Source organism: Cupressus sempervirens, chromosome 7 (assembly GCF_028749045.1).
Source record: "Cupressus sempervirens isolate cs-2001-9-10 chromosome 7, ASM2874904v1, whole genome shotgun sequence".
Taxonomy (NCBI): Eukaryota; Viridiplantae; Streptophyta; class Pinopsida; order Cupressales; family Cupressaceae; genus Cupressus; species Cupressus sempervirens.
Window position 1 is genome coordinate 769,384,000 of NC_143124.1, and position 72,089 is coordinate 769,456,088.

General features: G+C 36.8%; 1 long non-coding RNA gene across 3 annotated transcripts; it reads right to left on the bottom strand.

Moving 5' to 3' along the window:
- Positions 1-724: 724 nt before the first annotated feature.
- LOC149549586 (uncharacterized) lies at positions 725-58,907 on the bottom strand. 3 transcript variants are annotated; one of them, XR_016354119.1, is made up of 6 exons: positions 58,685-58,907; positions 58,408-58,557; positions 56,884-56,953; positions 46,649-49,703; positions 6,128-7,464; positions 725-1,118 (listed from the first exon to the last, which is right to left on the bottom strand). It is a non-coding gene; the product is annotated as an uncharacterized LOC149549586 (long non-coding RNA). The 3 variants fall into 3 exon arrangements; XR_016354120.1 differs by having other exon boundaries at positions 6,128-6,492; positions 58,408-58,579; XR_016354118.1 differs by having other exon boundaries at positions 58,408-58,579.
- Between the last annotated feature and the right edge of the window lie 13,182 nt (positions 58,908-72,089).

The window sequence follows — 72,089 nt, forward strand, 5'->3', positions numbered from 1 at the left end:
ATATCTCCTCAACCCCTTGGAGTTATTTTCTATGGTTTTACAGGGTTACTACCTAACCCTAGGCGCCCATTTTCCTTGCATTTGGGGGTCCCAAAACCCTGATATTATTTTTATCTAGCAGCCGTACAGGTACGGCCTGGTACGGCCCTGCTAGTTTGGGCAGCAGCTGCAAATTAAGGACAGTTTGGGGGTGCGGTTGGAGGTCTTCATCAACGATTTGCATCAGAACTTGGTGTTCTTCCATAGTTCTTCAAACCAGGTTCTTGCATTCTGAAATATATGTCAATTTTTGGGTAAATTTGCTGTCATACAGTCATTGTAATAATCAGTCCAGAATTGGTAATAAAACAATTTCAGAATTTATTGCATTGTAATTGAAATATCGTTCAAAGGCTTTATATATATTGTAATTCTGCGATTATATTCTGAAAGTATCAAATCTGAAATTGCCATATTCTGAATATTGTTACTGTTATTATTCATTACACGCCAAGTGTTTGACAAAATTCCTTAGTTCAGTTTGAGGGTTTCAGTGGCCTTTATAGAGAGGGTCATTACATAATCATTGAAGGACCATCTTTTTCTTTCCAACAAATGAAACATCAAAGTTACAATAGAAAGAATCTCTTTCATCTACCAGTTCATGTTGTTCGATTTCTCATGAGAGCACCACACCTTCATTCATGGTTGTAGGAAGTGTTACCAAAATTTTGCACGTGTAAAATTGTGGAGGCAAAAAAATTGCATTATTGCATTTTTTTGAGGTACACATCTTGAAGGTCAGAAGTCCAGTATTACATCACTGCCATCCATTTTTATCAAAGAGTGGCATTTGTATTAATCATCACAAGTTTATACATCTGAGATTCAATTGTTCATACAATTGATGAAATGAGAAAGTAAAATACTGAATTACATATGTACCTCTCACACAAAAAGGCTGTGAGGGTAGCCTTCACTATATCATTTTCCCTATTTTATGCAAGTAAAACATCAAGAAAAGAATGAAGATAAATGCGTGAGGGTCAAAGGGTACCAGTCATTGCCTGGTAATGACTGACTGCTCACTCCTTGCTGGTTTGTCCATTGATGGGTTGCTCACCAAGGTCTGGAAGATCCTGCAATGTAAAGAAGGGTGGATTAGATCATCACGATCTAAGCAATGATGGCATAGCTCAACTCAAATGCAATAAACATCCATTCTTCCTTATCATTACACTTGAATAAAATGGAAATCATAGCAGAAAGGAAGATTGGTGCTAAAGTTGCAAGGATTAGCATCAATATTGTTAAAATGCAGTAAGAAGATGACAGATCAGAGCTGAAAGTACGAGCTACAGGTAGAGCAAAGGGATGTCAAATCAAACAAAAACATGCCAACTAAAATGATATTGAGAAACATTAAGACTTTCTACAATATACATAAGCCTGAACATTCCTCCAGTTTGGCAATAGCAGACAAGGAGAGAAGTTTCCATTGTTGAACCAGTATCAAGCAACAACAAGAAGATGTAAGTTATATGCTCAAAACTCTTATGAGGAAGCTTTTCAGAATACCCATAAGCAACAGTTCAAAAATAAGCAAGTCATTGAAAATATCCGTGGGCTCAAATCAAACAAAAACGTGCCCAAAAGCATATCATGCCTCCAATGTCCAATCAACAGCATTCCAGAAAAACAACAGCAACAGCTCATCCAACAACACAACAGGGAAGCAATAAATTTTCTCTCAAGTCATATATTTTTCTTATTTAAAACCAGTCTCGGTTTTCGAAGGCACCCAGAAGCAGCAACAACTTTAAACAGAACAGTCAACATGGCGGCTAAGTAGCAAAGATCATCTCAAGCCAGGGAACCGTAACATGGTGGCTTTGAACCCAGATTTCTCTTGTTAAGACAAACAACAAAACTATTTTGAAAAGCAACAGAGAAAATACACCAGGATTTCTGCAGATAAGAGTATGTAATAGCAGAGATATAATGGGGAACAAAAATAGCAGAGAAGATACAAATGCTGCACCAAAATCTCAGAGAGATACATCAAAGAATGGCGTGAATCATTCTTACCCAGCAGATGGCGGCAATAAAAGTTGAAGGCACCAACATTTGTGTGTTGAATCCAGTTATGGCAGCCTCAAAAGAAGCCAACATTGTAACAGAATTTCCACAAATTTGTTGCTGGTCTCATAAACGAGCTTAATGTTGCCCAGATTGTCATAAGTAGTACAGAAAATCGCTAGGGTTTTAAACCTAATAGACAAAGCAGCTATCGGACTTTTAAGAGAGAAAATGAAGAAGTATTTAGGCAATTGCCCTTTATGTTGGTTTTTAATTTTCAAATTCATCTGTCAATGGTATATGAAAGTATAAATAGATTTTCATTTGGCTTTATTGAGCAATTTAATAATCCATTACTTGAGTTTTGTTAAGCAATATGTTATTTTGTTGTTTAATACTTTATTTTATTTTATTATTATTATACATTTTGAAATTTGTGTTAACATTAACTAATTGATGATATTCTAAATCAATTAGTTAAAATGTTAAATTTAAATGCAATGATAATATGAAGCCAAATTTAGAAAAGTTGTTCTTGTTCTAAATGTTTGAGAGAGAATAGGGTCCATGTGGTACTTAATAATGGCAAATGAGTTTAGATTTGACACAAGAAGAAGTCTTTTATTGATTGAGTCTTGCAGTCAAATTTGTATGGAAAAAGGGGAAAGAATCTAGGAGGTATAAAGTCAATTGAGAATGGTCAAATTTGACTTTCTCCTAGTTTTTAGAAGCCATTTATGAGCAATTGGAGTTTTTTTTTGGGGATGGTTTGGGTGAGTCATAAGTATCTTAATAACATGAGGTGTCTTTTGCCTTGTTTTTAACTTCTTTTTGAAGAGTAGAGGGTCCTATTTTTGTGGGTTTCTTGTTGAATCCGACCCAAGAAGCTTCTAAAGCCTTTTTTGGTGGAACTACTTGGAGAGTTTTGGTACTTAATGAGTGGGGAAGCTCATTTGTAAAGGGGTTCTCTCTTATGCAATTTTTTGGCTCTTAGTGATTTTCTCAATCCTTTGAGCATATTTTCTGCATGATTTTGTAACTTAGTGATATCCAGAAGCTACCTTGGAGATTATTTTGTCACATTTTTATCATCTTCTTGTCATTTGCAGAATTGTGTAGTGTGATTTGATAGAATTGTTTGTGAAAGCATCATTTTCCTTTTAGTTTTGTCTCACTTTTGTACCTATTCTGTGGTAAATGTATGGCACAGGTTGTAGGTTGTGTGAGCAGATGTAATGTGTTCTTCATTGTGAAAGTTTATTTTCCTTTGTTGAGCAAATAACCATTTCAACCTTTCTGCAAAATATTTATGTGAATGCTATGTTAGGCAAGTTGTATGAGTTTTGTAAACCGTTTCATGATTTTCAAGTGTAAAAGTTCTCTGAATATCACAGATTCGAACTTTAGGTGCATCACCATAGGTTTAATTTCATTTTTTCATTATCTCTCTCTCCCTTTCCCTTAGAAAGTTTGTGAGTTTTAGTGAAACATCTGAAAGAAACCGGCCTAGAAACCAGAGGTGTCACTTCATTAGCATGTCCCACGTAGAAGTGATTCCCATGTTATACCAGAATTACTGAACTCTATCTTGCAAATTCTGGTACTTAACAGGAAGCAAACAAGAGGCTATAGAACTCTACCCCTCCATAAATTACCACAGTTTGGAAAGTTTTGTACTGTGCAGAACAGTTTGGAAAGATTGGGTACCCACATCAGAATATTTTATCTTCAAGTTTGTAAAATATGTTGTAACACAATCAGAGTGAGCGATCAAGGAGTATACCTTGTTTTCCTTTATTCTTTTTGGATTCATTCCAAGAGATTTTATCCCATGGATGAACTTCATATGATCCTGTCCATATGTGTCTTAAAGAGAAAATTCCAAATATATCATCAAAAGGCAAGTCATTAAAAAAGAATTTAAACACGTCAAATGCTTATGTTAAAAGTCTATAGTTTATGATTATTTTTGGTTTTCATTGTGTATACTTTTAATTGATACTTGGATCACATTCAATAATCCAACCAACATCATGGAGAAGGGTGTAACAAATTTGATTAGAATCCACTAATTCTAATTCTAATTTTAGCATCAAGAGCAGTGGAGAAGGGAGTAACAAATTGGATTACAAAATCTGCTAATTCTATTTCTAATATCAAAAGCGATGAACTGTATGATTACTAGTGAATTTGACTACATTTGTTCTTAACTAACGCTTCCACCACATAGAATTATCTAACCCAACAAGAGAAAGAGGCAAGATTATGCAATTCAATCCATCACTATCTGCTCTATGATGTTGGATTGGCTCACTGATTGTGACCAAAGCATCAATATAAAACATACAAAATCAACATCAAAAGAAAATATACATTCTACTCTAAGAACTATAAAAAGTGCAGGCCAAATATTGAAAGTAGGTTAGGTTCACTGAATGTAATGAGAACATCAATTAAAAAGATGCTCTTAACTAAAACCATGAATTTCCACAATCTATACTGATCATGGCTTTGTATTTTTGTAAATACTGTATTGATCATTCTCTGTGACCCAATGTCAGGGCGGAAAGATTCCACAATCAAATTCATCATTATCCTCTCTCTGATGTTGGGTTGGCTCACTGAGTGTAATCAAAACATTAATTACAAACATGTTCAGTCAAGACCAAAAGTAATCACATATGGTACTACATGAACCGTGGAAAGCTCATGTAAATATTTGAAAGTGTATATCAGATGAAAACAATCAACATGTTGGTGTCAACCGACAGAGAAACACAAAATCATATAAAGTCAAATTTAAAAACATGAGGAACGAATATATAATATAATGTTGTGAAGTAATATCTAGGATAACTAAGCACTTTGTGTGTTAGAAAGGTCTTGAAAGGACATGAAATGAAGAAGTCCATGCAATATTCTACTAATTCACTTTCAAAGACAACCACAAGACATTTAAACAACAAAACACAAAACTCTAAAGCGAAGTTAGCACATTCTTGCAAATTGTTGAAGCTTTTGTACCCTAAAATGTGTACTCACTACATAGTTGCACGAAACCTTTAAAATCAGATGCCTAACAAAACATGCAATTGAGAGAGAACCTGAGCATCATAATCTTCCAAAATATAATTTCCTAATTGTTTTCAAAGCACAAGATAATTCAACATATGGAAAAAACATAGCCAGTTGGGTTGTTATAAACACCATGTTAATGCAAATATATTCTATCATCTAATTAATGCAAATGCCCTATGCCCAGCTATATTTTAGCCAGATATATGGATCAGCGCAGTTCAGACAAGTTTTAGCTTGATTTAGAATACAAGGAAATGTCAAACTGCTTTCTAATTTATTCACATAATAAACAGAATCAGAGAAGATAAATGAGATGCTTATCGTTAAATCTCTACACACATGCATTTTAAGAATTCTTTTCAAGTACTGCATTTCAAAGCAAATTCTGGTACATCTTTCAAACAAAGAAAATTCTACTTCACCGCTCAAAAGTGGTCTATATAAGGTACAATATTTGGTGAAGTTTCATAAATGGTGATGCAAGCAGAGTATGTTTAATTATGGAGTAAACTCTGTAGTTAAACATGTTCGAGTTGGAGTAGTACTGGAATGGGTGACCTCCCAGGAAGTCCGATACTTCACGTCTTGAGTGTCACCAAGATCCAGTAAGTGTTAAGTGTTCCATTCATTCTCATGAGAGAGACATTCGTGTGAACCACTATTCATGAAACATGGGTCAATAAATTTGACTCAAAAGCTACACAATTGAATCCTAATAACAATATCACACATGTAAAATTAAAGCAAATAATATTTGTAATTCCAGTATTAATTATTTAGCCTATTGGATAATGAGATAGCTATTATATGAGGCTGCTCGAGCCATATTTAATGGGATTTGACATATACCAAGATACATCCACATAAACATTTTTACTATTGATATTTTAAAATCGAAGCAATGTTTCCTAAATCTTTTCATCAAATCAATTGTATGCATATCCTGTGAACAATGCAGCCTATGATAACACTTCTCAAACAATTCACATACCTTGTATATGCTTCTACATTTTGAATGCATTCCTACCAGGGCCGTTGCAACTACAACATCTGACATCATTCTTCTCTTTTATTCTTTGATGAATGCACAAATCTTCCATTTTGGCACCCGCAAAATGCTGCCATAGGTTGTATAATCTGGCTGTACCCCTTCCAATTATATTTGCTTGAATGTTTCTGAATTCTCTGCAAAAATTCATTTGTAGATATCCTCCAATCATTGCATTCCATGAGATGACATCTCTTTAAGGCATTTTGTCAAACAGTTCATGTGCCTCATCCACGATTCCATGTTTTGGAAGCATGTCTGACATGGCATGGTCCAAAGAGAACTGGTAAGATTTGAAATTCAAGTTCCTGCATTTGCATTAAGTTTCCATTAGAATCAAATTCTCAATGGTGATAAATTCATTGAATTATGATGAGCCATTGCAATCCAACGTAAACTCTGGTCTATCTAATTCACGTGCCTTTTAGCCTGACAAATGCGTCTCTGTTAAACATGTTGTAAAAGCTGAAGTTTGTCTCTAATCTGATTATAAATCATTTTATTTGGTCGAACACCAGATTACAGGTTCTTTTCCCTTGAGGATGGAGTTTGTGTTGGTTACAATATTCCCGATCACTATAAGTTGGATTTTGATTTATTGCTTCTGTTGAACTCAAACCTTCACAGTTTCACTATTCACCAACTTGTTCTTATATGGTTAGTGAATTTTGTCTAATGATTTCAAAATCCTTCCATCAAGTTCACTTTGTACATATTTAGTAATTTATAGCTTTCAATGAAACCAAATCTCTTTGAGGCATTTTATTAAACACTTGCCATGCCTTGTCTGTGATTTGCTGCTTAATATTATCAAAAAACATGCACCATTATTCACAGGTGTGCGTATATGTCACAATAGGGTTTCTTATTCAGTAGGAAATCATTGATATGGTTACACATCTACATTGTACAGCGAGAAACTGCATCAATTAGATTGTAATCCTTCCTGCTTTCAGGTGTCCAATCTCTTCCTCCAAATCTGTTTCACTAAAAAGAACAGAACAGGAAAATCATCATGGCTTCAAAATTCATAACTTATCCTAATACAAAGGAGTACCCATCCAAATGCCATGATTGGACGCTGACTTGAAGAAGGAAACACCATTCATGGCATAACATTGTTTCCCATTGATGACGGGACCAGAATGTTCAAGCTTGAAAGTTCTATCAATGGTGATCTTTCCATTATGTTATGATCCTTGGGTATTAGGGCGAGCCGCACTGGCTGTTAAGTTCCTTCTGCACAACCACTCCCTCCTTGTTAAATTCTATCAGGAGATCTGTGTATGTAAGAAGAGAAAATCAGCCCTCATATATGGTCAACGGTCACACTTTTAAATCTAATAATTCAAAATATAAATGTCCATTTTTCAAGATACTGCAAATTGATGGTGCTTATGATTCAAAGTCTTAATGGTGTAGAATTTCACAGATAAAATCTTGCTGAAAGAAAGAGGTCAAATTGCAAGATATAAAAACATAGAAAAATAAAGCTTCAGAATAAAAATCTATTAATCATTGATTTATTACAATATGCATAATAAAGCAAGGTATAACTATATACAAAATAATTTTTTTAGAAAATCCTAAATCTAATGCACTAGCTAGTAGCTGGTGTTGAACTGGTACATAACACAGTTAACTGGACGTTAGGAACAAAAAGCCTTAGTTAGGGCAGTGGATCAATCTAAATAAACGTTGCATTAGCGACTTCAATTTTGGGCATAAGAAAAATGGATTATATGTAGTGGAGATCCCAAATTAATGGATGGTGCATGAAAGATTGGAGTTTGACACTCCATGAGAAAACTAAAGTTGGAATTATGCACCAACATCCCCCCTTAATTTTAACTTTGGAGAAAAGAAATTTTTGAGGAAAATAAAGAGGGCCCCCCCCCCCGGCAAAATAGATGCTTATAATAAAGCAATAAAACTACCATGCTACAATTTCTTTCACCCCAAGAAGCTCTCTGAGAAAGTGAATTGGAAGAGAAGATAGATCCCTCCAAAACGAGCAGTCAATGGTAGATGTCTGAAACTATGTGCAGAAGGTGGTCCATGATCTTTGACCAACATTCTTTCCGTTAGGAAGAAACAAAATTGAAGATGTGTGAATGAAGTCTCCCCAATCCTGAAAGGAATATGTAGGAAGAAATCTCAAAATGTATGATGCCTTTGAAAACTGCTCCATGGTCTCCGTGTAGATCTTGAAATAGCTTGAATCTTTTAGACACTGATGGACAATATAATCAAAGGACACATTTATCTCCTAAGAAGGAAAATAGATCTCATCAAATTGTTGTGCAAAAGTATCCAAACTCATATCAATCTATGAAGAATGACCATGTAGAGAAGGAAGAAGAGCGATAAAAGGTTCCCTAAAAACAACTGAAGAAGAATCACCGTTATCAAAGAGAAGATGTATGGAATCAATATTGTCATCTAGATCCAAAATGAAAGATTCTACAAACAAAATAGACATTCCTAATAGAAATTGATCCCAATGAATTGAATCCGGAAGACACAAATGATCCTGCTGCAAAGAATCATTAGAGGCTTTTGATGAAGCAACTCTAATCTCTGAAGAAACAGCAAGAGCACCAGGGTGGTCAATAAACTGATTATGCAAGTAGGATGTGTCCACACAAGATGGGGCAACTAAAATCTTAGTATCACCCATAAAAGCCTATTTATCCAAGGAATCATCACTTTCAGATAAAGAGTCAATTCTCCATACAATTGTCGAATGATGGTCCAAGCAATGAAAGGGCACTCTGTGCACTCTATATGATATAAAATATCCTTAGAAATAGTAAGACACATTAGTCCATAGACAATATCATTACTATTAAACCATGCAATTTTTTGTTCATAATTGTTGGGCTTAGAAATGTATCCGAGGAGATAGGGCAATAGATCTTTCTCAAGGCAGTGATTCTCTATCCCCCTTTTTCCAAGACAGATAATTCTCTAAGGTTAGCTTGACAATAGAAAGATGAAATAAATACTAGACGTTATTGATCTCTCCCAAAAATGGAACTTTATATTAGTTTGTGATTACAAAAAGAAACACATTAACAACCCCCAATCTAATAAAACTTTTTCATTCTAAACAATCTCTAGTCTGCAATATCTGCAAATAAAATCAATGCTTCTTCTTCCAACTCTCTAAGCTCTGATACCATGTAGAATTTCACAGATAATCTTGATGAAAGAAAGAGGCCAAATTGCAAGATTAAAAAATAGAGAAAAATGGAGCTTCAAAATAAAAATCTATTAATCATTGATTGATTACAATCTGCAAACTAATGCAAGATATATACAAAATAAAACCTTTAGAAAATCCTAGATCTAATGCAGTACCTAGTGTTTAATTAGTACATCAAATAGTTAACCAGAGGTTAGGAACAAAGAGCCTCAAATAGGGCAATGGATCAATTTGAATTAATGTTGCACTAGTGACTTCAATTTGGGCATGAAAAAAATGGATCATACGCAGTAGAGATCCCAAATTATTGGATGGTGCATGAAAGATTGGAGTTTGATGCTGCATGAGAAAACTAAAGTTGGAATAATGCACCAATAAATGGAGTTTAAGAAAAATGGGTCAAAACAAGACTCACAAGTAGAATTTAAATCCAAACACTTAAATAATGATACTGTGAAAAACACATATAGTGAGATGTCACACATAAGCCATTTGATCTCACTGCCATGACTCTTTATTTCCCCACACTTATGCTCTTGATAAACATTTGAACTTCATTAGAAAATAGTTTTCTCCCACTAGTACGTTTTCAGTTGTTTTTCTACCAAAATTTTCAGCCACAGGCCATATTGGCCTATGATTTCATCTTTTTAAATTTTTTTTATTATCCCCGCATTGGTTGAAATTTCGACCAAATGAGGGTTTTATGCCCAAGTTTGTTGAAATTTTGACCACCTTAGGTTTATTCAAGTTGGTCGAAATTTTGACCAACTCGGGTCACATAACAAAAAAAATAAAAATAAAATGTTATATGGTATATTTCAAGCGGCAATTGCACAGACCATGGTTTCATTCGGGTTTAACGTTGAGGTCTTCCCTTCTGAGTAATATTGGGGCTTTTCCCATCTTTCTGCTTGCACAAATCAGCCATCATAGGCCACTGCTTCATGCAGGCATATCTAAGTGTGTTGAGTGGAACTCCCCAAACCTGGGCCTGTAGTTGGAGGAAGGCGCTTATTCAACTATGAATTCTATTGATTTAGGTTCGTCTTCTCTTCCATTGAAAACCTTTATGTGTATATCTACCTTGGAAAGGAATATGAAAATGAAATCTTTCAAGTTATTCTAGAATTTGTTTTCTTTGTTTCTCTTATGCATCTTGGATAGAGTAATTGTATACTTTGTTCTCTGCCCTAGCCGCTTAGGCAGAATGGGGGTGATGGAGAAGTGGTAGATGGAATGGAGGAACAACTGGTTGGAGAGTACATAATCAACCACATTGGCCCCACCACTATGAGGCCTGCAAGTGAAGCAGTGGGAACCTAGGAAGCGAACCTTAAATGACATTGCAAAGATTTTTTTCCTTGCCAATTCTCATTATCTCTACATGCCATAAAATCATGTCTCTTAGAAGTCATTTTTGTGAAACTTCTTGATCAATAACATTTGACAAGTCCTCATCTTCAATCCCTCTCGCTTAGAAATGCAAAGGATTCAACATTCCTTTAGAATATCTTCTAGAATTGGTCAAACATCATTATCCCTCTTTGTTACTGCTCCAATAGTAAAATCATCACATTGCTGATATTCATAGCAATGCCATTCCATATTTGTTTCTCTTGATTACTTCCTCATAGCATTCTAAAACCATTCTTTTCATTGCTCTTTCTCTATTTGAGTGTGCCTTATTCCTCTTATTCATCTGATTCAATCTTGAGGCAACCATCCAATCTTTAATTAAAAGGAAACATCTTCTCAAGTCTGCTTGCAGAGATTCTCTTTGTCCCTTAGCATTCTCTCTTCTCGTCATGTTCATTTCTTCATCTTTTTTCCAACTCCATTTCTTTTCAATAATGTTTTTTACACATTGCCCAACTCTTATTTTTCATTTGACAATTGGTATCTTCCTACCCCTCCTTTTTTTGTTAAACACATTGTGCCAATCTTGATTTTGGAACTCAATTTAATGGGTTTGTTCACATTACAAAACTCAACCAAGCCAAAGGCATATAGCTTGATTTCTGTGTATTCATTGAAGAGCATACATATTATCTACTTGACTATATGCAATACTAATGCAAGTAATGGTGGTGATGATACTTGTTTGTTAATACAAAAACTCTCAAACTAGGCTAGGCTTCTTCCAAGCCTACCTAAGCATAACATATGCTATCCCCTTCAATTCTCTAAGGTTAGAGACAAGGTGAATGGCCTATTCCTTGTGCCAATTTCACCTATTCCAATTGTCTCCACCTATACCTTCAAAAAAAATCACACAAGAACCTCTCACACCTCACTACACAACACCTTCATCACCTCGCACCTGTAGGATCTTTATCAACATCATATCCCTATAAGTTTCCAAAGGAATTAACTCATTGCCAATACAGTACCTTCACTATTCATAAGGTTCTAGACACCTTAGAGGCTTCACAACACCAATACAAATTGCTCTACCTTATAGCTTCCCTTGGAAGGTAGATTAAGAACTCAAATTCTCCAAAAACACCTCTCAAACTGAAGGCAGATTGAGATATCTCTTACTGATATTGACATAATTCCAAGACTATGGATTCCCACTATTCAGTCAAATAAATAATCTGCAGGCTGAGTCTAAACAGAGAAGCCTAACAACACATCTATTCTTTCTAACCTCACTCTCCAAAAACAACACAAAAGCTTCCAAATAACATTACCTTGTCAAAGCCAATGTCAAGCTTCTGACTTTCGGGCTTCCACTCATTGGTAGATGACAGAATTCAAAAACCTGAGTAATAGCGAAAATTTCCTTATTGAATAAGGTAATTGCCCCAATGTGTAGTCAGAATAAAGTACCTGTTAAGTTTAGTACTTGTTAAAGCTAGTCGGGTTGGGTAGTTAGGTGGTGAGGAAATCCGTCAGTTGATTTTCAACTAACCGACCTATCTATAAATATTTGGAACATTGGTAATGTACTCATGTTGATGTTTGGTATTCATAAAGAAATCATTCCTGGCCTACTAGTACTGTGGTATGAATGGTATGTGTTAGGTTTCACTTCATATGTATCAATTGAACTATTCTACGTGATTAGCATATCTTTATCTCTGTATGAAACTTGGGTGATATTTTCATTCTACATTTTTGGCGCCGTTGCCTAAGTCCAAACCTGGAGGTCGGTAGGATGGAGTAATGGGAAGGCCCCTTGTACCACTCATCCAAGTAATATATAGTGACAAGAAGAGGAGGAACTAACCAGGGAAGATCAATTGACATGTGATCTGGTGTCGGCTTGGGAAGTGGCAGTCGGTTAGTATGTATGAAGAGAAGCCCGAGAGAACGGTCCTTGAAGGTACAGTACGCAACGAACTTCCAGTACCACTAGCGGTGTATGATCTCTTGGGAGAGATTCCTTGTCTGTTAGCAAGCAATTTGTTACGAGTAAAAGAGAAAGACAATAAAATTGATTCATGCCCTTGATTCCAAATATATATCCCAGGCAGGTACAAGGAGAAGAAACCGAGGAAGAAGTCACCTTGAGGGTACTACATCTCTAGCAGCAACAGGAGAGACATCGTAACTTAAAGGGAGGACAAGAGGATTCCACGAGAATCCAAGAAGGATTGATCGAGCATACAATTGAAAGTATAGCAAATTTGGTCATCTTGGAGACACCAACAAGGAAGTTGAGAGACAGAAATCCAGAGATGCTTGCGGGGAAAGACCTCTGACAAGAGCAAAACCAAGAAGAAGAAGATACTTTCAGTAGTTCCTTCTCGAGAGTGAACTTCCAGTCGGGAGGACATGTTCCATCCAAAGTCCACTCTGGACAAAGTGTTTCATCGGGGGGAGGTGTTCCATCAGGAGGAAGGTGTTGGAAGAAGTGTTCCCACAAGAGGGAAAAAACCTCACATAATGGCTATAGATAAACAAAAATTGCCAAGGTTCACAGGGGACGGTTTAGAGGATCCCGCTTGGCACTATAAAACATGCATAAAAATATGGCAAGCAAATGGAGAAAATGATCCAACAGAATGGTTAAAAGCCTTCCCCGCCACACTAAGGGGTATTGCCATTGATTGGTATACTGACTTGGACGTAGCAAAGAAAAACACCAGTAGTAATATCTGCACAACTTTTGAAGAGGAATTCAGATTGCTAAGAGACGATGATGAAATTGTAACAGAGATATATAACACAAGACAAGAGAAGAGTGAATCTGTCAAAGCCTAAACTAGACGACTGCAAGAGCTCATAGGGAAACTGGACAACAAGCCAATAGATGGATTGAAGAAACGATGGTTCATTGAAGGACTAACACCGTTCCTTAAAAAAAAATGAAGATAGTTCCACCATCAACCTTTGGGGTTGCATGTACCCGTGCCATGGACATAGAAAGTGAGAGTAAAACCTCTAAGGTGAGAAGGCATGGAAGCTCGAGTGAAAGTCTGGAAGAGAGCGAAGAAGAATCCAAAACTATTCAAAGTCAAACCTTAAGAAAAGATCTGAGACGATTGATGAAGGAAGTGGCAGGGAGTAAAGAAGAAAAGAAATAAGGGAGAGAACTCTGGTGTACTGACTGTGAAAAGGAAGGCCATACAAAAGGATCTTTCCCAAAGAAAGCATTTTGCGAGATTTTTCAAGTAATGGGGTACACAATTAAAGATTGTCCTTACAATTGAAAAACACGGAGTGCTCAAGTATTCCTGACCCAAGGGTAACAATCCACACCACCCTCCACTCCTCAAAAGAATACGAATATGAATACAAATACGGAAGCCTCACCAGGAGGATACAGAAACAACAGGAGAGGAAGTAACAATAATAGCAATGACAATAGCAATAACAACACACCTCGACGTCCACTTCAGTATGATTCCAAAGGGAGACCAGTGATCCAGTGTAGGAGATGCAATGACTGGGGACACTTTTCACGAGATTGCCAAAGCGGAGGAGGACAAAATGAAGGCATGCTCTGTAAACGGTGTGGGCCAGGCAATCACGAAGATGCAAATTGCTCGAGATAGAAGGGAGTAAATATGTTAGACATTGAAGATGTAGAAGAGGAAATTCTTGTGGTCACTAGGATGCAAGCCATAAAATTAACCTATCTAGATGCTAGTATGGAGATGGTAAGATTTCATGAAGCAAAGAAAGACATTCAAGATAGCACGGGGGAGCGAGGAAAGACAACATCACAAGAACCTAGTTCTAGTAAGGGTATAACGAATATTGTGAGGCAAGTACTGGAAACTACTATCCTAGTAAAAATAGGTGATTTACTAGAAACATTACCCCAATTGCAGGTGGCACTAACACAGGGGGCAAAACCAAAAGAGACAACCTCAAAGAAAGAGAAGGAAGGAGAAGTACACATAGAAGATAGTACGTTGTTCACCACAGGGATGGGGAGAACACCAACGGTGGTAGAGATGGAGATACCGGTGTGCAAACTCTCAAATACTATTATGGATGGAGGTTCCAGTGTAAATGTCTTATCAGAAGAAACATGGAAGGAATTAGGGAAACCTACACTCAAGCCCCCGACATTTCAACTAGTAGGAGCGGACCAACATGGAATCAAGAGCATAGGAACGCTGATGGGACAAAAAGTCATTGTCAGTACACAACAATTTTTTATTGATTTTGTGGTTATCCCTTTAGAAAAGAAAGGGTACGATGCTTAATTAGGCAAGGGATGGTTGGTCGCAACAAAAGCTGCCCATAACTGGAAGTGAAACACACTATCTATTGAGACTGATGGAAGAAAGTACATCATAGATCTCAGGAACTAGTCAGCAAGTCAGGACTTGGTATGAGACTTTGAAGGAGAAAACTATGAAGGAATGGAACCTGATGAGGAAGGGACGCTCAGACTAGGGGAATGCTCAGACGATGACACAAAATCCCTTAACGGATTATTCCACTTGCAAATGGGAGACTATGAAGTTTTCCACGTAGAATGTTATATTTACAAATACAAGAATCAGATTCAGAGGGAAGGTACTCGAAGGAGTAGACTAAGTATGAAGAGAATTGGGCAATAAAGTTATCTACTTTGGATAACAAACCTATTAGAGACCAAGTAAATGGGTCTAAGTTAAAAGTGTATGAGAGACGGAATAAATTGGCAAGTAGCTATTTTATAAGTATAAAAGAGGAAAAAGAAGGAAAAGAAAAAAATGGACGTAACCAAGAAGGAGAAAATAAACTGAGTCCTTATAAAGAGTCACAAAACATCATGATAATTGACAAAGGAGGACATGAAGAAGTAGCTCAGTTAGCTGTACGAATATCTGTACACGAAGGAAGAGTGAAAGAAGTAGCGGTTTAGGAAATATCCAAACAGACATCCGTACGAAGGAGAAGAGTGGCCATACTAGGTCAGTTCTAGACCACAGGGAATGACGTACGAAAGAACAGGGTTCAAAGGAATAAGGTATGGAAAGAGGCAGTTTCAAGTTGTACGATAGCCTAGTCAATTTGTACTTCAGCAATTTCCATCCATACGATAGTCAAGACAATTTGTACAACAGCCAAGTCAATCCGTATGACAGCTAAGTCAAATCGTACTCCAACAAATTCCATTTGTACGACAAACATTCCCACTGGTACAGTGGCTGGATACATCCGTATGACAGTTATTTCAGCTATTCTAATTCATACGACAGCTAACTACATCCATATGAGAACTAAGCTTGACATCCGTACGGGCACCCATATGGTAAGGAGGCATAAGGAATAATTCCATACGACAATGGGGCATAAGGAGTAATTCCATACAGAAATAGTCTGGAAGAGTACAGAAGATAGAGGTACGATAGCAATTTGCAGGAGTATGACAGACAGAGGTATGACAAAAATAAGCATGTTAGTACCTAAGAAATCCGTACAGAGTCCGGGACAACACGTGGAAGTTAGTTGCAAGCCATCACTTCGAAAGGATGGTTGGTATAGGTGGCTTATACAAAAATTTCAAGAGATCTGGGAACTAACTCATCAATACAAAATGGTGAAATTAAGAATAGGGAATCTGAGCAAAGGAAACATTATCGACTCCAAGAAGAAGAAACCTGTGGTACTGGAAGCCAAAAAAAACAAAGGAAAATGAAAAAAAGCAGAAGGAAAATGACACAAAAAATCACAATCATTGCTGAGAATATTACATTTGAGTGTGATGGGAAGCGAGTGCAGGACTTGGTGGGAAAAAGTCAAGGTAGATCATCAACTGAAGAAAGCATTATGTGTAGCCGAGGTAGATAAAATCATTTTCATGCCGATTTTTGAATTAAAAGAGTTTGAACCTATACTACGAAATTTGATCACAAGGTATAAGGCATCAGGTCATAAATCTGTAGTACAACATTTTCAGCAATAGGTGACAGTTTCTTATTCCGCAGAAGACATAAGTAGGGTTTTCGAAATTCCCAATAGAGGGCAAGAAGTGGAAGAAACTTCTATGACAGTAGAAGACAAGAAGAAATGGTTGAAATTAATGTGCCAGAAAGATCTTACAAGCCTGGAATGGGAAGGCATCTTGAAGAACAGTAGAGGTAGATCTGGTGAAAAATAAGCTCATTGCGGGCAGCCATACTTCCGACAATTTCCTTTGAATGCTTCCTATAGTGGATGGATTGTATAAAGGGCAGACATATAATTGGGCTAAATTTCTTTCTAAGAGACTGCGAGAATTTATGGAGTTGCAACATAAAGCCTTTTATATGCCTCATCATACGGTGGCCTTGTTTTTAGAGGCAGTACGCACGTAGGTGAATAGCAAACATTAGGGAACACTGGTACCAACTACTAGAGTAGAACCATATAAACCAGCTATGACCTACTGGCTCCATTTGGATACCTTGGATGTAGAATCTCCCAATGGAGGTGAACCCAAGAAAAAGAAACCAAAACAAACAATAGTGATCGAAGAAGCACAAGAGGAAGAGGATGATGAAAGTTTAGAAGAAGAAGGCAAGGATATGGATTCATCCTCCTCCGACTCACAGGAGGCGGAGATCCATCTGAGTCATCTCCAGGGGACTCTGCAGACAGTGACGTCTTTACCACCTACGAAGGGACAACTTCTAGTAGGGGTAGCAGAACCTCTGGAACTTTACTAGAAACCATCTTGTGATCCCAATAGAACTGAGGCAGCAGATACTTCCAAGAAAAATCATGCAGAAGTCAAGGAAGAAATAGGGGGCAGGCAACAAACCCCGACATGTGGGGCTTCCAGAGTATCAGTTTCGAAGATGGTGCCACTTATCTTTCCGAAACCGTCCTCCCGTACTAAATTCATAGATTTGAGATGCCAAACAAAATGTGCTCATAAAGTAAGGGTACAAACACCTCATGGTCTAGAAGTAGTCCATCCGATTGCTCTTGTGGTACAACCAGTAGGAGAGGAGAAAACTGGAAAAATTCACAGTCACGGTAGCATGATGACACCAGCTAGTACGGATGGGGCCATGACAGACACCATCCTGGAGGAAGCAGACAAGTTACTTGAAGAGGAAAGCATGGTGTCTTCACCCACAGAGATAGCTACTGAGGAACAGGTTGAGATACAAAGTGAGTGCGAGGAACCACCAGACATAGCCTCTTTTGCAGCCAAGGCCGAACTATTCCTCAATGAGTTTCATGCCATGGAGCATTCTACTAGGAGGATCGTGCAGCAGGCTAGGGCCCAGAATCTAGGGACCATTAGTACGGCAACCGAGGTGTTGGCCATCTTTATGTAGACTGACTGCCACACCGATTGGGGATTACTAGAACAGGGTGGCTATTTAGAGGAGGACATGGCTACCACATGGACGAGCAACTCTATCATTTCTATGGGACAGGAACAATCACCTCTCCTAGAAGTGCTGACAATAATGAAGGAAGCTTGGAACAAAGAAAAAGTTGAATTGAAGAGCAAGGTTGCCGTGGTAGAAGCTAAAAAGATGGACGCACTACGGGTATTACAGGGTGTTCGGACAAAGTAGAAGATAGCAGAGCGAGACCTGCAACAGCTAAGGGGAACTTCAAGCACAGGGATGTCCTCCCATCCTTCTTCTTGAAGTTAAAGTTGTTTTTGTTGGTTTCATGTTTTAAAGTTGTCTAGAAGACAACTTCTCTTTCTTTTGGGGGGGGTAGATGTAGTTGGAATAAAGTACCTGTTAAGTTTAGTACTTGTTAAAGCTAGTCGGGTTGGGTAGTTAGGTGGTGAGGAAATGCGTTAACCGACCCATCTATAAATAGGTGGTATTGTACTCATGTTGATGTTTAGTATTAATAAAGAAATCATTTCCTGGCCTACTAATACTATGGTATGAATTGTATGTGTTAGGTTTCACTTCATATGTATCAATTGAACTATTCTACATGATCAACATATCTCTGTATCTGTATGAAACTTGGGTGATATTTCCACTCTACATCATGACTCCGGTTCCTTTCTGCTCTACTCTCCTCAAGGTTCCTCTGTACTCTAAGAATGTATAGTAGTCTTCATACGGGCAAGTTCAACCAAGACACTATCACGATTTTTTTGCAGAATGCTGATTCACAATTTTTTTTATTGCATATGACAACAATTAATTTTTTGATTCACAACTTAAGGAATCAATATAAGGTGTCTACTTAATGGGAGGGAAATCTAAAACATCCACGCGCCTTTTAAGTTCTCCCAAACTTTATATAATAAAAGCATGCAACTACTGTGATTAACAATTCTGAAAACTACAAATAATCTGTTGCTCAACCCGTAAATACAAAGACCCATATTACTAACTCACAAGGAAGTTTAATAATCTGCATGTTTCTATTCCACATCTCTTCTCCTTCTCTAATCCTTTATCCAAATGAAATTACATTTCTTTATATCAACAAACAAGACCTTTCACCTCCCTAAGAAGTTCAAACAATACCTTAATTTGACCTTAATTTGAACACCTAATAACATGACCTTAATTTGAACAACTAAAACCATGAGAAAGTGAGGAAGAACATAAGGTTGTAAACAAATATCAAATATGCAGATTTCCAAAAAAATAGACTTGTATTATACAAAGTTATTTGTCATAATCTGCATGTATCTATTCCACATCTCTTCTCCTTCTCTAATCCTTTATCCAAATGAAATTACATTTCTTTATATCAAAAAACAAGACCTTTCACCTCCCTAAGAAGTTCAAACAAGATGAATGATTGTTCACATTCTAGACCTTGTCAATTTTGCAAAGAAATTGCTGACAACATTTCTTGGCAATTTTTACATTTTTTCACATTTTGTATTTTATGTTCTAATATACTTTCCTAGGTACCTTAAAAGGTTTATTATCATCTTATGACATCTTGACACTATCATATATTCCATTTATGCCTTTGCATGGCATTTTTCCACTTTTTACTCACACTGACTCATAATACTTAAAACACAAGATTGGTCAACATGATCTTAATTTGAACACCTAATAACATGATATGAAACAACTAATTCCTAATCTATCAAGACTCAAAATATACTAAGACTCAAGACTCCATGGGAGATGGTCTGAGTGCCTTGCACCAAATACACTAGACATTACAAGGCTCGATTTGTTCTTTGGTCCATGAACTGTAACATATACTTCTGCAATGAGATGAGTCCCTTGATTCCAGTATGATTTAACTTGTCATTTGCTCACTCAAATAAACTTCAAATACAACCACTGGAACTTATATAGCTGAAGCAACATGAAAATGCAATTTCTCATTATGCAGATGGTGTAGACACATCAAACACAATTTCATAGTTACTTACATTGCATTCCATATATGTAATCCATTAATAATACCAACTTTACTGCCAATCTATCCAAGAATTACATAATATATTAATCCTTCAAAATAAGGAACATAAAGTGCACATGTTTCAATTAACAAGCTAAGTATATCCTCCTAATTAAACGTTGATGCTATCGACAAGGTTGTAGGTGTGAGTGTTACATTTGGCTAATTTGAGACCCGATTCCAGGTAGAAAGGACTACCTTTAACAAAAGAACCTGAATGGGAATATAACATGATCCCTACACTACTTGGGCCTGAGATACCAATTACTCTTCAGATGATTATACTTATCTCTGATTATCCCCTTGATGGGTTCCTTAATTGAATTAGTGACAACATTAATCAGTTATGTTGGGAAAGAAATAAGTTATGAAGAACATTAAGTATAAGTCCTTGACTTAGTGACAACATTAATTAGTAATGTTGGGAAAGCAATAAGTTATGAAGAACAGAAACTATAAGTCCTTGCTCACTATAAGAACAGAAGCTATTGAGAGACCACTGGCTCATGGAAGAGAAGCAAAAAAGAAATCACTTAACCCCATTTTTTAAGCGAATAAACTGTTGCTTGTTGATGTTAACAGGTTGGCCCAATCAGCCATTTAATCACGGTACAACAAGAGTTGTTACTCATATGATTTAATTGTGACAAGAAGTGGTCGTTAATCTTACATCTTTACAAAGATGCTCCATTACTTTTGTTGGACCAAGGAAACCATCAAGGTCTGCAAATCCCAATTAAAAGATATCTAGTTAGACTAGTCCACTCTTGATAAATATGAATCTAGTTCTTCCATGTTTAAAAGGAATCTAATTCTTCCATTTTAGGACAGCTAAAGCTAAAGCTGTTTTAGGACAGAAAATTCTAAAATTACATTCTGGATTTTGGATTTTCTACCGGGTATATGCGCCACAAACATTATATTTTGGATTATCTATAGGGTATATGCAGTGAAAATAGGTAATATGTTCCCCGATCTAAATATTCGTGTGTTGATATCTTATAATTTGGTTTTATAACGTGGCTAAGTACAAATTTTCAACAATACTTTATCCTTTGCTCTATTCTAGGTTATACAAGATTTTTTTAAAAAAAACCCTTAATTTAATTTTCTCTCTCACTGCTTATGATTTCTTTCTATTGCCGCAGAATCCCTCTCTGGTCTTTAGGGCCTATTTGTCCTAGTTTGTGTTGCATTGGATCTTTGCTGTGTAAGTACAATTTTTTTATAATCCTTTATCCTTTAATCTATTTTATTATTTAGGTTATGCAAGATAATAGACCCCTTTATTACTTTTGAATCATATTTTCCAAGCTATCCTATGCATTTTCTTTTAAGCATTGCATTATTTTCCTCTTTCTTCTTTGCACTATAAGCTCAAAAATTTCTATAGATTTGCTTTGCTGTAGCATATTTAAAATGGTCTGTTCATAATATTCATTCTCTTCATGCATGAAGCTATTCAATTTATGTTCTTGTTTTTCCTTGCATATCTATTCTTCTAAGAATTCACAGGTTGTATCTTCCAACACTATCACCCATGCACAATGCAGACCAATAATGTGAAAAAAACTTCAGTAGAAGTCACTTGAGAATATGTCAGAAATTATGGAAATTATATCAAAATAGATAGTATCTTTTCCCTTCTAAGATTATAATTTTTAAAAATGATATGTTTGCAAATTGCCAGACAATACAAAATTCCATAAACTGGTGGAGAAATTTTCAATACCCCAAGACCAACTTGAAGCTTATATCTATATATGAGGAGCTCCCATTGAATGGATATAGATCCATTTTACTTTAGTAACTTGTACTTTCTATTTCCGTAGTATTGTTCTTATGGTTCAAGAAAGGGTGCAAGTCCCTTTTATGGAGCCTACTATGAAAAATCCAATTAGTTGAACTTGACCTTCTCAATTTCTCTCTATAAATAAAATTCTAGCTTTCAGTTTTGAAAGAGTCTAGCCAACCCTGCCAAATGGTAGCGATTTAATTTTGTGATATCAATTCAAATTTCTATATAGTTCTTAGGACTGCATACATATATCAAAATCCAATGCACGCTTGAACTATTATGATTTGTTTATTTATATCAATTTTCGTACTTAAATCTGTACTACACTGCAATAAGAAAGAATGAAGATATAATAGTATTGTGGGGAGTTATGAAGATATAGTATACTCTGTGTGGATACTTACATAGTATAGTATACTTCTAATCAAGTTGTGTATGGTGTTAGGCGTGAAGTAGTAGTTCAGGTGAAAACTAGACATCTTCAGATGCAAAGAGTGGCTGCTATCAACCAAACAGTCCCAAATTTAGACTGAGAAAGGTTCACACATAAGTGATCTAGTGTAATCAACTAAATTACCATGTTCCCTATATTTAGTAGTATAATTTCTTGAGCATTTAGTAGTTGAATCATACAATATGTTTAGAATCTTATAAAGATTGTTAGATTGTAATGTATTGAATATAATTGAAATCAATGAATTCATCCTATCTTGGTAACTAACTCTGTTGTGGTATAAGGTATTTTCTTACATTGCATCAATATATCTGATTTTGGCATTATAAGAAGTAGGGAAGCTGCAATTTTTAAGCATCCAAGATACACAATCTCTTAGTTTGTCAATGTGAGCTAGTTGGTGGTGGAGGCTCACCTAGGTTGGCTAGTATGAAACCTAGGGCCTCCTTATTTTTTGGCTTGTTAAGAGGTCCTATTTGGTCCTTAGGTGTGTTTAGGAGAGTTGGCAAGACCCAAAATGGCCGAGTTGCTAGAAAGTGCAAAATGTTGTCATCTAGGTGACTTAGGTTCTAGAAAGGGTAAAATGGTCCACTAAGGTTCCCATGGCCTTCGATACATTATTTGAGGTCCTTTAATGCATATTATATGTCCACTTGGTCTTTGGAACAAGTTTGGAGGTCTAACTCCAATTTGGGAAAAAGTTGCTAAAATGTTGTCATGTTGTCATGACAACATTTTCTTACTGAGAGCAACTTTTTTGCAAGATTTTGCAAATTCGTGTTTGCAATGCTCTAACTATTTGGAACAATTATGAAAAAGATGGGGGAACCTTTAAAAGCACGAGGACAACCTTTTAATGGGTTGGAAAAATTGGAGAAAGTACTGTACGGACTATGCACAACATTTTGGTTTCTATTCTTGAAAATGACTTAGTTAAAATAAAATGTATGTAATTTATTTCTTAAAAGTTAAAAATATTAATTTCACTGTCCTGTTCTATATTTCATCATAGGTCATGAAAAATTTCCCCTCAAGACCTACATGAAGAAAAAAAATTCATTAAAACAGAGACAAAAACATGAAAGTCAACCTTTGTGGAAGAGTTACTCTTTTTGCATTTTCTAGCAAGTTCTGCAAGTGTTATCGAGTATTTGTCAGCTATATCGACATATACATCAGCTATATGATCATATACAACATCAACATAAACATTTAAGTCTAACTTTTTTCAATAGTAGTACATCTATATCAGTAAAATGTCTCCAATTTGCCACAAAAGACAGACCAGGACTGCAGCTCATATGTGTCACACCCTTTTCATTGACACTATCTAGCCAAGAGGACCCTCCTTCCAATGTAGTTCTATGTCTTGTTGTATGTAGTCTCTGTATGGGTGCATCAGCACTTCAACTACTAGAATCTCAGCACTTGGCAGTGATGCATCTTGTTTCTCCCTCACACACTGCTCATTCAATTCTTCTACAATGTTCTCTAGTGCAATCTCAAACAGGGACTTCCCCACAATTCTTCTAGCCTATGTGAAGCCATGGGAGATTTCCCACGTAATGATTCTCTTTGTTACATCCTGTAACAACCTTTCAAACTTTTTCTTGACTAATCTCAAAGTAACTATGACCTACACATCAACCTTGTGAAAATGAGTCTCCTCAGTGACTCAGTAAGAGCTCTATCCTTGCCACTGAAAACATAGTCATTTTTGAACTTCCAAATGAGCCATAAAATTTCAACAACAAAGCAAGAGAAAAAAAAAATGCATTAAATTGAGAGTTCACATGAGAGTCAAATTCAAAAAAAATTATCAAAACTAAAGCATTAATACTACAGAACATCCCCGTCGCATTCTTATGGCCCTTTTTCCAGGATGGATGAAATAGGCCTAGGACAATCCCCAGATTACATGGACTGTACTTTGAGGAAGAGGATCATTAGAGAGAATTTGGTGCAATGGAGAAACCTACTTGTGGAGGATGCTGCATGGTAGATAAGGTAGATTTGATTATATCCAAACCTGCAATTGCTCAAGGACAAACAATTCTTAGGAGAGGATTGTAAAGCCCCTTTCTTAAGGCTAATTTGTGTGGAGACTATTAGTATATATTTTGAGTTCCTATAGGCTAATTGGTATTGGTAAGGGGACTTAGATCTTATAGGGCACACCTCCAAACTTTTTCGGTTTCCATTGTTGGCATTAAGCTAGTTGGCCATTTAGATTGCGATGATGATTTTAAAAGTATTTTTGACCTTTGGGGTGTTCGACAAACTTCTTGGAGAGCATGTTAATTTTTAGTAAATTTGCAAGTTGGCACTTGTCATCATCCTTTTACTTTAGTTGCATCATGGTGATTAATTTTGGATTTTGAATCCTTGATGTTGCTTTTGCAACTCAAATGGAGCATTTTAAATTATGCTTAAATTTTCATCTAAGTTGCCAATTTGGGTTCCAGTTTTGGTAGATGGGTTCAATAATTTTTCCCCTTTTGTTATACATTTGAGTTCATTCATACATAAACATATTGCAACTATATATAGACATGTAGAGGGAAAGGGTTGAATTTTGGGCATAGGCCAGTAGTTTTACTTCAGTGGTATAAGAGTTGGTTATCATGCTTTCTTATGTTTATTTTGAGCGGAAGAGAGTAGAGATATTTGCAGAAATAGAGAAAGTGGTAGTCCCTAGAAGTTCCAAAAGGGAAAACAATTTCTAGAGTACTTGGTTCACATTAGTATCCATTTTCAAGGATCGGAACAAGTAATTTTAATGCTTTAGCAGTCATAGAATAGAGAGAAGTGAATATAGGTGATAGACACAGAAGAAGATCTTGCAATGAACACTGTAAATATGTTGGTTAGGGGACAACATAAACAAATCAATGTGTTGCGTTGTTGGTGGATATGGTGGCTCATTGGGGGACAATAGCAATAGTAATGATAACAATAATAGTGCCGGCAGTAATGGCCAAGGGGACCAATTCACTAAATAACAACACTGCAAATCAGCACGTTAGAATAACTAATAGTGGACCTCTCATGCCTATATTTCTTCTAGAGTCCAACCACAAGCTGAAAATGAACCTACATAAAATGGTTTGCAAGGTCACTTCATGCAAGACTGAAACAAAACAGTCAAGTGTAGGTCCAACTTGAGACATCTTTAAGAGATTATGAGGACCTCTGGCTGATTTATAGAGTTGAAGACCATATGAAAATGACTTGTAGAAAAATGTTGGCAAATTGATCCTCTTCTACTATGATGTGTCTAGCAAGACAATGATAAGAACATGGGTTCTAAAAATATATTCCTATTTTTGGTTTATCCTCATGCTAGAAGATGAAGCCATTTAAATATGCTGCTATTCACTTGGTTGTTATTGCTCATGATTGGCGGCACCACAAAATGATCATAATGTGACATGATCAGAGTACCCATTATGAAGAGTTCACTAAGAGGCTTATTGACAAATTTGACCCTAAACATCATTTAAAGAAATTGGCTTAGTTTGAACAATGTTGTTCAGTGGACACCTACATTTCTGATTTTTAGAGTTATAAATATTGGTCACTGATATAACATAGAGGAGGTTGATGGTGCTATTTATGGATGGATATAAGATCTTAGTCCAAGATTAAACTTCAGTTCAAAAGATCTATGTTACAAACTAAATCATGTAGAGGGAAAGGGTTGAATTATAATGTGAGCACCAATCCATCAAAACATATAATAGTAAGTTTACAATTTTTGGACAAGTATGAATATACTTGGACATTCATAGAACAATTCAACTCTTGATGATGACACCAAATTTTTCTTTCAAAACCATATGTGCAGATATAAACATTAAGTACAACATGTCCAATATTTTTGCAGATATACTGTTAGAAAGGTTAATCTTTCCTTGGATATATTAATTGGGATATTCCAAGGGTCCCTAAATGTAGTTTGTCCTCTTGTACACATGTGGAGGACATGTCATTGTTTGTCGTTTATTCCAAATGTAAGGACAACTCTTGTTTATTTCTTTATTTAGTTTATCCTCCTTAAGAGGATTGTGACACTTTGCACACACCTATTATGAATGTGGCATTCATAGAATTGGGAGTTACAAATGCAACTCCTTTCTCATCTCTATATAAGAGATGCTCCTCCTTCTTTCTTCTTCACTCTTATCACTTTGATGTTATTGTATTGAGCTATTTTGCTCCAACTCTCTCTCTCTCTCTCTTCTCTAGGCATTTGCCTTCATTCATAATACTCACAAGGGGTTTTCTTTGCTTTCCCCTTATAAATCCTTGTCTCCATTGTTGAACCATCTTGGTGTATGCTCTTGGATTTTGCTTATTTTATGGTAACATTGTTTCACACTTAACTTACTTGGATTGTTTCTCGTTCCTTGCTCAATATTATCATTTCTTACATGGTATCAGAGCTTGGCTATCTAATCCTTGTTTTAAGTTTTTGTGTTGAAGGTTGCCATTCATTGGAGCACACCTTATTTGGAGACGTTATTGAGAGAAGAAGTTTGTGTTGTGGTTTTAGCTCATTTTAACATCTCTTGTATATGCAGGTTTCATATTAAATTTTTTACTAACCCTCTTTGGAAGGCTTGCCGCCAAAGGGTTTTCTTATAAAATTTCAATTTTTTTCTTTCTTTCTTGTTTTGGAAGGCGTGCCACCAAAACAAGAAGTATTACTTCAATCCACTTATTTATATTAAATTGTGCAATTTTTTTATAAATATTGTATATATTTAGAACTTAAATGGGTTAAGTTTTCAATAAGTATATAATTTTTCTACTCTTTTAAAAAAATTCTAATATATTGTTTTTATTTACTATAATCTATATCTATTTGGTGTTTTAAATTTTTTTTACAATCTTTCCTATCCATATGCATATCATTAAAATGTTTTAATTGCGTGTAGCGCGAGTCTTTTAATTCAAATTTTTTTGGGCAGACGCGCCACCCGCGCGCCATCTACGCCCAGCCCCTGCGCCCACTGCCCGCGCAACTCTTCCGATTCTTCCCACGGGAAACTGAAGTCTGCCCTTTTCCTCTACCACTGTGCAGACCCACTGCTCCCGCCGCTACCTACCACCCGTCATCCGCCGCGGTCTGCACTTCGGACCATGGGTCATCAGCAGCCTGCACAGCCCGACCTAACACCTTCGGCGCGGCCTACGTTCAGGCCACGCGTCACCCACCGCCTGCGTAGCCATGCCATCCGCTCCGCTCCCCCCTTATCCTCTTCCGATTGGACCGCATGTCTTTTTAAAAAACTCCGCTTTGTCTATCTGCCCGCCCTTCCACCGACATTTTTTTTTAAAATCTTGTTTAATTTATTTTTTTAGAAGTTTCTTTAAAGGAACTTTAAAAAGATTATTTAACAAAAAAGAGTTGTTTCATTCAATTTTTTTTAAAAAAACAAAAACAACTTTTTCATTTCATAAAATTTTTTTTACTCTAATTTAAAAAAAAAAAATATATATATTATTAATTTTATATATAAAAGACAATTTTTTTTTTCAATTAATTTGATTTTCAAATCAAGGAATTTAAAAAAAAATAAATTTCATTCTTATAATCATGTCAACCTTAATTCCAGAAATAAAACTTAGTTATTCGAATTATCATTCCTGGAAAACTCATATCTCATTCATTTTTTGTTTTAAACACCTCTTCAAAATAGCCACTGATCCATCTCTTGAACCTGGTTCAGCGGCTACCCAAGACGAGAAAGATACTTGGAAATCTAAAAATGAAGAAGCTTTAGGTTTAATTGGTATTTCCATTATTCTAGATTTATATGTGTTAATTGCTCACTGTTCTAAAGCTCATGATGCATGGACCATCTTGCAAACCAAGTATGACAGTGGAGATGAATACCGCAAAATACAATTGCAGGATCAACTTGAAGATCTCAGGTATGCAGATTTTAAAAGTATGGATGAATTCTTGTTAAAATTTGACTCTCTTAAAAGTCAAATTATTGCCTTAGGTGTTCAATTAGAGGACATTCGTTTAATTCATCTTATTCTTAAAAAGTGTCTTCCTAGACAGTTTCAACAGTTTATAACTAATATTCATGCTCAGCTTGCTATTCCTACTTTAACTTCTCAGTTAACTTATGTTATTTTTAAAACTTTATTAAGACAGGAAGAAGCTAAGCTAATTCAGTTTGGTACCCTTAAATCAACTGAACATGCATTTGTGTCTAGAAATTCAAATAATAATTTTCGTTCCAATAATAATAATGACAACAAACAATATAATACTAATTCAAATAATTCCAACAATAAATTTCATGCGAAATATAACAATAATAACAATCATCATAATAACAATCGTAATACTAATAATCAAAGGAATCATTCCAATTCCAAACCTCATTGTTCTTACTGTGGCAAAGATGGTCATATTGTCAATAACTGTTTTAAAAAGCAAAATGATAAAAAACCTATGAATAATAGTAACAATAATCAAAACTCAAATCATAAAAAAGGTAACTCTACTGGTTCTAATTCTCGTCATGCTTTTACTTGTAGCTTTAATCTTTGTAGACCTTTAGAATGGATTGTTGACAGTGGTGCATCACAACATGTAACTTCTCATAAAGAAATTTTTGATTCTTTACAACCTGATATTGCTAACATTCCTATTCAGTTAGCTAACAATCAGACTTGTAAAGTTGAAGGATTAGGTGATGTTACTATTCCTAATGGTAAATTGCATGATGTATTATATGTACCTGACTTAAAAACTAATCTGCTTTCTATTTCACAATTATGTCAGGACTATAAAGTTGAATTCTACAAAGATACATGTTATGTCATAGATCCTCAAACTCAAAAAGTGATTGCTCATGCTAAGATGGATAATGACAATTTGTTTAAATTCCATGAATTTGCTAGTTCACGATATTCATTACATACTTCTATTGATTTCAATATATGGCATGAAAGACTTGGCCATTTAAATTCAGATTATATTACTTTTATGCAAAAGCACAATATGGTTGATGCCTTGCCTCACATTATTCCTTCCAAGATTGCCTGTACAGGTTGTATGAGTGGTAAGATGCATCGGGAGCCCTTTCCAAGTGGAAAATCATGGCGGGCAACTCATAAGTTGCATCTTGTCCATAGCGACCTCTTGGGTCCCATGGAGAATAACTCCATCCAAGGTTCTTGGTATGCACTTACCTTTGTTGATGATTTTTCTAGACGAACTTGGATCTATTTTTTGCATAGCAAGGATCAAGTTCTTGATATATTCATTGAATTTCAGTTATATGTTGAGAGGCAATCTGGTTTTAAACTTAAAATTCTTAGAACTGATAATGGAAAGGAATATGTGAATAATGCTTTTCATTCTTATTTGAACTCATGTGGAATTAAACACGAGCTTACTATTCCTTATACACCACAACAAAATGGTGTGGCGGAAAGAAAGCATCGGACCATTGTTGAAATGGCTAGAAGCATGTTGCATGCTAAGAATTTGCATTATAAATTTTGGGCTGAAGCCATGTTTTGTGCAACTTATATTCTTAATCGGACTCCTACCAAAGCTCCCAAGCTTATTACTCCAGAAGAGGCTTGGTCTGGTAGGAAACCTAATTTACAACATTTGCGGATTTTTGGATCTATTGCTTATGTTCATACTCCTAAACAGAAAAGGCATAAATTAGATGCTAAGTCATCTCCTTATATGTTTGTTGGTTATGATGAAAACACTAAGGGTTATCGTGTTTATGATTCCACTACTAACAAAGTTCAAGTTGCTAGAGATGTTTGTATTGCAGAAAATGGAGTCCATGATTGCTCTACTATACATGATGCAGAATTCAGTGGCACTAAAATTGTGCTGGTGGAGGACCAACCTCCTTCTCTTAATCCTACTCCTCCTCTTAACCCTTCAAATCAAGTACCACCTATTATTTCTGCTCCTACAACTCATGATATTCAAGTAGCTACTAATGATGCTTTTATTGCTAATGATTCTTCCTCTAGTGATAATTCCATTACAACTAAACATAAACCTAAATGGGCTCAAAACTTAATCAATGAAGGTGATGATTACATTTCTAGAGTTGGTGGAATTAAACATAGAAGGATTAATTATTGTAATTATGCTTTGATGACTACTATTATGAATTCTAACGATCCTAAGTCCTTTGATCAGGCTAACTCTCAACCTCAGTGGCAGAAAGCCATGCAAGAGGAATATGATTCTTTAATAGCTAATCAAACTTGGGACTTAGTCAAGTTACCTCATGGCAAGAATATAGTTTCATGTAAATGGTTATACAAAACAAAATTGAATACTAATAATGAAATTAGTAAATTTAAGGCTAGACTAGTTGCTAGAGGTTTTTCACAAATTGAAGGATTAGACTATAATGAAACTTTTGCTCCTGTTGCTAAAATGCCTACTATCAAATTAGTTCTTGCTTTAGCATCTAAAATGAATTGGCCCATTCATCAAATGGATGTTAAAAGTGCCTTCTTAAATGGTGATTTACATGAAGAAATCTATATGGCTCAACCTCCTGGATTTGTTAAGAAAGGTAGTGAAAATCTGGTTTGCAAATTGAACAAATCTATTTATGGTTTTAAACAATCCCCTAGAGAATGGTATTCTAAAATTAATTCTTTCTTTATTTCTCAAGGTTTTGCTAGAAGTCAGAATGATCCTAATTTGTATATTAAACATACCAACGATGACATTATTATTGTTATTGTTTATGTAGATGATCTAATACTCACTTCTAGTTCAGACGCTTTGATTTCTGATATCAAGTTTCAACTTAAACAGAAATTTCAGATGACTGATTTAGGTATCTTACATTACTTCTTAGGTATGCAAATTTGCCAAACTCCTAAGGGTATCTTTCTTTCTCAAAGCAAGTATGCTTATGATCTTTTAGAAAAATTTAAGATGAATGACTCTAACCATGTTTCAATTCCATGTGAATTAGGTACTAAATTAATGAATGATATGAATACTCTTTTTGTTAATGAAACTTTGTATAGACAGTTGGTAGGAAGTTTAAATTATTTAACTCTTACTAGACTTGATAATGCTTATAGTGTTGGTTTAGTTTCTCGATTTATGTCTAAACCTCAACAAACTCATTTTAAAGTTGCTAAACGCATCTTAAGGTACATTAAAGGAATTATTAATATGGGATTATTTTATGATGCAAATTCTGAATTTATTTTACATGGCTATACTGATTCCGATCTAGGTGGAGATCCCAATGATGGAAAATCCACTTGTGGTTATTGTTTCTTTGTTGGTTCAGGTGCAATTTCTTAGAAAAGCAAAAAAGAACACTCTATTTCCCTTTGCTCAACTGAAGCTGAATACAAAGGTTGTACCAATGCAGCTAAGGAAGCTTTATGGATTAGAAGACTTCTTGATGATTTGGGTCTACCTCAACAATCACCTACACCTATACATTGTGACAATCAAAGTGCTATTGCCTTGGCAAAGAATCCAGTTTATCATGCACGAACCAAACATATTTCACTTCAACATCACTTCATTCGAGAACAAGTTGAAGACAAGCAAATTACTCTTCTTTATTGTAAAGGAGAAGATCAAGTGGCTGATATTTTAACCAAACCACTTTCTAAAGAAAGATTTCAGTTCCATTGTAAAAATTTGGGCTTACAACCCGTTGATGTAAACTCCCCAAGTAAAGATTAAGGGGGGGTGTTAGAAAGGTTAATCTTTCCTTGGATATATTAATTGGGATATTCCAAGGGTCCCTAAATGTAGTTTGTCCTCTTGTACACATGTGGAGGACATGTCATTGTTTGTTCTTTATTCCACATGTAAGGACAACTCTTGTTTATTTCTTTATTTAGTTTATCCTCCTTAAGAGGATTGTGACACTTTGCACACACCTATTATGAATGTGGCATTCATAGAATTGGGAGTTACAAATGCAACTCCTTTCTCATCTCTATATAAGAGATGCTCCTCCTTCTTTCTTCTTCACTCTTATCACTTTGATGTTATTGTATTGAGCTATTTTGCTCCAACACTCTCTCTCTCTCTTCTCTAGGCATTTGCCTTCATTCATAATACTCACAAGGGGTTTTCTTTGCTTTCCCCTTATAAATCCTTGTCTCCATTGTTGAACCATCTTGGTGTATGCTCTTGGATTTTGCTTATCTTATGGTAACATTGTTTCACACTTAACTTACTTGGATTGTTTCTCGTTCCTTGCTCAATATTATCATTTCTTACATATACACATTAGATACATCAATTTTTTCTTTCAAAATCATATGTGCAGATATAAATATTAATTACAAAATGTCCAATATTTTTGCAGATATATTTTCCTAGGAAGAAAGACCGCACCTGACAATATGAACCCAGAACAAAATAACGAGACAATGGCTACATTGTAGTCTCAGTTCCAAAGAAAAGATGATAAATGTAATTGTCCTGGCAAAAAGTGTAAGAGCTTAAAGAATCGAAGATTCTAATCACAATAGCCTAGAGTCATTGTAGGCAACATGTTCACGTTGAAGGGGGCCACAATTTTCGTCCATTGCTAAATGTGGACTTCCTACTAGAGGAACACAAAGGTGTGAATATCTAAGTTGAAGATAACACTCCCATGGAAGAAGATGATAATGTGCTAGAGGACATGATTGAAAAAGATGGTATTGGCACAAGTGATGAAGATGCTCACAATGATGGTACTAGTAAATCTGATAATGATGACGGAGATGGTCTTCATATACCTTTACTTGAGAAGGCACACAATAATGGAACAAATGTCACACTCTATTGCTAATAGTAACCAAGCTGAGAAGACTCAAGTATCAGCCGAGTAGGATTCAAAAGGTACCAAGTTCAGAGATCCAGTGTAAACCAAGTTAGGTCAGTTAATGAAGGATTCCAGTGTAAATGGAGTCAGGTAGGTTACCAAAGGAACTCAATGTTAACCGAGTGACTATATTTCAGTGTCAGTGGAATAATTTTGTTTATTATTTGGTTTATGCAAGCCGACCTAGTGGGTATTAATTGTTTTTTTGAAGAGGGTATTCAAGCCAACTTGACATGGGATCTCATATATATGCAAAGTCAAGATGTGGATTGAAGGATGAAGTTGTGAAAGAGAATAAGATGGAATAAAGAAGGATATAAGATTAAGGGAAGAACATCTAAGGAGCTGTAAAGGATATTCTAATCAAGGAGAATCCAAAGGATAAGCTAGAATAATGATCTGAATCTGCAAATCATTTGCTTCATCAATCAGGTCGATCATTGTTACTCTCTAACAATTGTAGTAGTGAATAAATCTCTTAATAGAGTTGACTTAATAATTATTTTTGTAAATGCTCTAACAAGCTAACATTTCTAGATTGAAGTGTCTTAAGACCTCTAACAAGAGCACTCCTAACAGGGTGATTCAAAGCTTTTAACAGGGTCACACTTAATAGTGTATTCTGTAACCTTTAACAGAGTTGGCTCCTAAGAAGGCCCACTTCAGAAGAGTGAAAAGTTGTAACTAATTGCATTGGTGGTTTTCCCAAATTGGGTTTTTGTTGATGCGAGTTTTGTATCACTTACATAACATATTAGGATTTGAATATTTGATAAAGGATATCAAACATACAACTCCTCTCTTGAAAAGTTAATGCTCATGAGAAATGAGTATAACTCCAATGTTCCTTACACTGTTAGATACTTGCTCAGTTTTATCGATGTGATTTGCTGGTAATCACATAGGCGGCCTTACGCTATTCATTCAAGGATGACTTGGACTTTGGTGGAATGATGGAGATGACGACTCGGCTTGTGAAATGTGCGGAGGCAGATAATGTTGATGGTGATGGTGATGGAGGATGTGTCTGCCAGTGATGATGTTGATGGGAAAGCGATGATCGTGGGAGGTGAATGGATGAGTTCTATCACTTGATCTACTCTAACTTTCTTCTCTCTAGACTTCAACTACCCAACTATTCACTATTCTACTCCTACTCCTGTGAATGGAAGGTTAGCAAATGGACGGGGATCGAACCTAATGAGAGCTGACCAGCGGCCTCACTTCCACAGGTGCAATGATTCAAAGGAATAATAAACTAGTTGCCACACAAAGCTTCCCAACCAGCCGCTAGGATGCTAGTGGTCTAGTATTGATCCCTATCAAACATTTACCAATGCTACCATACAACTATCCATCTACTCTACTCTTGCTTAAACAACTTGAAATGAAACAAACTTTAACAATTTGAAAGGAAATCTAACTAAGTGGAAGTAGAAAACATGCGATAACACCCAACGTTCTTGATCAACATGCCAATCGCAACAATGGAAAAGAGAGCATTTTGGTATTATCTTAGCAACAATTTCTCCAACCCCTTACAAATGAGAGCAAATGGCCTTTTATAGGGGCCAGAAATACAATGGACAGTGGAGATCAAAACAAGATCGACGATCCAGATTGGATCCTCAAAACCCTAATTAGGGTTGCCACCCCATCGGTCAATGAGAAGCCGCCACCTCATCAATGGACCCATGAAAAAAGTGCAAAAAGTGGCAACCAATGAGAAGGCACCAAAATGGTGGCCAATAAAAAATAGACACTTGTCCTATTCTAGAAGAAAGGGAAATTTGCCACTTGGGCTTACATCAAATGATCTAATATAAATCTTCCATTTTCTTTCATTTTCTTAGCTAAGGAAATGAACTTAGCTAGCCTTTCGTTAACTTCTTCCATAGGAGGACAAGGTGTGTGCTTCGCCTTGAGTTCCGCTGTCTTTGCCACGCAGTTCGCTGCTTGTAGTATTTTTTTCGTGATCCTTCTCATATTCTTTTGCAAATCCAATAAAAGCGCTGAGAGGGAAGGGTGCCCAAATGCTTTTTCTTGATAGCAACCTTTCCTAACTCATCCAATCTCGATCCAAAATCTGTCTCATTGACATCTTCTCTGATATCTTCAAAACCAAGGGCTATGCTGTTGTCACTCATCATGGTCATAGTGGAAGTGTCAATACCTGGGCCGTGATGTGCAACTGCCTTTTGTATATCCTTTTATTGTACCACCATTGGTATTGGTTATTCGCCTCATTTTCGAGAAGAAGGGAGTTTTCGGCATCATATCCTCTTTGTCTTTCTTAGTGTTCGCCCACTTGGGATTCTTACTTGCACTATCATCCTCCATGCTCGTCGCCCTATTACAGGATGGTAGAGTGGTGGACCAAAAGGCAAGAAGAACCAAGTGGAGCAATCCTTAGCCTAGAACGAAAGATGGATATCTCAACTTAAGCACTCCTTGTAACTCTAAATGATTTGAAATTACCTCTACCTATAGCCAAAGGGGATTGTCCTTCCTTCAGTCTGTCCCTCATCCGTATCATGTCCACTGTACAGATATTGGTGTCGGTTATTCACTTCATTTTCGAGAAGAAGGAAGTATTGGGCGTCATATCCTCTTTGTCTTTCTTAGTGTTCACCCGCTTGGGATTCTTACTTGCACTATCATCCTCCATGCTCGTCGCCCTATTACGGGATGGTAGAGTGGTGGAGCAAAAGGCAAGAAGAACCAAGCGGAGCAATCCTTAGCCTAGAACGAAAGACGAATATCTCAACTTAAGCACTCCTCGCAACTCTAAATGATTTGAAATTACCTCTACCTATAGCCAAGGGGGATTGTCCTTCCTTCAGTCTGTCCCTCATCTGTATCATGTCCATTGTATAGATATTGGTGTCGGTTATTCACTTCATTTTCGAGAAGGAAGTATTGGGCATCATATCCTCTTTGTCTTTCTTAGTGTTCGCCCGCTTGGGATTCTTACTTGCACTATCATCCTCCATGCTCGTCGCCCTATTACGGGATGGTAGAGTGGTGGACCAAAAGGCAAGAAGAACCAAACGGAGCAATCCTTAGCCTAGAACGAAAGATGGATATCTCAGCTTAAGCACTCCTTGCAACTCTAGATGATGAAAATTCACCTTAACCGATAAAATTACAGCGACTTTTCGAAACCTAGGATATGACTTTCAAGAAGTTCAAATCCCTTTGGAAATCAGGAATTTACCATGCAATTCACCTCCAAATAAAATTACACAACCTAGGGCAAAAATCGCAGCCTCTTGAAAAAAAATCAAAATTTTATCTTCCACAAAATTCAGCCCCCACAAATTTCGCCTTCCACAAAATTCGGCTCCCACAAATTCCGCCCAAGTCTGGAAAAAATCTGCTCCTCCACAAAATTCGCCCATATGGAGAGGAAGAAATGATTTGTGAAAATGAAATGGGAAGGAGACTCCTCGCAACTCTAGGAGAAATTTTTTTTCTCCTTAAAACTGGCCTACATGGTCTAGGAGAAAACAAAAAACAAAAATTAAATTCAGGTTAAGGCCCACAATTAAATACTTAGCTTAAAAAAAATTAATTTTGCCAAAAAGAAAATTGCACTTTTAAATTTACCAGTTAGCTCCAATTGCAAAACGAAATTAAATGGTGCCTTGAGGGTGTTAAATATTTCCATTTAATGAGGATTTAGTAATTAATACGTCATTAAAATTGTATTTTGGCTAACCAAAAGTTATTTTTCAACAATAAATTACTAAATTCATTAAAAACTTAAAAGTTTTCAAGGCAAATTAGTCCAATTAAAGTCAATTTTTTGCAATTTTCTACCAAATCGATTTTGCCAAGCTAAAAATTAATAAATTAAAATTGCATTTAGAACCAAAAATCGATTTTTTGCATTTTTCCTCATTTCAACAAAATTAAAAAAATTTCACCAAAGAAAAATTTGAGATTTTCCAAAAACTTAAGTCTAATTAAAATTTCTCTTTTGAGAATTATCCAAATTTACAGAGTTTAGACCAAATTTTCAAAAGAAAACGCCTAAGTACAAAATTCACAACTTTATCCTGCCAAGTTGAAGGTAACTTAGAAAATTATTCGGCCTAGGGATAAAATTGATAGCTCTGGAAAATCAAGTTAAGAAAATCGGGTGAAAATAAGCTAAGCCTCCCCATATCTGTCTTGAAGGTGCCAAGGCGTGAAATTTTTCAAAACTCAAAATTGTTGGACAATCCAAAAATTTGCCAAGGCGATTAGAAAGAAGGGGGTCCCCAAAAATTTTGGGGCGATGGTGTGAAAACCTCACAACATCTAGCATCAACCCAAAGAAATGTTCTTGAACATTTCAAGAAATAAGTAACTTAGAACAAAAATCTTAGGATGGCCTATTCACAAATCTACTTAAGGGCGAGCACTCAACAAGGGAAAGGACTTTCAAGTTGAACCTAAGCATTCTGACCATAAGTTACTCGCGTGTGTGCAAATGATTTATTCCCCGCTCGACAAGAACTTGATAATCTCTTAGATCCATCAGACTTAGCTATTATAATATCCTTACTTCAAAAGCAACCTGGATAGAGCTCCGCTACCAGTCAGGCGTCTATAGCCCCGACGGAGTTATCGTTGTGGCACCACAATCATGGTTCTACCTTTAGTGATTATTTTTATAGCACCGATAGAGATGATTGCACACCCTTGAACCAAAGTTTATCTTTATTTTCACTTTGATATTGCTTTTTCTCCTTTCTCATGATTTTTTTCTCTTTTCTCCTTCTCTTCAATCTTTTGTTGGTTTGCCGGCAATGAAGCTTGCGGAGGGTTTGGAAGACCACAGTGGCGCTGAAGCAGGCGTATGATTTTTACTAAGTCCAATTTCACTTCGAAACATCAAGAACTTAGAGCAATTAAGTGTGAGTAGAATGTTGTAACCATGCCAGAGATAACTTAAGAACCTCTATCAAGTTAAACCCAAGTTTAGTACAAGTCCTACCATAGACCAACGACTAAGCACACCCCTTAATCTCTGAACCTTGTTAAATGTATTCGAGAAATGAACAAGATGGACTCCTTTTTGTCACCAAAAATGTAAAATCTACACACCTCGCCCACGAGTGATAACATGGACCCCCCCTTTGCACTTGCAAAGACCCAAAAACCAAAACTGCTAAGTCAAATGACTCGATGCAAATCAAATTTGAGCTCCCTCACAACACCTAAACTAAACAACTAAAAGAAAACTATTCTAAAGAACTGAAAAGAAAACTACTCTAAACAACTAAAAGGGAAACTACTCTAAACCCTTGGGCCAAATGGTCCAAAACAAACTCTACTCTAAAGAATTGAAAGCAAACTAAACTACTAACTGAAAGTAAACCTAAACCACTCTCATGAACCAAATGGTCCAAGACAAACCTACCCTAACTATGTACAAGACTCTAAAGGGACAACACTAATTGATCTAATATATACACTAGATCTAACATGGTTTCTCAAGATGTTCAAAAGTAACAAGGTTTGGGTGATAGTTCTCAATCTTGCAAACTCATCCTTGTACTCTGAAAAAAATTTGGTCACCTCAAACTCAAACTCTAGAAAATTAACATGCAAGACCAACAATTGAGGCAACTCATAGGGTCCATGATTAATCCAAATACAAGTTGTTTCTCCAGAATTTCCATAATCAAAATAAAAACTTTCAAACCTTTCATCTTTAAGAGCAAGGAAAGAAACAACTTGGTGTGCTTTAGGTGGTAGCTCTTGTTTAAACCTCAATTGATCATCCAAAGCTTTAGGGGGTCGCAATTGGTGATGAATCTTCCCTCTAACATTTGCATCAAACTCATTAGAAGTCCAGGCAGGATCAATCTTCGAATCAAGCTCGTGAAATATTGTCTTTGGGGGCTTGTCCTTGTGAACAGTAAACCATGAATCCTTGTGAATCTCTCCAAGTGCATCCTCAAAAATCAAGGATTGTTTGATATTCTCCCCCTCAAACACCTCTCCAAGTTGCTCAAACACAACATCTAACTGTAGCATTAACCCAAACTGTTCTTTATTTTCCTTTTCCATGGGAGCAACTTGATCATCACTCAACGATCCTTGCATATCCTCACAAATAGAAGCTCCATCATCTAGCGTGTAATTTCCCTTTGAACTCTCCTCAGGAACATCTTGCCATTCTTCATGTGTACTCTCATCTAACATAGCACCTTCAAGACTGATAGGAGAACCATCATACGTCTTTGTGAATTGTCCATCAACTTCCATTTCAAGAGGCAAAATTTCTAGGGGTCGAAGTTGATGGTGAATCATGCCACCTGCAACAAATGGATCACCTTGAAAGGCTTTGGGCAATGACTCCTTTTGTATTTCTTCTATAGGATCTTCAAGCATCCCCCCAAAGAATGTGGTGGACCTAGCACCTTGTATTGGTTTATCAATATTTTCCTTATATTTGAACTCTCTTGTGATATCTTGTAATTCATTGTTCAACTTTCCTACCTGATTATCTTCCTCTTTAAGGATATTTGAAACTTCTTGCAACCCATTCTCAAGAGTCACCTCTTGAATTATGCATGAAGACTCACCAAAGATTTCCATTTCATCCACCTTTTGATGTTCCATTTGTAGTTCTTTGTGTGCCCTCACATCTTGACCTTTTGCTTCATCAACCTGTTGAATCTCAACCTTCTGTCTGCCATGTTGATCTTCTCGTTTTAGAGCCCCTGGGATTCTCTTTTCTACTTGTTCTAAGGCCATTGTACACAAGGAGCAAGATAACTTCGAGTGGAATGCGTTGTGAATTCTGCACCAATTGGGTAATAATAAGTTCTCTACTGATATTTGGTTACCCGACTCCATTCCTTGCTGTACAGTTCTAGTCACAAAGTTCTTGAAGCTCTCAAACATGCCTTCACCCTCATCGGATGAAGCATCTGGATCTGACTCAATCAGGATCTCGGTAGAATCCTTTCCTTTGCTTACCGTCTCTTCTCTCTCTTGGATAAATTCAATTGTTTCCTCGATTTTCTTGTCAACCACTCCACCTTGTGATATAATGTGTGAAGGTTCATCCACTTGGTTATCTTGAACATCAGAATCAACCACATCATTTTGATATATCTCACCCTCTTCATTCTTTGGTGTCCAATCTCGAAGCTGAAAGAAAGGTTTACCACCCCCTACTGATATTTCCTCATACCAACCTAATTGAAATTTGACCAAGTCTATGGTGGCTTGGGAAGATGGGCAAGTAGACTCTGAGTATATGAGACTATGTGCAAGGCACCAATAACGTTTTCCACATATGTTCTTTGGTTCCCTAATGATATCTTCTTTCAAATCAAGAAAATCTTCCTCTAAATGGAAAAAGACCACAGGCTCATGTATTTGTGAAAAAGAAAATTTTCCTCTTGACGCCATGTCCACTCTTAAGAGAAACACCAAACAATCCATCTCCCCATGATCTGTAGTATCATGTATCCTACATTTCTTTGGTGCTGCAAGTTGAGACAAATTCAATGGAGATAACCTTTTGTTCAAATCAGACCAAATGGGATGAACATCCACTCGCCTATCCATTGAGAAACCTTTCTTCTTCTTTTTTCGTTTTTTTTTTTGAATTTTTTTTTTTTTGATTTTTTAAAAGAGATCTCTCATCTCAAATCTAACTTTGAAAGCTCATTCCTCAATCTCTACTTCAATTCAACATTCCAATGAACTTCAATCAGGCCCTCCTTCTAACGCCATAATGTTGATGCGAGTTTTGTATCACTTACATAACATATTAGGATTTGAATATTTGATAAACAATATCAAACATACAACTCCTCTCTTGAAAAGTTAATGCTCATGAGACATGAGTATAACTCCAATGTTCCTTACACCATTGGATACTCGCTCAGTTTTATCGATGTGATTTGCTAGTAATCACGTAGGCGGCCTTACGCTATTCATTCAAGGATGACTTGGACTTTGGTGGAATGATGGAGATGACGACTCGGTTTGTGAAATGTGCGGAGGCAGATAATGTTGATGGTGATGGTGATGGTGATGGTGATGGAGGATGTGTCTGCCAGTGATGATGTTGATGGGAAAGCGATGATCGTGGGAGGTGAATGGATGAGTTCTATCACTTGATCTACTCTAACTTTATTCTCTCTAAACTTCAACTACCCAACTATTCACTATTCTACTCCTACTTATATGAATGGAAGGTTAGCAAATGGACGGGGACTGAACCTAATGAGAGCTGACCAGCGGCCTCACTTCCACAGGTGCAATGATTCAAAAGAATAATAAACTAGTTGCCACACAAAGCTTCCCAACCAGCCGCTAGGATGCTAGTGGTCTAGTATTGATCCCTATCAAACATTTACCAATACTACCATACAACTATCCATCTACTCTACTCTTTCTTAAACAACTTGAAATGAAACAAACTTTAACAATTTGAAAGGAAATCTAACTAAGTGGAAGTAGAAAACATGCAATAACACCCAATGTTCTTGATCAACATGCCAATTGCAACAATGAAAAAGAGAGCATTTTGGTATTATCTTCGCAACAATTTCTCCGACCCCTTACAAATGAGAGCAAATGGCCTTTTATAGGGGCCAGAAATACAATGGACGGTGGAGATCAAAACAAGATTGGTGATCCAAATTGGATCCTCAAAACCCTAATTAGGGTTGCCACCCCATCGATCAATGAGAAGCCGCCACCTCATCAATGGACCCATGAAAAAAGTGCAAAAAGTGGCAACCAATGAGAAGGCACCAAAATGGTGGCCAATAAAAAATAGACACTTGTCCTATTCTAGAAGAAAGGGAAATTTGCCACTTGGGCTTACATCAAATGATCATCTAATATAAATCTTCCATTTTCTTTCATTTTCTTAGCTAAGGAAATGAACTTAGCTAGCCTTTCGTTAACTTCTTCATAGGAGGACAAGGTGTGTGCTTCGCCTTGAGTTCCGTTGTCTTTGCCACACTGTTCGCTGCTTGTAGTATTTTTTTCGTGATCCTTCTCATATTCTTTTGCAAATCCAATAAAAGCGCTGAGGGAAGGGTGCCCAAATGCTTTTTCTTGATAGCAACCTTTCCTAACTCATCCAATCTCAATCCAAAATCTGTCTCATTGACATCTTCTCTGATATCTTCAAAACTAAGGGCTACGCCGTTGTCGCTCATCATGGTCACAGTGGAAGTGTCAATACCTGGGCCGTGATGTGCAATTGCCTTTTGTATATCCTTTTATTGTACCACCATTGGTATTGGTTATTCGCTTCATTTTCGAGAAGGGAGTTTTGGGCATCATATACTCTTTGTCTTTCTTAGTGTTCACCCACTTGGGATTCTTACTTGCATTATCATCCTCCATGCTCGTCGCCCTATTACAGGATGGTAGAGTGGTGGACCAAAAGGCAAGAAGAACCAAGTGGAGCAATCCTTAGCCTAGAACGAAAGATGGATATCTCAACTTAAGCACTCCTTGCAACTCTAAATGATTTGAAATTACCTCTACCTATAGCCAAGAGGGATTGTCCTTCCTTCAGTCTGTCCCTCATCCGTATCATGCCCACTGTACAGATATTGGTGTCGGTTATTCACTTCATTTTCGAGAAGAAGGAAGTATTGGGCGTCATATCCTCTTTGTCTTTCTTAGCGTTCGCCCGCTTGGGATTCTTACTTGCACTATCATCCTCCATGCTCGTCGCCCTATTACGGGATGGTAGAGTGGTGGAGCAAAAGGCAAGAAGAACCAAGCGGAGCAATCCTTAGCCTAGAACGAAAGATGGATATCTTAGCTTAAGCATTCCTCGCAACTCTAAATGATTTGAAATTACCTCTACCTATAGCCAAGGGGGATTGTCCTTCTTTCAGACTGTCCCTCATCCGTATCATGTCCACTGTATAGATATTGGTGTCGGTTATTCACTTCATTTTCGAGAAGAAGTATTGGGCGTCATATCTTCTTTCTCTTTCTTAGTGTTCGCCTGCTTGGGATTCTTACTTGCACTATCATCCTCCATGCTTGTCGCCCTATTACGGGATGGTAGAGTGGTGGACCAAAAGGCAAGAAGAACCAAGCGGAGCAATCCTTAGCCTAGAACGAAAGATGGATATCTCAGCTTAAGCACTCCTCGCAACTCTAAATGATTTGAAATTACCTCTACCTATAGCCAAGGGGGATTGTCCTTCTTTCAGTCTGTCCCTCATCCGTATCATGTCCACTGTATAGATATTGGTGTCAGTTATTCACTTCATTTTCGAGAAGAAGGAAGTATTGGGCATCATATCCTCTTTGTCTTTCTTAGTGTTTGCCCGCTTGGGATTCTTACTTGCACTATCATCCTCCATGCTTTTCGCCCTATTATGGGATGGTAGAGTGGTGGACCAAAAGACAAAAAGAACCAAGCGGAGCAATCCTTAGCCTAGAACGAAAGATGGATATCTCAGCTTAAGCACTCCTTGCAACTCTAGATGATGAAAATTCACCTTAACCAATAAACTTACAGCGACTTTTTGGAACCTAGGATATGACTTTCAAGAAGTTCAAATCCCTTTGCAAATCAGGAATTTACCATGCAATTCACCTCCAAATAAAATTACCCAACCTAGGGCAAAAATCGCAGCCTCTTGAGAAAAAATCAGAATTTTTTATTCCACAAATTTCGCCTTCCACAAAATTCGGCTCCCACAAATTTCACCGAAGTCTGGAAAAAATCTGCTCCTCCACAAAATTCACCCATATGGAGAGGAAGAAATGATTTGTGAAAATGAAATGGGAAGGAGACTCCCTTTATAGCCAATTTTTTTTCTCCATAAAGCTGGCCTACATGGTCTAGGAGAAAACAAAAAACAAAAATTAAAGTCAGGTTAAGGCGCAAAATTAAATACTTAGCTTAAAAAAAATTAATTTTGCCAAAAAGAAAATTGCACTTTTAAATTTACCAATTAGCTCCAATTGCAAAACGAAATTAAATGGTGCCTTGAGGGTGTTAAATATTTCCATTTAATGAGGATTTAGTAATTAATACGTTATTAAAATTGTATTTTGGCTAACCAAAAGTTATTTTTCAATAATAAATTACTAAATTCATTAAAAACTTAAAAGTTTTCAAGGCAAATTAATCCAATTAAAGTCAATTTTTTGCAATTTTCTACCAAATCGATTTTGCCAAGCTAAAAATTAATAAATTAAAATTGCATTTAGAACCAAAAATCGATTTTTTGCATTTTTCCTCATTTCAACAAAATTTAAAAAAATTCACCAAAGAAAAATTTGAGATTTTCCAAAAACTTAAGTCTATTTAAAATTTCTCTTTTGAGAATTATCCAAATTTACAGAGTTAAGACCAAATTTTCAAAAGAAAACGCCTAAGTACAAAATTCACAACTTTATCCTGCCAAGTTGAAGTTAACTTAGAAAATTATTTGGCCTAGGGATAAAATTGATAACTTTGAAAAATCAAGTTAAGAAAACCGGGTGAAAATAAGCTAAGCCTCCCCATATCTGTCTTGAAGGTGCCAAGGCGTGAAATTTTTCAAAACTCAAAATTGTTGGACAATCCAAAAATATGCCAAGGCGATTAGAAAGAAGGGGGTCCCCAAAAATTTTGGGGCGATGGTGTGAAAACCTCACAACAGTTTCCACGTTAAATTGGTGTCTATGTTTTCATATTATTTTCTTATTGCTTCGTGTTTCTGCAACTAAGTTACTAAAGGTTAATCCACATTAATATCTCAAGATTGCCTTGTTAAAAGAGCTACAATGTTTTTCTAGTTCTAACCAAGCTGTTTAAAGATTTGAATTTGTAAGAAGTTTGTTTTGACATCTAAGGGAGTTGGAATTATTTTTGTGGTGACTGATCCACCCCTCCCCTCTCAATTACTTTTATATTTCGAACAAAAAGGCCATGCGGCAAAGGATCGTGTTTAGATTTTAAAAACTATCTCAATTGGGCACCAAAGATTAGAGATGGATATGTATCCTTGGTGTAGCCCTAACATCTCAAAGTGATTTATCCAATTTTAGTGCCTATTTTTTATTTCTGAAATTCTAACATTGCTCTTGATAATTCATTGTGAATGTAACTTGAAAGTTAAACTTGGATACAATCAAGTTGTTAGGATGAAAAAAGTATGCTTCATAATCAAAATTGAAGCTTATCTCCCATATTATTTTAATTTTAAAATCAAATGGTTTATAAAGATATTTTTTGAATAACTGAAAATATATCGCTTATTAACATTAAACTTCTATAATATAAGCTAAATCTTGTTGATATAAGATTGTTTTGAAGTAAAGAACCTGTAATGGAACAATCATTATTTTGTCAATGATGTCAAACTTGCTACCTATTGGCGAGGCAATTGCTTTTTGGTTTGAAAGCTATCATTTAGTTGATTGATGAAGAGGATTTGAGAAGAGAAGATAACAATAGCCCCTAGAGAAAGGTTGAGTTATTTGGTATGTAAAGGAAGCAGTAAGACAAAGTAAGACATTGATACTATAGTGTATTGTTTATCTACTTAAAAGTCTGAAATGAAAGATTACTCAAGTTAAGATTAAAAGAAGATCAAGTATGAAAAGTGTCTGCCAAGCCTTGCCGAGTAGTCAGTGCAAGCCGAGCAGAAATCAATGGAAGTCAAGTGAAAATCGAGTGGTGCTAAGCAAAGAAGAAAAACAGTGCAACCTGAGTGCTTGTTAGTATATGCCGAGTAAAATTTAGTTGATGCCGACCATCAATAAACTTTAGTGTTTGCCGAGTAAACTATTGTTGGCCAAGTAAACTAGAGTTGGCTGAGTGGAAGAATAGTACATAAGCTGAGTGACAACATATTGATGCCAAGTGCTAGTATTTATGCTAAATCAAAGATTGGACAAATTTGAGCCAACTATTTTGTTTTCTTGAATTGTGTGAAGCGTGTGGAAGATAACTATGATGAGCTGGTGGCACAGAATTCAAGGTAAATTATTTTGTGGAAAATTTAAGGAAGATTGTAATGGAACCAAATGAAAAAGGGGGTAGTGCTATCCTTTTGACCTATCAGTTCAAAAAGAAAGGTTGTGCTGCTAAGATGATTTATTCTTAAACACTTGGCATTTCATGCTTATTAAAATTACATTTTATGACGAAAAAACATTACTCAAAAAAGAAACATATAAAACAAGTATTACATGTTTTTGCGAAAATGTAATTTTATTTATTAAATGTCCATAGTGTTTCACACAAGCCGTGAAACTAACTAGTAAGGAAAAATAAGTCAAAACCTGATTTTTACACATAAATACAAGTATAGAAAGAAAGAACAGAAAAGCAAAAGGGTTTATAGGTTCTAGCCATTGCTTGGAATGACTGGCTCATTGCTGGTTGCCCACATCCTCACTTCCGTTGTCCTTTTTTTTCCATGCTCCCGCTCCAAATTCTGCAGATGCAAAAAATGAGTTAGATTAGAATGATCTAAGCAATGGCCACCAAACTCATCCCCAAAACTTCATTTTGTATGCTTTTGGTAGCATTGATAACATTTCTGCAATGCTTGTACAGAAGAACAATGATAACTATGAGCAGCCCATAGCCTTTTTCAGTCAATCTTTAGCTAACTGTGAAACCCGGTATACATTTGTTGAAAAACATGTGCTTGCAGTAGTGCATAGTTTAAAAAAATTTAAGCCCCTAGTTGCTGCTAATAAAGTACACATTTTGGTAACTCATCCAAGTGTAAAAGAATCTGCTAAGCAAGGATTTGAATGACAAATGGGCTGGATGGATTACTAAAGTCATGGAGTTTGATGTAGTTATCAATGTCAGAAAACTGATAAGAGGTAAAGGACTATGTAAAGAAATGGCAACAAGCCCAAATGATGAAAGGGATGATGTTACAATTGCTGTTTTGTTCAATAGCAATGATGTGCAAGTTACAAAAACACCAAAAGATGGAGGTTGGGTGCATGACATGACCCATTTTTTGAAAATTGGTGAATATCCACTACATTTATATAGAGCTAAGCAAAGATATTTTCGTTTACAATCTATTCCTTATATCTTATTGAATGATGTGTTGTTCAAAAAGGATATCAATGGTATATTTTACGGTGTATTGGCTCTGATCAAGTGGAAAGAGTACTTAGAGAATTTCATGAAATCTATTTTGCACCTAGGACTACAACATGGAAAATCATGCATGTTGGTTACTATTGGCCAGACTTGTTTAAAGATTGTTATGCATGGTGTAAAAAGTGTGTGAAGTGTGCACTTTTTGCTGGTAAAGAAAAGCTTCCAGCCATGCCCTTGCAGCCAATTCAAGTTGATCAGCCTTTCATAAAATGGGGATTGGATTTCATAGGACCAATCAACCCGCCTTCCAGTGCTGGACATAGATGGGTACTCACAGCAATAGATTATTTTACCAGGTGGACTAAAGCTATTGCTTTGAAGGATGCAACCGAATTATCTGTTTTGAGCTTTAATGAAGATATAATTACCAGATTTGGTATATCGGAATCTATAATATCAGATAATGCTTTGGCTTTTGTTGGTTTGAAGATAACAGAGTGGGCTGTCAAAAATGGTATTTACAGAAGTACGTCCTCAAACTACTATCCTCAAGGGAACGGTTTGGTTGAGAGCACTAACAAGAATTTAATAAGGATTATCAAATGAGTAATGGAAGATAATCGAAAAGTTTGGAATTGTCGGTTAAAGGCTGCATTGTAGGCAGATCATATAACTTCTAAAACATCCATTGGCAACTCTCCTTACATGCTAGTCTATGGGAAAAAAGCTCGATTACTGTTATCTGTTGAACTTCCAGCTTTGGATATTGTGCATCAACTACAAATGTTTGAGGGGGAAGACCCTATGGCTGTAAGATATGCGGAATTGATAGAATTAGAAGAATCTAGAAGAAAAGCTATGGAAATAATGGAATATCATCAGCTTCAAACGAAGCGGGTTTTTGATAAGAAAGCTTCTTCTAAACTTTTTGTTGAGGGAGATGTGTTAAAGTGGGACATGTTGAAAAGCAAGCCAGGCAAGCATACAAAGTTTGATAACTTCTAGAGCGGTCCATTTATCATTACCCAATGCAAGGAACATAATGCGTTCCAGTTGTCTAATATGGAGGATGACGTGCTGCCAATTCCAGTTAATGGAATCCACCTCAAGTGCTGTTTTGAGGTTTGAGTTCTTGCAGTTTTTTTAAGCTTTCAATAAGGTGTTGTTGCACTATGTTTTTGATTTTTCTCTCCCTAAGTGTGGTCATGCATAGGTTTTTCTAAGTCTTCCTCGCATTTTCTATTTTCAAAAAAGTTTTCAAGTCATGAGGAGCTGAAAAGTTTAGGTTGTCCCACATACACACAAGCATCCTGACCAACCAGGCATATTCATACATACAATCCATCAAGCAACACTTGAATAGTGGTAAAAAATTCTCTAAATGACTCGTACATACCAACATGACTAGTGGGTCAACATACTTATGCATACAAGAGCCTTTGTGTTTTGTGTTAGTTTTTGTTGTTTACAGTTCTATGATGTTGCAAAATTTGTTTTCTTTTTCCCTTTTAGGAGAAAAAGATAAGGCAATCCTACATGTATGCAAATATCCTCACTACATATTTAGATTCATACATATACCCTATGGATGTTGTGTTTCGATGATACACATAACCTTAATAACGCATACATACGCATGTGAATACTTGGCTGAATTTACTCACACACATACAACATTGTTTTTACCTTTTGACTAGCTTCTGTGTTGATGTGTTCCTATATGCAAGCATGTGCCATTATTTCCATCAACCTAATGCTATAAACACAATTCCTAATGATGAAAGCAAAGCCTATCTCATCATCACCAAACATGCGTATACCACCATGCGAAAAGATATAATCCCACACGCTTGCATATCTGGAGTGACTCTGAGCCCAATGGAAGTGTCGAGGCTATTGGTTTTCTATGTCTAGTAGGCAGACACCCTGTAAAGGTCGCAAATTTGTTATCCTTTTAACCTATCAGTTCAAAAAGAAAGGTTGTGCTGCTGAATTGATTTATTCTCAAACACTTGGCATTTCATGCCTATAGATTACATTTCATGATGAAAAAACATTACTCGAAAAAGCAACATATAAAACAAGTATTACATGTTTTTCCAAAAATGTAATTTTATTTATTAAATGTCCATATTGTTTCACACAAGCCGTGAAACTAACCAGTAAGAAAAAATAAGTCAGAACCTGATTTTTACACATAAATACAAGTGAAGAAAGAAAAAACAGAAAAGCAAAAGGATTCATAGGTTCCAGCCATTGCCTGGAATGATTGGCTCATTGCTGGTTGCCCACATGCTCGCTTCCGTTGTCCTTTTTTTCCATGCTTCCACTCCAAATCCTGTAGATGCAAAAAATGGGTTAGATCAAAATGATCTAAGCAATGGCGAATGAACTCATCCCCTTGCCCTGCACATGTATTTACATCCAAAAATCCTAAAATCTTGATCAATTTTTCCTAACATGTTTGTTTCCTGTGCAACATCCAATCTCTTAACAAGTACACGGATATAACCGTAGGCTCCCATAAGGGTTATTGAGCTCGACATGCTTATAAGACATTGGATCATCGGAGCTGATCAAAAGTATATTAAGGATATCAAAGGGATGTATTAATTTACAAAACCTTTCATTCTTAATTAAAAAAATGCTTCAACAAGTTGTTCAGTAAGGAAAAAGGGCATAGTAATTTCTAAGTGTTTAAGGGACAGATTTACGTCATTTTGAAACATTACAGTTGGCTGCAATATTTTTGCCAAACAGTTACTAGTTCATTCTTGTTTGAAATAAACATGGAAATGAAGTATTTTTATAGTAAAACTAACAAACAAGGAAAAAATGAAGACTGGACTGGCATGAACTTTATTGAGTTAAGGGATGAAATTGAGAAAATAAAGGCACTGATAGACTTTTCAAAGAAGGGAAAATATGAGCTTGCCGAAGCCATGTATTAAAAGGTGCTGAAGGACTTTAACTATGTGAATCAACAAGATAATAATGAAAGGAGCACTTGTTCATTGTATGTGAATTTCTAAAGGCAAATTTGTATGAATTTTATAATTTCAACAGGGAGTCTGGAGGAGACGCATATTTCACCATGCCAAGATTATAGTCAATTTCTATTCAATGCTTAGAGGCTTTGCAAAAAACAGAGAGGAATACTTTCCAAAATATATTTTACATTAGTAAGAAAGATGTAGCTGTCTAATATGAAGGGTTTCAAACTATGGGAGAAGAAGCAAAGTAAAGTGGATATTCAAAGCGATCTTTCAGATATCACCAATGAACATAATGAGTTTCCATTAAATATACAACTAAGTATGGTCACTTGTAGTATAAATTTGAACTCATAACTTTGACTTAGGGTTTAAAAGTAAGAGATGCTTAGTATGGAAAGACCCATTTTGGGGGTTTCAAAAATAAAATCTATGAGTGAACAGGGTTGTGAAAATTAACCCACGAGAACAATGAAAAGCTACAACAGTGGTCATAGATGTTTTCATAATGGAAACAAGGAACAACCAAAGTCATCTTCAAAAGGAAGAGGAAAGAAAATTTATAAACACTTTCAAATTTTGCTATACCCCATTCAAGTAAATGCAACCCAAAATTGTGTTTTTTGTAAAACCCTTCATAAATAGAGGAGATCTCATTTTTTATAGGAAGTGTAGAGATCCCAAGACAAAATACCTAGTTTAGGTTACCATATCAAAAGAGCAAAGAAGAAAGAATGTCCGATTTCTGCCAAGGAATCACAGTTTTACCTCTTCACAAGAAACTTTCCGCAGGATTCCCTTAACACCAGCAAATCTTCTAATGATAGGGAATATGGGCAAAAAAGAAAAAGCTCCAAGTTTGAAGTTTATACCCGAGCAAGGAAATATGCTAGATTTTAGTAAAGACAATGGGAAAATCACGTGTGCTAGTCAAATTTGTTAGAAATGAGTAGAAGAAACCCATGGAATGTATAAAGTCACATAAACGCCATAAAATCCAACTTTCACGTGAATATGTACAGAAGTGTTGTAGAAATCAGTAAGGAAAAAGACTGGTCTGAGTCTTTCCAATAGCGGCCAAAGTCATGGCCAATTTATTCTAAAAGACCCAAGTCAAGTTCCAGTTTTCCCACAAAACAACAAATATAAGAGATATGATCAAAAGGCATACATTATGTAAATGGAGCAGAAGAAGTGACTGAAAATAATAGTGATCCCCAGTAATGGCGTCTTCAAAAAATGCTTTAGAATCTCAAAAAAAAACAATGTGAGAAATTAGTCGAACGAACTTAGATACATACGTCAATGGTGGCCTTAACCTAAAGCGACTCTAGATCAGGCCATAAAATGCAATAAATGGTAGAGAGCGGGCATCCAAACCCTAGAGTCATTTTCTTCATCTATATTTCAGAAAGTTTGACCATACCAAATGAACAAGTCTAGGGTTGTAACATGGAGTTATACTTTCATAAATCCCTTTGCATATAATTTGAAGTCCGATGCATTTTTATGAGATTATATTATTTCGTTTCCAAATGTGTCGTGAGGGATGTGGTGAATGTTTTTGAACCTAAGTGTTAGTTATAACACTTTTGCATAAGTATGCTTTGTAAAAGAAAATATTAAGTGATGCAATTATAAGTCATTTAATATTTTTGTTATTCTGGTTCCAAATAAGTAGGAACTTGGTTTTATTCCTTGATACATTTAGAAGTAACATGTGTCGTGTGTTGACCAAACAATTGAATCAGTTTGGGAACATATGGAGGGAATATAGGGGGTTTCAAGGTCGAATTTGACCTTTTCTTGTCAGTTAAGAAGTCTTTATGGTTAGTTTGAGTGTTTTGAGGATAGTTAATGATGAGGCATAAGTCTCATTATGGCTTAGTGGGCTTCAGGGATTGGTTTGACTTTATTTTAGAGGTTTTTAGGCACTCTTTTCTAGGCTTTTTTTTGGCATCCGAACCAAGGGGTTGTTTGATGTGAACTTAGTGAGTTTTCACTCAATATTGTATTCAATTTCGACTAGTGATGAAAAGACTAAGTCATTTTTATCCTTGGTATTTTCTTTGACATTATTGGTTTGTAATTCAATTGTTTTTTGGAAAATCAATATATTTGATAGGTCTTATTCCATTTGTAGAGTTCTTCATCTTACTTATTATTGCAGTTCAGTGTGTCACGTGATTGATAAAGCAAGATATAAAATGTTTTTCTTTTAAAACATTTTGTTTCATAGTTTCTATCTCACTTACCTTCATCTTTCTGCAAGTGATTTTTTGTGCAGGTTATTAACTATGTTATAGAGGTGTTTTCAAATGCTAACTTGTGAAAATCATCTTTCCTTGATAGTATTTGCATCACTCATACTTGTTAATGAAATATTTATGCATTGGGCTCCATAATAGGTTGTGATTCTCTTTTTTCTTCGCATTTGGGATTAAGTATCTTTTTAAGCTATTCACCTTTGTTTAAAGTTTTTTTTTAAAGCTCAGATCTTAAGTTTTAGCTTTCTAGTTAAGTTTTCTTCTGTCTCCCCTTTTCTTAGAAAGTCAAGTAGTTTTACAGTGTAAGCAAGCTAGGAGCCAGCCTTATCTGGAGATTCACTCCTATAGTTCACCCACAACTTAAGAGTGTTTCCATTGTTATCTTGAAATGTTAAATTATTGTTGAATTTGATGAGGGTAAATTTCAACTGATAACAGGTAGATTCATTGTATCCTACCTAATCCTGAAATGGACAATTGTGGTTAAGTGGCAAAAGATATTAATTCTCTATTTATAGAGGGAGTTGGTCAGAAGCAAAGGTTGTCATGTGTGAGAACCTAAGGAAGACAAGGAGTCTAGGATATTGCTTCATTTAGTGGCCGAACAGAAGAGACTGCAATTGGCATCCAAGAAAGAAGGCTTAAGAGTTTGAATGCTTGAAGGGTGAACAAGCTATCAGAGCTAAAGTGTGTGAATTTCAAGCAGAATGGAGGACTGAAACAAAGATCTGTAATCTACAAGTGAGTTGTAATTTGTTATCAGATCAAGCCTTACTATTACTTTCTAATCATTATATCAATCTAGTGTAAAGTCTTTGGATTAAGGTTGATTTAATAGTCATTTGTAAATCCTTTAACTGCGTGACATTCTAATGGAATGGTCTAAAGTCCTCTAACAAGGCTTACTCCTAACTGGGTGATTGGAATCCTTTAACCGGGTCATATTTAGCAGTGTGTATTGTAATCTTTAACAGGGGTGCCCTTTCACAGGGCATCACTTCAGACGAGTGAGAATTAGTAGCATGTTACTAGTGGTTTTTCCCAACGTGGGATTCCACGTAAAATTTGTGTGTCAAATGTGTTATTGAATCTATTATGTTTCATGTTTACATTTCTTGCAAAGTTGTTTTGACCTAGGACAGTAACTTACAATGTTTAAGTATTGTATGATCTAATGGATGCATGCATAATAAGGAAGTTTTATGGATATGGGTCTACTAAGCATTAAAAAGTTTTATTTGTACATCTGGACCTTGTATAACTGATTCACCCCCCTCAGTTATTCTAAAGAATTCCAACAATTGGTATCAGAGGGCCATAGTGCTTAATAGGACTAGTTTGAAGGTACTAAAAGAAAAAGATCATGATGTCTAAAAGAGAGGTATCCAAGCTCAATAAGAACTTCCCTGCATGGAAAAGTCCGATGAAGCTACATCTAGGAGGTCTTGGAGACCATGCACAATCTACCATCATCACTGACCATGTCAACCCTATTGGAGTCCTAACTGTTGATGATCTGAAAAAGAATAAAGAGCACAATCAATCAATGTTGGAGATTGTCTCTGCCCTAAGTTATTCTTAGTTCGATGACATCAAGGGTTGTGATACTAGAAAGAAGATGTGGGATGCTCTTTACACCATTTATGGAGGTGATGCAAATGTCGAGACCCAAATCTAAAAGTCTTAGAGGTAAGTTTGATGAAATGAGGATGCAAGAAGGTGAGAATGTTGCTCAATATTGCTCTAAAATAAAATATGTTGTTAATGCTATAAGATTATCTCTTGCATCCTTTTACCAAGTTTTAAATTCAATTCCACCTTCTGGGGAAGGTTCTTCAAATGAGCGACTTTCACATAGATTTTGGCATACGGAAGTTTTGATCTTGAAGCTATACCATTGTCAATAGCTACAAGTTCAACAAAAGATCCAGCTATCCCTTTCAAGATTTCTTCATGCCAAAACTCTAGAGGTAAGCTAGGAAGTCTAACCCAAACTAGAGTAGTTAGGAAGAAGGCATCAGACAGATCCATATTGGGTTCCCATTTTTTAAATGTAAGAGTACTATTACCAAACGACCAAGTTCCATCACATACCACCATGTCTAAATCTTCCTTATAGGTAAAAACAAAGGAAAAGAAACCATTCATCATAAGTGCAATGTCCATTTGACCAAGGAGAACCCATTTCCTTTTGATCATATTTCTCAATGGAACTAAATCACGTCTAGCCCCCACAAATTTTCCAAGTAGACTAAAATCAACAATCAAATCCGGTATAAAGATTTGAAACTCACATTTTTCCCAGCAGGATTTCGATGTAGCTGGAGGAAAAGATGATTTTCCTCCAAGTCTTCTCCCAAACAAAAAAGACCACTTGTGTTGATCAACTACCAACTCCTCTTTCATTTGGTTCTTTGCACTACAAACATTTGCATTCTTATCCACATCCTCCAAAAAATTCCTTTCTTGTAGTGAGTCCCTTTTGTGAGCATGACAATGAGACAAAGGAACAGAAAGAACATTTCCATCCCCACATTTTGTGGAGCAGGATCTCGATAGTTTGTCTTCTTCTTCCAGGGATCTATCACAGACTATCTATGACCCTACCAATCCTATCAAGATCCCACTTTCCGATTCCTGTCCCTCTAGGGTCAATCCCTACCACTAAGTTTCCTCCTTCCAGATTCCTGCCTACCAGAGCTCCGACCATTTCAAAAATTTCTTTCAAAAAATATCATAGTCATGACCACCATTGTTCCTAATATAATTTAAATCTTCTATGCCATTCCATTTATGTTTATACAGATCAAAAACTTAATATAAATAATGTTTGGTTAAGAATTAACTAAACTAATTAGTATAAGGTTAATAATTGTTTATATCAACAGTCATTTCATAAGTGGTGGTGCAGAGAACTAAGGCACTATTGTGGATTTTGGTTTCTCACCAAATCAGGCTAGAATAAATAAGTCTTGGATGAAAAATCCATGGTTGTAATAAAAAGACACCTTCATGTATGCCTGTCACTTTGGGCAATTTATATGCCAAAGTTGCTAGTTGGGCAAAATTGGGTCTTTTTGAGTTTTTCATTAAGATAGCCTAGGATTAGGTGTTTTTAGTTGTTTTTCAATAAATTGGAACCTTTTCCAAGTATTAGAATTGAAAATTTGTGAAAATTGCAAAAGTTGCACTTTTTGTGCAAAATTGCTAATTTGCAAATTGTAAAAGTTGCTCAAAAATGCAACTTAGTTGAAAAGAAGTTGTAACTATTCAAACAATAGTTATAATCGTTGGGATGGATGTAGGAAGGATATCTACCTCATTTGTGAGGTCACAAAGGGACAATTGTATGGATTGGGAGAAGTTGCAATAAGAGAATTTTTAGTTTTGAAGCAATTTTACTAGTTTCTTGTACTTTGTCCATACTGTAGGGATTGGCAAGCATGATCAGATGATTGTTTGAAGAAAAGTTTTTCTTATCTATCCATTGCTTTTGGTTTCATCATTTTGTGTGGATTTTTGTTCAAGTTATTCCATTTTTTGTACATGAGAGTTTGTAGGACAACAATTTTGTGAAATTTTCAAAGATGGCCCCATAGTTGTGACTCCCACGATTGGTTTTTAATGGCCTCTTGCAGAATGAAAGTCAGATGGGTCCTCTCAGTGATTCCAGGATGTCAAGACTGGGCAATGTGTTTTTCTATTTTTCCTAACCAGCCCTAGGTCAAGTGCTTATGAGGATTTGACCTTGTGAGCGTGATGTTTGGAGTATAACAAGAGAATGAGACCTGTTGGAGGGCTGAGTGTTAGATGCTTTAGGATTGGATATAATTCTAAAAAGGGTATTTGGAACCCTGATTTGTTTTAAGGTTTGTTTGGGACTTTTGGAAGTTAGACACCAAAAACCTCTTAAGGAGGCCTAATAGGGCACTAGACGAATTCGGGTTTGATACATTGTGGAAGTGTGGGGATTAAACCTGTTACTAAAATTTTGCACACTTTTAGATTTTAGTATGAAGGAAAAAATGCATAAGTGTTATTCATTGTGTGCCAAGAGATATAAATGTCCTTGTATTTTTCATTTTCAAATATAAAACTGATATTTACAAGAGAGTGAAATGAGTTGATATGCTGAAAGGAAAAGATCTCACACAAGCCGTGAGTATAGCTTACTAACTTTTATATGCATAAAAGAATACATAAACATATAAGATATGTATGAAAGAAAGAAGTGAGAATAGAGATAACCAGTCATTGCCTTTTGCTTTGACTGGTTATGGATTTCATGGCATTCTTCATCTAGCTCCAAGCTCTGAATTCTTTAGCAACTGCAAAAAATGAAAGAGAGATGATATTACATCCCGAAGGATCTAAGCAATAATTGGATGTCTCTGCTACTACACATATTCTATCTATTGATGCATTTTGGTACAAAAGAAAGTAAGCTATATTAAATACAATGCTAAAAAATATTTTGCAGTAAGCTTTTCAAAGAAATAAAAGTCATTTGTGGGTGTCATGAGGCTGTGCTCGAACCTCATAAATAATATGCTATAGGATACATATGCTACATGATGCAAAAGGATTTCAGCCAGTGAATATTAGTGACAAGGACATAGAGGAGAGGAGGTGTAGGTCCTCACAAGAGGCCCATGTATTCAGAAACAAAGGAGGAGAATGTCCAACATTTCTTTTAAAGATGGATCTGAAATCTGATGTCACTTTCAGTTTCATTAATTTTACTTATTATTTGCTTGCATGGTCAGTGAAGCATACTTCCTGATTAAAGGACTACCATTTTCACTACTGCAATGGTGAATTCTCAAATGAGCCTAATGAAATCAATTACCCCTAGAAAGGAAAAGCCCAGCCAAAATATTACAAAAGGAAAATGCTGATGGTTTTGAAGAGTGGCAAATATTTGAGGAGCATATTGGAGTTTTACAGAAAAATTATTTTGAGGCATCAGGCCTTTTAGAACATATTAGTACAACCAAGGACATGATAGATTATCTCTGGTACACAATCAGCATAAATGTTGACTGAAATGAGTCATTTTTGAGAGAGCAATAAACTTCCTATTCTTGGCATTAAATCTCAAGGTCATGCTGTGCTGGTTTTCATCAACAACCCTCTTGTTGGAAGGGCCCATTGAAATGTATGGAACTTCATTTAATTTGTTACCTATAAGAAGGCCTGCTGAATTAGAATGCAATAATGATCATGAGATAAATGGGAAAATCTGGCTTACCTAAAGACAAATCAAATGGCACATATGGAGAGTGAAAACCCGAACAACAAATGAAGACAATTATTTCAAAAATGAGCTTCATATTACAGCATGTATTTCAATGTAAAAACAGTCTAATGCAAATGTGAATTGCAAATATCTATGGCGGCTATAAGGAATGCCAGCATAACCCCAGCTTTTGTAAGAATGAGAAAATAATCTCATAACCAAGAAACCCTCAGCAAATGCAACAAGGGTCGCATATCAAGTAAATCTCAAAGTAGCAGCAAAAGTGTGCAAGCAAATCATAGAGATGGGTCTATTATTTCGAATCCAGAAAGTCCACCATGGTACCTTTTAAAGTTCATAATCTCCATTCCAAACTCTCCATTCAAAATGGCACCATAAATATAAAAGAGAAAAAGCAGAAAATCTGCTATGAAAATGCAGAGAAAACATGCCCAGATTTCCTAATTTTTTGGAGCCACAAATGTCTGCTATATCAGCAAAAACTTGCACAGCAAGTACCCAAAAAATGCAAAGATTAAATACCTGCTGTTTGAAGCCCAGGAAGTCTATGAAACGGCTTCAAAAACATCAAAAAATACCCTTGCACGACCTCTAATGGCAGCCAACAAAGTTCGAGGGCTTCAAATCTCGTGGAAAGAAGAGAAATCTGCCATTTTATCTCAGCAAAAATGCCTAGCGTAGATCAAAGAATAACCTATGTTTGAGCCAAGGAGAAGAGGGATAAATGCCCAGCTATAAAAAACGACCAGCAAATTTGAGAAATAAAACCAAAAAAAGTGCCCAGAAATTTGCCATTTACCTTTGAAAAATGCCCAGCTATCAAAAACGATCAGCAGATTTGAGAAATAGAGCCATGAAAAGCACAAAGATCTTTTCCAAACCTCCAAACCCTCATTTTCTCCAGCCAGCTAGAGCTCTTGCAAGAGCAAATGAAATGGAAGAAATGAAATCTCTAATATTCCTTTCCTTTCTTTTTTCATTCACATGAATGAGAAAAGACTTTGCTTTTCAATTTTATAAATTTTCCAAGTCCATATACCTAACGTATATAGTGGAGAGGTTTATGTTTTGGCCTTTAATTTGTAAATGTTTCCACTTTATGTTATTCAACATTAATATAAAATGATATTCATAAATCATTTTTATTAATGAGTGATGTAAATTAAAAAAATATTTATTAGTTAATATAAAATAAAAATATTTCTTATTTTAAATATGTTTTAATTTCTATTTGATAAATCATTAATATTAATAATAAATATATTACTATCTTAATATTATTAAATTGATTTTATAATCAATTGAATAATATTAATATAGTTCATATTTATTATTAATAAATTTAGTAACAATAAAAACTAAATGTTAATTCTATTAAGTGATTTCATAATCATTTAAATAACATCAATGTAATTAGTATTTATTGTTATTAAGTTATTATGTTTTTTTCAAATAGATATTAAAATATATGGAAAATAAATATCTATTTTTATTTTATATTTAATTGGTAGATAGTTTTTTAATAACAGAGTTGGGATAAAATGTAGGTGGTGGATTGGCATTCATATTATGCAGATATTTTCAAAGTGGGTGGCCATTATGATAGAGATAAGAAGGCATACTTCTTGGAGCATTGTTTTAAGGATTTTTTGAAATATTTTGAGGGTTAGGATTGCATTTGTGAGAGGCAGTTATGATGAAATTATTAGGCCATGCCTTTTGGGTCATTTTGTATACCTTTTGAAGTCTTTTCAAAGACTCAAGTTTGGCCTTAGGGGTTATCTGACCTAGCATTTATTGCCTTAAAAATGCAATTGGATGGAGAGGGCATAAGTGTGAGTTAAAGGTTCATTTTGTGGGAGGTTCTTCTTTTCTCTACCTTGTTGTTTTTGTAAGTTTTTCAGACTTCTTTACAGGAGTAGAGACCTATAACCCATTATTTAGAGAGATACAGATTTGCAGCACTTTTGGATAGGAATTTTAGCTTGTGCCTTCTCTTTTTCCAGTGTTTGTGTGTCATGTCAATGCTTTCTACAGGATTGTTTCAGTCTTTTGCAGGTTGAAAGTTGTGTTATTGAGCAATTTTGGATTGTGAGTAATTTATCCTCCTTTTAAAGACTGTTATTTTAGCCTTCTTATCAGTTATTGATGCAAGGATTCTGATTATTGATTTGTGCAAAGGAGCTTCCTTGTTACTGTTTTATTATGTGCTGGTTATCTGTTAGATCTTAAAGATACTTTTTCTGGTGCATCACCCTTAGGATTTAGATTTTTATTTTCTGTTATCTTTCTCCCCTTTTCCTCCATCAAAAGAATTAGTTTTAGGTAGTATAGAGTGATTTATCAGATAGGAAGCTGACCTAGAACCCGAAGATTCATTCCAGCCACAGTTTACCCACAACCTTGGAATGTTTCCATGTTTCTCCAAAAGGTTAAGTTTTCTGCAAACTTAACAGGGTGCGATTTTGGTAGATAACAAAACTAATGATGTATTTTGTGTTATGTGGATGCCCTAAGTCCATTTCATGCCTTGGAACCATTGGAGCAAACCATTTTTGTGTTTTCCTCATGTTGGCCTAGTTGTGGGGATTAGGTCTTGAAGTCATAATTTGGACGAATTTGATCCTTAGACCATGGGTACTAACAAAACTAATGATGTATTTTGTGTTATGTGGATGCCCTAAGTCCATTTCATGCCTTGGAACCATTGGAGCAAACCATTTTTGTGTTTTCCTCAAGTTGGCCTAGTTGTGGGGATTAGGTCTTGAAGTCATAATTTGGATGAATTTGATCCTTAGACCATGGGTGCTTGAAGAAGTTGGTAGTCTTGTTTTCTTCAGCATTTGGAGGATATGAACTGGTTATGAGCTTGTGAGAAGGTTGGGGATTTGATAACTTGTTGATTTGGTGTTAGAGTGGGAAAGCCCATTTACACCTTTCTAGTTGTGCACTCTGCATCAAGTGGACATGAGACATGTCCTCTTGTGACATGGTTTTTGGCTTTGTGTCTTTTGAAACAATACTTATACGCAATTGAATGACTAAGAAAGGTATCAAAATCAATAAATGCCTTGCCCTTTGGTGTTCAGTAACTTCAAATATTACTAATAATTATGTTAAGAAAATAGAAAAGACATTCATAGTCAAATCCGTAAGAAATCTAATCACCTTCAACTTCTCTTTATATTTCCCTTAGCAGGTGAACAAAGAAGCTTCTCTTTATGTATATGTATGTATACATATACATACACACATATGTGTGTGTTTATATATGTATGTATATATATAGAGAGATCTTTTTTAAGGTGCTTATTACATCTTAGCACAACAAAAAAATTGATCCGGCTACATACATATTCCAAAATCCAAATAATAAAATAGCAAAAATCAGTCAGCCTGTGCTAAGTTACTTACCGCAAAATCCTACACACAAATAATGCAGAGTTAATGGGCAATATGTATATATATAATGTATGTATGTATTGGAAATATAATGCCCATTAACAACGACATTAACTCTGCCCATTTTTCCTGCTATGTATATATATATGTACATACATACATACATACATACATATACACATACATACATACATCTGCATCCTTTGCATGGTTTAAAGGTAATGTCATTGTGGCAGAGGCTTCTGCAAGGGAATGAGCCTCATGATTATGGCATTTACATAGAAGAAAAACTTGCTTCTTTAACTCCTTACACTAAACTCTTCAATGAAGTTATTCTTCCATTGTTCCTTGCTTGCCTCCTTCACTGCCCACTCCCCCTCATATACACAGATGAGTTCCTCTTACCATCGCCTTACTTACTTCAAGAAGAGTTTGTTTGTGACTTCCTAGTGTAGATCCCTCTGTGATACACTTGCCAGTGATCCAAAGTCCTTTTGGCGTACTCTGTTTCCCCGCCATCCTCCCCTACCTTCCACCCTTGACTGACATGCCCTGCTTTCGCATGCCTCCATCCTTTATGATATCCTTGGCCAACCTCCCACCCACCCCACCTCCCTCGCCCACTACCACCTCTTCACCCTCCCTAGTTGGGGAGGCCATGAGATGTAGCAGAGCGGCTGATGAGGATGGCTTTTAGGCTAAGCTTTTCAAGCTTGGTACTCCGATCCTGTGCCCCATTCTTCCAGTGCTCTTCAACATGGCAGTTTGTATAGGTTTTCCTGCTTCTTAGCGGAGACATGTGATTTACCTGATTCATAAATGTGCGCTAGCCTTTGACCCCGGTAACTACAAGACCATCATGATTGGGCATACCTTTGCCAAGCTTTTTTATGCCACGGTACTGAACAGTATCCTTACCAGACAAATTGACTAACGTCAATGCCGTGCAAGTGAGTGGACTAGATTCCATGCAGACTACCAGACCATGGATCATATCTTGACTTTATGCACTATCATTGAGGAGGCTCATCACCATTCTACAAAAGTCTACTACTACTTTGTGGACTTTCGTAAGGTGTTTGACTTGGTTCCTAGGGGGTTCCCTTCCAAAGACTCAGAGATATTGGCACTCCTGATATTCTTGTGATAGCAACCATGAGACTATGTGACTAGGATTGGTAGATTCAAGACTCCAGAGGGGTTTTCGAACCTGATACACAACACTATTGGGGTGAAGTAGGGTTGCCCACTCTCCCCTACACTATTTGGTATCTATATTGATGAGCTTGAGTCCTTCCTCCATGAGGCTTCACTCCCCGATGACTGTTCTTATTTGCACCAAGTTCTGATCTCCATTCTCTTGTTTGCAGATGATGTGGTCCTCATGGCCTCCTCTCTTGAGGGACTGCAGAGACTTATTTTTTTTTGTGTTCAACACCAATTGAAGGTGAACTTGAGCAAGACTCGAGTCATGGTCTTCAACTGCTTGAAGACTTCACATCTTCAATTCAGCTTTCAGGGTCAATAGATTGAGATTGTATCTTCCTACACTTATCTGGGGGTCAAGTTCTTCGGCCCTCGTTTCAGCATGACATTGCCCCACCTTTCTAGAGTGGCCAAGGGTATAGGATCCCTTGCCCTTCTAGAGAGACAGTGCTTCCGACACCACTTCCAGGACACTAGGTCCAAGATCTCTCTCATGGACTTGCAAATCAGAACCATAGTTCTTTACGAGGTAGTGGTCTGGGTTCCGTCTCTTCTTCACCTGGACTGGGCTTCGATCGAGTGGGTATAGACACTTCTTCAGATTATCTGATGCCACCATTTCACTCCTCACAACATTATTTTGGCCAAGTTCAGAGCTCATCCTTTCTGGCTCAATGCCATGTTTGACTTGATCTGGTTCATTCACCATCTCAGAGGCTTCGTAGACTCATATGAGAAACGACACAGATACTCATACCTTACTGCTCCTCACAGGACATAGCCAGATCGAGTAGGATGACTAGGGCTCGCTCCTGGAATACCCAAGCCACTATCTTACTGAGCTCGATCGGGATCAACATTGACCATCTTCCACCATATCAATTTTCATTAGATGCTCTTGCTCACCTTCCCTCACAACAGGAGTTGAATGGATAGGTTAGACTCGACATTTATAGAAAGAACATATCCACTACTTGGATTAGCCCTCCTAGTAGTTTATGCCTTCGGATGGCTTTCTACTCAGAGCATTCCCTAGTGATCCGAGATGGTATCATTGTTCACCCCCTATATTTGAGCCGCCATTGGTGTCATGCCCTTTGCATCGCCCTGGGGTCTTTTAGGGTCGAACCCGGCCGACTCTGTTGCCAAACAGATCACCACCTGACCAGAGAGGAACAGGTGTGCCGCCTTTGCACTTTATCCAAGATAGAGACGGAGACCCATTTTATCTTCAAGTGTCCTATCTACTATGAGATTAGGGGGGGATTCCATTGCCTATTCAGAGACTGCAGATCCCTCTCAGCATTTTTCAGTTATTCTGACTAGAGGTGCCTAGCATTGTATCTTTGCGAAGCCTCCTAGCTTAGAGATCACACCTTACAGCTTCAACTCTCCTAGCACCAGACCTCGGATCAGCTCATAACAGACTTCTTTTCTTCCACACCCACTTCTGGGTGTAGGAAACAGTCTCACCCACTTGTCCTTGCACACACCAGATCAGTTAGATCTTGGCTCAAGCTCCTTAGACAGCGACATCCTACCCCCATAGTTATGTAGAGATAGAGGCAGAGGCAGAGCCGGATCCAAACCCTTACTCACCCTAGTCCGTATCTCTCTATATGGGATTTCTTTGTACCAAGAAAGGATTGGTGGTCCTTCTCTCTTTCTTCTGTTTTTTCTCTTTCCTCTTGCTGCAATCTCTTTTCTTTTCTGGTCACCATTGGGTGCTCCTACTGGTTTACTTTTCTTCGGTGTACTATTGTATCTTTTAGTCCCATAGACCCTTGTTGGTCTTTTGTTGGACATTAATAATATTATCTTACCTTATCATATCTATCTTATCTAGAAGGAGGTCCATCTATTGGAGGAAAATAATAAATAGGGAGGGCAGCCTCATTTTTTATCATTGAATGTGTTATCATCTACTCTTCTACAATTATTACATTGATTGTTGGGAACAAACACTCTCATTGATTTGCATAATTGAGGTGGTGACATATCTTCCAAAGGGTTGTGATTATTGGAGAAGACAAATCAGTCTTCATTGTGCCAAATTTGTGGCCTAGGGCAAGATTTGTGGAGTAAGGAATAAGTTGAAAATTGCTATAGTACCGCTGCTACAATGTCGTCTCTACAGTGATTTGCTATAGGAAAATTCATATTTTTGGAACAATTCTAGGTTTTTATCTACTACATTTTGCATTGTTTGAGAGTAGATATTTAGGGCATTGGTAGGGTTTGTCAAATCTGTTGTAATCTGATTTATATCAGAGTTTGTTGCCCTAATGTCTTATTGATGTAGATGCATATTTTCCTATTTGTAATTAGTGTTATACAAAAACAATTGCGTCTTCATTGTTAGCTGTTTGGTATGTTCTTTGCAAGCATATTTATTAAAGTTTGGCATTTAGAAAGCAATCAGAATTTAGATATGCAATATATCTCTTGCTTGCAAAGTGTTTGACGAAATGTCAAACAAGTGAATTAGAGAAAACTTTGTGTTTGACGAAGTTATAACCTGTTAGGGTTATTACATCTTTTCAAGACCTCATTCTGAAATATTTATGCAAGCCTTTACAGAATTGAAGTGTTGAATCATCAAGATAAGGCCTTCAAAAAAGTGAAATCAGTTGTATGTTTTGTGTTGATATCTTTGATGAATCATGTAATATCCTCCCCTGATTTGAACTTTGACTTGTAGAAATTTAACTTAAGGAATATTGTCAAACACTTTGTATGCAAACTCATAAAGCTGATTTCCTCAATAAATTGCTTTCCAATGAGTAGATTTACGAACAACTATGAAGTGACATTAAAATGCATAATCATAACATTTTCACAAACACTTGGCACACATTCAACAGTATATGAAAAATTTGGAAACTCTTTCAATCTGTTGATAAAAGGGTGATTTTTAAATGTAGATGTGCACTTACAGCTGCCTTAAAGGCTGCAACAACTATTCAGACTTGTATTCAACAATTATTATGCTAACTATCAAAATTTGACAGAAGAAACTTGGAATTAGTTTCCGTAGTATTTTGCAGATGTAGTCGGCAGCCCTCCAAACTTCTAATCAGCCGGAAAAACAAGTAAACTTGATACCAACATTGTTCATGCCGTACTGTAGCAAAATTCTGTTCATGCCGACTGTAGCAAAATACTGTTCATGCGGCACTATAGCAATAACTAACTTCAGATCTGCACCTCAAACCCTTGTAAATTTTTTTATGTGAACGCCCCAAATGAAACCCAGTGTGTTTCCTGAAGTGAAAACACCCTTGATCCTCCTGACTGTGTCTTCCAATAGCGAAGAGAATCCTAGCAAAGAGGGATTCCATCCTCCAAGCCCGATAATCAGATATCCAGCAACATAACATTAATCTTCATCCAAGCATACCAAAAAAAAAACTCTTCCATTTCTTTTATAGTGTTCTCACAAGAGCTCAATCCTTCGTTTTCTCAATGTGGGATAAAACATAACTGCCTTTATGTACCTTATGTCTCCAATGTGTTATAAAAATAAAGGGAACTCTTTTAATTTAAATATTTCCCACAAACTATAGTCTATGCATTAATAAAGTTAAATATTTAAATTTAACTTTATAAAATGGCTTTATCAATGCATAAAAAATCTTATCAATGATAAATAAGTTTTCTTGTCGATTTTAAACAATTACCATCGACATACCACTGTGACTGAATGTTCAGCCATGTCCAAGATGACTTACTATAAATAGTAAGTATGCCCAAAGTTGCCCCAGAACCCCCTCAGAAAGACCTGCAACTGAAACTGTCTAGGCCAAATGGCCTCTAAACCCCTTTAATGTCCTAGTTAGCCTACGAGACTGTGGGGAAATAGGCTAACGACAACATCATGCTATGAATGCTAGAAAGGGGACATTACAGTCCGCCCTTCCCAAAATTGCTTATCCTCAAGCAATTTCAGCTCTGAATGCTGCAATATCTGCTCATTTTCCCAAGTAGCATCCTCGACAGGTAGGTTCCTCCACTTTACTAGATACTCCCTGATAGTCCTCCTGCGAAGCACCCTCTCCCTGGAGTCAAGTATGGCCTCAGGAACCAAGATAAGCTTTCCCTCATCATCAAGATGTGGCAATACTACTGAAGGCACCACATTGTGACCCAATGCCTTCTTAAGGCGTGACACATGGAACACATTATGCACTTTACTGTCTGCAGGCAACTCCAACTCATAAGCTACTTCGCCCACTCTCCTGATTACTTTGAACGGTCCATAGTAGCGTGGTTTCAATTTCTCTGCTCCACTCTTCTTGAGAGAGGACTGTCTATACGGCTGTAACATGAGGTAGACCATATCTCCCACCTCAAAAGACCTCTCAACCCTATGCTGATCAGCATATTGCTTCTGCTGATTTTGTGCTTTTTGCAAATTTTCCTTCAAGGATCGCATAATGTCCTGGCACTCTTGCAAAGTATCCTTGGCCTTAGGCACCCTGCTGTCCCCAAATAACAAATCCAAAAAATTAGGAGCATCATACTCGTACAGTGCCATAAAAGGGGACATTTGAATAAACATATGGAAAAAGGTATTATAGCAGTACTCCCCTAGATGTAGCCACTTCACCCAAGCCTTCTGCTCTCCTGCAATGTAGTTTCGAAGGTACCCCTCAACCCATTTGTTCACTATCTCTGTCTGCCCATCAATTTGGGGGTGGTAGCTGGTACTCGGAGTGAGCTCTGTTCCACATAACTTGAACAACTCCTGCCAAAAGTGGCTCATAAATCTGCTGTCTCTGTCACTGACTATGCTCCGTGGTATCCCATGTAGTCTGAATACCTCTCGAAAAAATAGTTCTGCTGTTTGTGCTGCTGAATATGTAGACGAAATTGCAAAGAAATGTGCAAATTTCGTCAATCTGTCTACCACAACAAAGATACAATCCCGACCCTGTGCCTTGGGGAGGCCTGTGATAAAATCCATGGAAATGCTATCCCACTTCTTCTCTGGTATGGGTAGGGGCTGTAGTAAACCACCCGGAAAAGAATGTTCCTGTTTGTTCTGCTGACACACAGGGCATTCCCTCACAAACTGAAGCACCTCTGATTTGAGTCCTTTCCAAGTGAAGCGCTCTCTCACCTGCCCATATGTCTTAAAGAATCCGGGATGTCCTGCCATTGGTGAATCATGAAATGCCCTCAAAATCTTCTGCTTCATAGCAGACCCGGGTACTAAATAAATCCTTTCCTTGTAGATGATCAGATCATTTACGACAGTGTATCGACTATCTTGAATAGGTCCCTCAATAATGCTAGATGCCCAACAATCCTTAGCATATTCTGCCAAGATCATCTCTCTCCAATCATCCATGACTATCCCAACAACAAGCAAATGAGGCCTTCTAGATAAAGCATTTGCAACAATATTTTTCTTCCCTTTGACATAGGCTATGTCGAAATCATAGGCCTGTAATTTACTCACCCATTTCTGTTGCCTGTCATTAAGGTCCTTCTGTCCAAGGAAATGTTTCAAGCTATTATGATATGTTTTTACTGTGAACCGGCTTCCCACTAAGTACTGCCTGAACTTAGCTAGCGCGTGCATGATTGCTAGCATCTCTTTGTCGTAGATGCTGTAGGTTCTCTCCAAACCTCGTAATTTTCTACTCTCATATGCGATGGGATGTTTGTCTTGCGTGAGAACAGCTCCTATGCCCTCTCCCGAGGCATCACACTGAAGCTCAAAGGGCCTGGTGAAATCTGGAATGGCTAAAACAGGACATGTACTCATCAGCTCCTTAAACCTGTCAAAACAATCCTGAGCCCTCTCTGACCACTTGAAACTATCTTTCCGTGTCAAATCTGTAAGTGGTGCTGCTATCTATGAAAATCCCTTCACAAATCTGTGGTAGAACCCACAAAGCCCGAGAAATCCCTTGAGTTGTGAAGTGTTCCTCGGTGGTGACCAATCCAGAATGGCCCTGATCTTGTCTGGGTCAACCCGAACAGTTCCTGCACTAATAATATGCCCTAGATAGAGCAACTCTGTCATCCCAAACTCGCATTTACTCATCTTGGCATATAATGACTCCCTCTCTAGAATACTGAGCACTGTATCAATACGCTTCAAATGTTCCTCCCAAGTACGGCTATATATTAGTATATCATCAAAAAATATCAACACAAACTTCCTCAACTGATCTCTGAACACTCTATTCATACAGGATTGGAAAGTGGCAGGGGCATTTGTCAACCCAAAGGGCATGACTAAGAACTCAAAATGTCCATAGTGGCATCTAAAAGCTGTCTTCTCCACATCCACCTCTCTAACCCGTATCTGATGGTAGCCGGATCTCAAATCAATCTTGGAGAAGTAGCATGCACCATGCAATTCATCAATAAGCTCATCGATGCGCGGGATAGGGTATCGGTTCTTGATTGTCTTCTTGTTTAGCTCCCTATAATCAATGCACATCCTCATTGTACCATCCTTCTTCTTCACCAATACTACTGAAGAAGCGAAAGGACTTTTGCTTGGCCGTATGTGCCCCATGTCAATCAACTCCTTAATTGCCTTTTCTATTTCATCCTTACATCTCTTCGGATGGCGGTAAGGTGTGATGATAACTGGCTTAGCCCCTTCCTCTAATTCAATAACATGCTCGATTCCCCTATCCGGGGGTCTCCCTGGAGGTATCTCACCAAACACCTTAGTATGTTTGGTTATTATTTTTTGTACATCAGGTGGATACTCTTGTTTATGCTGCTCTGTCATCTCAGGCATTACTCTAAACTCTGTTGCCCACTGCACTTGATCATGTCTAAAGAAACTCTGCATTCGCTTGAGTGACACCACTCGAAGTCTCCCATTTGACAAACCTCTGAGCACTATCTTCTTACCATTTGCCTCAAACCTCATTTCCATTTTCTCAAGGTTAAATGTAAACTCTACCAGAGACTTCATCCAGTTCATCCCAAGCACCATATCCTGCTTACCAATGTTGACCACAAAGAAATCTCCTGTCATGTCATAATCTCCCAAACGAAGCTGCAAGTTGGAGATTTTCTTGGTACATTCAATTTTGAAGCCATCGGCAACCATCACCTTAAATCCCCTATGCTCCTTTGTATGTAGCCCTCTGCGTGTCACAAACTTCTCATCAATGAAGTTATGTGTCGCCCCTGTATCAATGAGTGCCACAACTCTCTGTCCATCCAAGGTTCCCCTAACTCTGAAAGTGACGGCCTCCTGTATACTTGACAACTGAGCTATCGTGCTATCACCGCGTGCTTCCTCCTGTGAAGAACTATCATCATCTCCATCTGATTCGGATGACTGCTCTGAATCTCCATCTACTGACTCTTCGGCTGAAAAGTACTCCATCTGCTTAGCTTTTGCTTTCAATGGACACTTATGTGACAAATCCCAAGGCTCCCTGCAATGAAAACAAAGCTTCTTCTTCCTGAGATCATTAAGTGTCTCATTGTCCAACCTCTTACTTTCCTCCTTAGCGGGCTGAACCTCTTTATGAAAAGGTTTCCTGTCCTTATCTTTCCTTGAAGGAAAACTCTTTGCCTGGAATTTATTTTTTGAAGATGAAGAGGAATCCATGTCACGAGCTTTCTTAATGGCTTCCTGCAAAGTGGGAGGATTGAGAGCTTTAATCCACCCTCTCAACGGATCAGCAAACCCATCCATAAATAGAACTAGTATCCTCCGTTCAGATACATCTGTTACTAACACTGCAAGTTTCTGAAACTCTGAAATGTATGTTTCCAATGATCCCCACTGTTTAAGCTGAGCTAACTCCTTGAAATGGAGTTCTGGATCCTTCCTATCAAAACGTTCAATCAGCCTCTCTGTAAACTCCACATATGAGGTAATGTGTGCATGTCCCATAGTGACCATACCATGATGCCACCACTCGTGTGCTAACCCATCCAGATGAATTGCTGCGTACTTAATAGCTTCTTCCTCGGGCATAGGGTTCAATTGAAAGTATGTGTCAAGCTTTTGAACCCAAGCTCTTGCTGTAGACTTTCCTGAGCCATCATAATATGGTAACTCAAGTCTCCCTACTTTCTTTCGTAGCTCATAGCTCTGGTTCCTGTCATGTCCACGTGGCATATGTTTCATCCGCACATCCATATACTCCCTAAAGGTAATTGCAGTAGTAAAATCTGGCCCTCCGACTTCCCAATCTCTCCTCAACTGGTCTTGTATATCAGTAATCTGGGGCTCTGGTACGAGCTGCTCTGGAGCTCTAGGAGGAAATGTAGGAATCATGGGCCTTGAACTCACTGTCCTAGCTCGCTGGGGTGCATGACCGAAATTGTTCCCAACTTGTTCATCTCCATTATGTGTCCCATCCTGATCATTTCCATTCTGATTATTTCCTCCACCCATGTTAGCATTCAACCCCATTTGACGAGCCATCATCTGCATCATAAGATCCAATCTCTGATTCTGTTCCTGTGCCCTTTGTTCTGCTACTCGCTGACCCTGTACCAAAGTCTTTAATAACTGTAAGAATCTTTCCTCTCCAAGCTCTGGACCGGCATTCCCGCCTCCACCTAATCTTGTATTCCTGTCATCTCGGTCACCCATATTGCTGTCTTGATCAAAGAATACCTCCGCTGTGTCTGTATGACTAGATTCTATACCCCCCTGTACGGATGAACTAGACTGTTTGCTTTGCAGGTCTGAACTCCTACTTTGTCTTGCTCTGGTATTTCGGAAATTATAAGACCCCTGTCGCATGCTCAAACATAAATGCTCTGATTTTAGTGTTTTGACATTTCATCAAACACTTTCTCCTCTATCCGCCAGTTCCAAATTTCCTATAAGACCTCCACAGGATGACAGGACTTATAGCTCTGATACCACTGTAATATCCTCCCCTGATTTGAACTTTGACTTGTAGAAATTTAACTTAAGGAATATTGTCAAACACTTTGTATGCAAACTCATAAAGCTGATTTCCTCAATAAATTGCTTTCCAATGAGTAGATTTACGAACAACTATGAAGTGACATTAAAATGCATAATCATAACATTTTCATAAACACTTGGCACACATTCAACAGTATATGAAAAATCTGGAAACTCTTTCAATTTGCTGATAAAAGGGTGATTTTTAAATGTAGATGTGCACTTACAGCTGCCTTAAAGGCTGCAACAACTATTAAGACTTGTATTCAACAATTATTATGCAAAGTATCAAAATTTGACAGAAGAAACCTGGAATTAGTTGCCGTAGTATTTTGCAGATGTAGTCGGTAGCCCTCCAAACTTCTAATCAGCCAGAAAAACAAGTAAACTTGATACCAACACTGTTCACGCCGTACTGTAGCAAAATACTGTTCATGCCGACTGTAGCAAAATACTGTTCATGCGGCACTATAGCAATAACTAACTTCAGATCTGCACCTCAAACCCTTGTAAATTTCTTTATGCGAATGTCCCAAATGAAACCCAGTGTGTTTCCTGAAGTGAAAACACCCTTGATCCTCCTGACTGTGTCTTCCAACAGCAAAGAGAATGCTATTTCAGTGGTATCAGAGCTATGATTTTTCCAGCCTGAGGGTTTGTAGAAGTTTGCATACAACTAAGT